General features: G+C 48.5%; 2 protein-coding genes across 4 annotated transcripts; both read right to left on the bottom strand.

Annotated features, from left to right (window-relative positions):
* Window positions 1-32,430: 32,430 nt before the first annotated feature.
* On the bottom strand, window positions 32,431-33,778 carry LOC103636634 (dof zinc finger protein 5). The gene has a single exon (XM_008658992.3). It carries the CDS (start codon window positions 33,634-33,636, stop codon window positions 32,785-32,787), a length of 852 nt encoding a protein of 283 aa, XP_008657214.1. The 5' UTR covers window positions 33,637-33,778; the 3' UTR covers window positions 32,431-32,784.
* A 3,944-nt stretch (window positions 33,779-37,722) lies between these two features.
* LOC100384708 (Phosphoenolpyruvate carboxylase 3) lies at window positions 37,723-50,653 on the bottom strand. Of its 3 annotated transcripts, none has more exons than XM_008657118.4 (11): window positions 50,496-50,653; window positions 50,001-50,209; window positions 48,612-49,003; window positions 48,193-48,277; window positions 47,523-47,745; window positions 47,305-47,408; window positions 47,141-47,231; window positions 40,209-40,363; window positions 38,990-39,988; window positions 38,273-38,659; window positions 37,723-38,167 (listed from the first exon to the last, which is right to left on the bottom strand). In XM_008657118.4, exons 2-11 carry the CDS (start codon window positions 50,166-50,168, stop codon window positions 37,871-37,873), a joined length of 2,901 nt encoding a protein of 966 aa, XP_008655340.1. In that variant the 5' UTR covers window positions 50,169-50,209; window positions 50,496-50,653; the 3' UTR covers window positions 37,723-37,870. The 3 variants fall into 3 exon arrangements, with proteins under 3 accessions (XP_008655340.1, XP_035817444.1, NP_001349349.1); XM_035961551.1 differs by having other exon boundaries at window positions 50,409-50,509; NM_001362420.1 differs by having other exon boundaries at window positions 37,726-38,167; window positions 50,525-50,621.
* Window positions 50,654-71,579: the final 20,926 nt, after the last annotated feature.

The following is a 71,579-nucleotide window of genomic DNA, read 5'->3' as shown; positions in this document are numbered from 1 at the left end:
CGGCTGACCGGTGGGGCCGGTCTGCCAGTGGAAGCGAGCGCGTGAGAGAGGGCGGCTGGCAGGTGGGGCTGGCTTGTCAGTGAGAGGGCGGCGGAGTGCAGAGCGGGCTGGCGCGCGCGCGGAGGCAGGCCGGGAGTGGGCCGAGAGAGGAGGAGCGCGGGCGCGGGAGGGGGGAAAGTCGCGGGTTTGGGCCGAGAGTCGGCCCAGCAGGGGGAGGAGGAGGCTTTTCTCTTTTTCTTTTTACTTTCTAATTCCTATTTCCCATTTTGTATCTTTTTCTTTGGAACAAATTATTTTGTAGATACTCTAAGTGTTTAGAAAATAGAATCTAAGTGAGGTGCTTTTGTGATCAAACAAAATGTATGCATATGATGAAGGAAAATTTAGGGGAGGATTTTAGAATTAGAGGATGAAGGGAGTGGTAAAAGGTGGATTAGGGTTTCAAACCTAGATTAGGATTTTTGGGATGCTACAAACCTACCCCACTTAAAGGAATCTCGCCCTCGAGATTCAGACGGGGCTCGAGAAAAGGTAAGGGTATTCCTTCCTCAGAGAGTCCTCACTTTCCCAGGTGGCTTCCTCTTCCCCATCTCTGCTCCACTGAACCTTACAGAGCTTCACTTCTGAATTGCGGGTTCTTCTGACTGCTGAGTCGAGAATCTTCACTGGCTTTTCCCGGTACTGGAGATCTTTTTGAATCTGAATTGTTTCTGCCTCGATACGGGTTTCTGGTACTTTTAGACATTTGCGGAGTTGAGACACATGGAACACACTGTGAATATCTGACATGGATCCTGGTAGCTCAAGACGGTATGCCACAGGTCCTATTCGGGAAATGACAGGGTAAGGACCGACGAAACGGGGTGCTAGCTTTCCTTTCATCTGGAACCTTTTGACACCACGCATCGGGGAAACCTTGAGATAAACAAAATCTCCTTCCTCAAATCTGAGCTCCCTTCGCCTATTGTCTGCGTAACTCTTCTATCGGCTCTGAGCTTCAAGTAACCTTCTGCGGATCAAAGCAACTTTTTCTTCGGCTTCTTTAACAAAGTCGGGTCCTTCTAGTGTTCTTTCCCCTACATTGGACCACATTAGGGGAGTCTGGCATTTTATTCCATATAGTGCTTCGAATGGTGACATTTTGATGCTGGCCTGATGGCTGTTGTTGTATGAGAATTCGGCGTACGGTAAACTAGACTCCCAATCTCTGTCGAAAGCCAATACGCAGGCTCTGAGTAAATCTTCAAGGACCTTGTTGACTCTTTCTGTTTGACCATCTAACTGGGGGTGATAAGCAGTGCTGAAATCTAGCTTGGTGCCCATTGCTTGCTGAAGGCCCTTCCAAAATTTTGAAGTGAACTGCGTTCCTCTATCTGATACTATCTTTCGTGGGATGCCATGTAGCCTGACTATCTCTTTAAGGTATAATCGGGCAAGGGCTGCTCCTCCAAAAGTGGTCTTTACTGGAATGAAATGGGCCACCTTGGTGAGACGATCGATGATTACCCATATGGAGTCATTTCCTCTTTGTGATCTGGGCAGTCCGGTGACGAAATCCATGCCTATTTCTTCCCACTTCCATTCGGGTATTGGGAGGGGTTGAAGCAGGCCTGCAGGCTTCTGATGTTCGGCCTTTGTTCGCTGGCAGGTGTCACATCGGGCCACATACTGTGCTATTTCCCTCTTCATCCCTTTCCACCAATATCTGGTCTTAAGGTCTAAGTACATCTTGGTGGTCCCTGGGTGGATAGAGTAAGCTGAGTTGTGGGCTTCATCGAGCAGGGTTTCTCGTGTTTCTCCCATTGGCACGCACAGGCGATCCTTGAACCAGAGGGCTCCTTGATTATCTGTCCTGAGGTCCGGAAGTTGCTCCTTTCGTGCTCTTTCTATCAGCTTGGTTGTTTCTGCGTCCAGGCGTTGGGCCTTGCATATGAGATCTTCTAGATTTGGCTTGACTTCCAGGCTACCGTTGTCTCCCAGACATGCATTTAGCTGAGCTGATTCTTTCTTCCAATCTTCCAAAAAGTTTGCTCCTTTAACCCCGAAGGGTTTTCTGCTGAGGGCGTCTGCTACCACGTTGGCCTTTCCGGGGTGGTAGTGGATTTCGAGGTCATAATCTTTGATCAATTCGAGCCACCTTCTTTGACGGAGGTTGAGGTCCGGTTGCGTGAAGATGTACTTTAGACTCTTGTGATCAGTGAAGATGTGGCATTTGTTTCCAATCAGATAATGCCTCCAAATTTTTAGGGCGTGCACTATGGCTGCCAATTCCAGATCGTGGGTGGGATAGTTCTGCTCGTGCGGCTTGAGCAAACGGGATGCATAAGCAATGACTTTCTCATTTTGCATTAAGACACACCCTAAGCCTTGCTTGGAAGCATCACAAAAGATGACGAAATCCTGGTGTATGTCTGGTAGGGTCAGGACTGGTGCAGTTGTAAGTTTCTCCTTGATGATTTGGAAACTTTCTTCACATTTGGGAGTCCATACAAACTTATTGTCCTTTTTGAGAAGTTCCGTCATGGGCTTTGCTATGCTGGAGAATCCCTTGATAAAGCGGCGATAATACTCTGCCATTCCCAGAAAGCTTCGAACTTCACTGACGTTGGATGGTTGCTTCCAATTTGAAACAGCTTCTACCTTAGATGGGTCCACTTCTATCCCTTCAGCAGTCAAGATATGCCCTAGGAAGGCTATCTTCTCTAACCAGAACTCACACTTGCTGATCTTAGCATAAAGTTGATGTGCCCTGAGTCTTCCGAGGACGGTTCGAAGGTGCTGCTCATGGTCCTTGCGACTCTTGGAATAGATGAGGATGTCGTCGATAAAAACTACGACAAACTTATCCAATTCTTCCATAAATACCTTATTCATGAGGTTCATGAAAAAGGCGGGTGCGTTGGTTAGTCCAAATGGCATCACTGTGAATTCATATTGCCCGTATCTGGTGACGAATGCAGTTTTCTGAATGTCTGCTTCCTTAATCCTGAGTTGGTGATACCCTGACCGGAGGTCTATCTTGGAGAAGTACTTGGCTCCTTGCAGTTGGTCGAATAGGTCATCGATCCGGGGAAGAGGGTACTTATTCTTGATTGTAACCTCGTTCAAGGATCGATAATCAATACACATCCTCATACTCCCATCCTTTTTGGTAACGAAAAGAACGGGTGCTCCCCAGGGAGACGAACTGGGACGGATGTACCCTTTTTGTTGTAGTTCCGAAATCTGAAGCTTCAATTCTGCCAACTCAGTGGGGGCCATGCGGTATGGTCTCTTTGCGATGGGTGCGGTGCCGGGAATGAGATCTATATAGAACTCTACTTCTCTTTCCGGTGGCATCCCGGGCAACTCTTCTGGGAATACATCTTCAAACTCCTTGATTACAGACATGCTTTCTACTGCCAGATTAAATATCATTGGATCATTTGCGGGCGGTTGGGCTTGACAGGAAACTGCCTTTCCTTGGTGATCTATGAGAAGAACAGTCTTGCTTGCGCAGCTGATAACACCCTTGTGCCTAGCTAGCCAATCCATTCCTAGAATTACATCAATTCCTTGGGATGGCAAGATGGTTAAGTCTGCCAGGAACACTACCCCACTTAAAAGAATTCTGACTTGGGAACACCTGAGTTTGCACAGGAGGTCTGATCCCGGGGTTCGGGTGACCAAGGGGATAGCTAGAGGTGTAGAGGGTATGCCATGCTTTTCCACAAACTTAGCGGCTATAAATGAATGGGATGCTCCTGAATCAAAAAGCACAGAAGCGGGAGTAAATTCAACTAGGAACTCACCGAGCACTACTCCCGGGGCTTGCTGGGCTTCCTGAGCGTCGACGTGGTTGACCCGGGCCCTGCCCTGGTACTGAGCCCTGCTCTGCTGGCTGCTGGAAGGAAACGCCTTGGGGGTGGGTGCTGATGGAACCTTGGGGACATTCACCGAGTTGGAGTAGGTTGGTCCTGGTGCCTTCAACTGGGGGCAGTTGTTCTTGAAGTGATTGGGGTCCCCGCAGTGCCAACAGGCGTTTGCTAGCGGCTGGTTGCTTGCAACGGAGGGTGCCTGATGGGAGCTCTGACTCTGTTGACTGTAGCGCGATGGAGAGGGTCTAGATTGTTTATGGAAGCTTGGACCCCTGGGTGGGAGCCCAAAGGGTCGAGCTCTCTGGTGACGTTCTTGCTGTTGTGCTCGGAGGACCTGGAACTTTCTCTTGATGTGCCCCTTTTCTTCCTCTTTTGCTCTTTCCACTTGAATAGCTTTGTTGGAAAGGTGAGAGAAGCTGTGAAAGTCCTGGCTGGCGAGGATGGTCTTAAGCTCGGGTCTTAACCCTCTCAGAAAACGAGCCATCTTTCTGGCCTCGGTGCTGACATCCTCGGGCGCGTAGCGGGCCAACTCTGTGAACTTGTGCACATATTCACTGACTGTTCTTCCGCCTTGGGTTAGCTCCCGGAACTCATCCTCCTTGAGTTGAACTATCCCCTGGGGTACGTGGTGCTCACGGAAGGCTGCTTCAAATTCTGCCCATGTAGCGTCTCTGATGGCTTCACTGAAAGTGTCCCACCATGCTAAAGCCATTCCTGAAAGCTGATGAGCTGCCAGCTGAATACGTTGATTCTCAGGACAAGCGATGGCGTCCAACTTCCTCTTGATTGTGCGAAGCCAGTCATCTGCATCGAGGGGATTACTGGATCCCGCGAACGTGGGTGGCTTCAGTCTCAGGAATTCTCCCATCCTGTCCTGGGCCCTTCCACCGCCTGGGCGCTGGTTCTCCAGACTTCGAGTGAGGACTTCAATGAGTCTGGTTTGATTGGCCAGAATTTGGGCTAGGTCTAGTGGTAGTTCTGGAGGTGCGGGGAGGTGGGTCTCACCCCCTTCTCCGCCAGCCTCTCCCTCAGCTCCTAGAGGAAGTCTTGCTCCAATCCCGGAGGCGGTAGGCGTGGTTCTATCCGAAGCCATCTGCCATGGGAAGAGAGTCGCTATTATGCACATGCCATTTTTTTAACTAGTTATTTTATTCATTACATCAAGCCATTACATTACATAGCATACCACTACCACAAGCTTTATCACACACGAGTGCTACCTAAGGTACCCCCGAACTCTTTCTCTAAAGTGTCCCCAAATTCCTTAAGAAGGTCATCAAGGCTGGCCAGGGACATGTCCTCGGTGTCGGACTGGTTCCTGGGAGGGTTTTCTTCCTGCCGCTCAGTCTGACATCCTTGGCTCTTGGTCTTCTTACGGATTTTCCTTGCGGGGGCGAGCTTCTTCAGTACCTTGTCGTAGTCCGTTTTGAGGGTGCGGTAGGCTTCACGGGTGTTGGCCTCTTCGCCTTCAGCTAACGAGAGGCTCTCTTGGAGGGACGCCTTTTCTTCTGAAAGTTCCCTGACTTTCTGCTCCAGGCTTTCCACCTGGGAGGTTAGGGAGGTGCAGTGGAGGGCGAGGTCATCATATTGGTTATCAAGGGTATGAAGGTATCCAGCCATGTAGACAATGGTGGGATCATTCTCAATAGGATCTCCTCCTGATAGGGCCTGAAGTCTTTTCCTCCAGGTGGGGGTATTCTTGTTGCTGGGTGGAAAGTAGCGAAGGGGGGTTTCGATGATTACTTTGTTGTAGTTCTGGCATAGCTGTCGGAGGGCTTTTCGGGCGACATTTTGGCAAGCATCTAGGAAATGGACTCCGGTAAAAGTGACTTGGAAGGAACGTTGGTTGGGATAGCTTTGGCTTTCCCCCAGGTAGACTGCCATAGAGCATCTTATCATTCCACCCTCGAAATGTTCCGTCCAGACGTATTCCGGCTTCTTGCGGATTCCCATGCGGAGCGCACAGCTTCGCAAGAGGCGGGGGAACCCTTCCACTTCTGAGCAGTAGGATGACTTAATGGCCAGAGAGTCTTCCATCTGGAATAGGAAAAGAAGGGTCTTGTTAAAACCGGGGAAGGGAAGAGAAAACTTTTCTTGAGGTAAGGGGTATTTTCTTTCTAAGGTAAGTTTTAGGGTCAGGGCTGCGACCTACGGCCAGTCCTATGGGCTCTGATACCACCTGAAGCGTCCCGATCCTTTGGGACTCAAATGTGAAACAATTACTAGTCCCAGGAGGCTAGTAAACACATTCCTTACTTCAAATAGTACAGAGTTTAGATAAATTTGTTACAATACCGGGGTACAAGCTCGAGAGAGCCAAATAGAGAAGCGCAGAAGGAAAAATACACTAGCCCAAGCCACAGGCAGAACTGGGTGCAGACACAACCCTCTTAATCGAGCATAGCAGAAAAGAAGTCCTCGGCTGCTGAAAAACATAATAAATCTGGGTGAATACACTAGGTATTCCGCAAGCCCACCCCGCTCCCATAGAGAGAAAGAGACCTATGATGTACATGCTCAATTTGGTGGAGTTGTAGTCACTCATCATTTTCTTAGAGAGAGGCAGTTACTTGAAGGTTTTCCCATGGTATTATAAGTAACCAAAAACTCAACCACCACTGAGCTTCCCGCTCTAGTGGCTTTATTTCTTTTTTCAAAACCCATTTAAACACACCTTTCCCTTGATAAGAAACTTAGAGAAAAAGTTCTAATTGCCATACCATACCAGACTCATCCATACCAGTGGACACGGACTATTCGAATAGGTTTCAACTCTGCGCAGAGGGGTACACTTTACCCACTAGCCCGGTTTCTGCGATCTCACCGTCGCGAGACCCGAATGCCGGATCTCTTTCCTTACTCGTGCATCCTAACCTTAACGGTTATCCGGAAGGAGTCAGGCCACCACCATGCCCAAACCGGACAAAACTTTCCCCCTCCTTATCCTCCCGGTGCTCCCCAGCCTTCTTAACCCTGGGGTCGGACCACACGAGTTCGGATTGAGTGACTGCCCACACAGTCTCGAGTGGTTGTACGACAAAGGAGTACAGGTAGTGAAAAATGACAAACCGGTCCTTATATGAGGGGACAATCCTTCTGCTCACGCCTAAACCAGTTGAGCCAACACCTTAGGCCCTCCCCTAAACCAGGGAGTCCCTGATCATCCCACTCCCAGGGTGATGAGGGTGAGCACCCTTCATCGCAAAACTTTTCAAGAAGAGACTTTATTAGGGGAAACACTTTGCCCTTCTTTCCAAACCACGTTACGTATCCAGAAAGTATATGCTAATGCGGGCCATCTCTCACTCACAATGCAATATTCCCCCGTGATTCCCGGCCTAGGCAGTAGTAGAGAGAATAGGTAATTTATGCATCAAGGGAAGGATGGACTTGCCTTCGTCGAAGCTTTCCTGGCACAGAAGACCTACTTCCGGAAGTTCGGGCTCTGGTCCCTCTTCCGGGGCTACGGGTTCCGGATCAACGATCCCCGCTTCTTCTAGGAAAACAGGCAATAAAACAATACATCAACAGGGATTTACAAATTATAGTGTGTCATTTTCTAACATTATTGTTGTATGAGATCTTTAGAAATTATTTGGATAATTTTTGGTGCATAAAATATTGAAGAATACTAATTAAATGGGAAAAGGGGGTGGAAAAGAAAAAGAGAAGGGAATCCCTCTTATCTGGGCCGGGGGCATGAATTTTGGCCCATCCCGGGCGCGAGCGCGCGCTGAGGCGCTTTCGGCCCAGCGGCGGCCCACGAGCGGGGAGAACGGCGCGGCCGTGGGGGGTGATGGCGTCGCATAGGGCCCACTTGCCAGCGAGAGGGGGGGGGGAGAAGGAACGGCGTTACGGTTGACGGGGGGTGAACCGGCCGTCCGCGGGGAGGACTCGGTCGCCGGTGGGCTCGGCGACGGTTCGCCGCCGGTGGCCTGGTTCTTGGGCAATGTATAGGCGCCTTAGCATGGGGAGGGGATGTCGGACCCAGAGGTGGGCTCAATTTGGTCAGAGGAGGTCGGGAGGGGGCTGCCCGCGGGGAGGTGGCGGAGCTTCGCGGCGGGGTTGCCGTTGGTGAGCTCTGAGCGAGCAATCGAGGTGGGGGAGTGGTGTATTGTGTTTGCGGCAAGGTGAGGAAGCTGCTAGGCTAACTCAATCGCTTGCTGGGCTAACAGAGAGGGAGAGAGAAGAGGGGGAGGGACTCACCGGAGAGGGGGAAGACGGCGGCGCTTCACGAATTGGGCTCGGGCGAGGGGAGGAGGGTAGTGGTCGAGGCTGGTGCGAGGAAGAAGGGGCTCGGGGCGAGCTTTTTATAGGCGCGCGGGGGCGAGGGGAGCGGTGGAGCTCCCTGACTCCGGCGAGCTTCCCGGTGCCGCCATTAATGGCGCACAGCGCCGCCGAGGGGACGCTACGGCGGGGCGGTACTTGCGAGGACGCTGGTCAAGGGGAGGAGGACGGAGCGGTGCCAAACCTTCCTGTGCAGCGAGGAGACGGCGGTGAAGAGACGGCGGTGAAGGACGGCGGTGAAGGAACGGCGGGGCGTCGTATGCGGGGAGGACGACGAAGCGGCTGACCGGTGGGGTCGGTCTGCCAGTGGAAGCGAGCGTGTGAGAGAGGGCGGCTGGCAGGTGGGGCTGGCTTGTCAGTGAGAGGGCGGCGGAGTGCAGAGCGGGCTGGCGCGCGCGCGGAGGCAGGCCAGGAGTGGGCCGAGAGAGGAGGAGCGCGGGCGCGGGAGGGGGGAAAGTCGCGGGTTTGGGCCGAGAGTCGGCCCAGCAGGGGGAGGAGGAGGCTTTTCTCTTTTTCTTTTTACTTTCTAATTCCTATTTCCCATTTTGTATCTTTTTCTTTGGAACAAATTATTTTGTAGATACTCTAAGTGTTTAGAAAATAGAATCTAAGTGAGGTGCTTTTGTGATCAAACAAAATGTATGCATATGATGAAGGAAAATTTAGGGGAGGATTTTAGAATTAGAGGATGAAGGGAGTGGTAAAAGGTGGATTAGGGTTTCAAACCTAGATTAGGATTTTTGGGATGCTACATCGGCTTAGGGACCCCCCGGTCTCGAAACGCCGACAGTTGGCGCGCCAGGTAGGGGCCTGCTGCGTGTTGACGAACAGCTTCCCGTCAAGCTCCAGATGGGCAGTCTCCAGCAACCTCTCCGGCCCAGGACGGTGCTCCGTTTCGGGAGTCTTGAGTTCATGTCCTTCGACGGCAGCTACGACATGATACCCCTTCCACCGCCGCGCGACAACGACAATGGCGGCCGACAGCCCGCCCGCCGACGGCGGAATCGACGACGTCTTCCCCGCGTGGTGGAAGAACAACGTTCGAGCTCGCCCCGTCCTCTCCCCCGCCAATGGAGGAGGAGGCGGGGCAACCAAGGCCAAGCGGGAGGCTGTGCCTCGTCGGCTGTCGAGCGAGTCGACGTCCCCAGCGCCCCAACGGGGGGCGCGTCGGGCGTCGACCTCGCGTTTGAGACGAAGGCGAGCGCCATCTCCCCGCGACACGCCAATCCCGAGCAAGTGGACGACGCCAGTGCGCTCGCGGAGAGCTTGCAGGACGTCGCCCTCGTACCTGAGACGACGGTGCAATCAGTCCCCGACGTGACTATGTCGCTGCTCGTCGACCGAAAGGTACCGACCGATTCCCATCCTACGCCATTTGGACTCAACCTCAACCCGCCTAGCGACCTTGCTTTGGCGGGCGCTCTCGTAGAGGCGAGTTCAAACCCTCTGGGGTTTCGCATGCGGTCGCCTTGGGACCGGCTGACGGACGTCTCGACCTACGGGCCCTCTAGGTCCGAGGAAGATGACGACCCCAACATCTGTTGGGATTTCTCTGGATTTGGCAACCCCAGTGCCATGCGAGACTTCATGACCGCATGTGACTACTGCCTCTACGACTGTTCCAACGGTAGCCGCAGCCTCGACGACGAGGACTGCGGTCCAAGCCGCGAATGTTTCCACGTCGATCTAGGGGATCCCTCCGAAGGCAATCATCTCGGCATGCCAGAGGACGGTGATCTCCCTAGGCCGGTGCCTCGCGCTGACATCCCACGGGAGCTAGCTGTGGTCCCCGTTCCGGCGGGGGGTCACGACCCACAGCTCGAGCAAGTCCGCGGGGCGCAGGCCAGGCTCGACGAGGGAGCAGGAGCGCTTGAGCCGATCCGCCGGGATGTCGGGCAGGCATGGGCGGGCCAATTCTCGGCCGGAGAAATACGTCACCTGCCCCAGGGTCTCCAGCACCGCGTCGCCAACGACGTCAGGGTCAGGCCGCCACCCGCATCCAGTGGGGTCGGTCAGAACCTGGCTGCAGCAGCGATGCTTCTCCGCGCGATGCCGGAGCCATCAACCACTGAGGGTCGGCGAATCCAGGGAGAGCTCAAGAATCTCCTGGAAGGCGCTGCGGTCCGACGGGCCGAGAGCTCTGCCTCCCGAAGGCAGGGATACCCCTCGGAACCTCATGCCGCGACTTCCCGATTCATGCGGGAAGCCTCGGTCTACATCGGGCGCACGCGCAACACCGCGCCTGTGGCCCCAGGCCACCTCGGCAACGAGCACCATCATCGCGACCGTCGGGCCCACCTCGACGAGAGGGTGCGCCGAGGTTACCACCCCAGGCGTGGGGGACGCTACGACAGCGGGGAGGATCGGAGTCCCTCGCCCGAACCACCCGGTCCGCAGGCCTTCAGCCGGGCCATCCGACGGGCGCCGTTCCCGACCCGGTTCCGACCCCCGACTACTATCACAAAGTACTCGGGGGAAACGAGACCGGAACTGTGGCTCGCGGATTACCGCCTGGCCTGCCAACTGGGTGGAACGGACGACGACAACCTCATCATCCGCAACCTCCCCCTGTTCCTCTCTGACACCGCTCGCGCCTGGTTGGAGCACCTGCCTCCGGGGCAGATCTCCAACTGGGATGACCTGGTCCAAGCCTTCGCCGACAATTTCCAGGGCACGTACGTGCGCCCCGGGAATTCCTGGGACCTCCGAAGCTACCGGCAGCAGCCGGGAGAGTCTCTCCAGGACTACATCCGGCGATTCTCGAAGCAGCGCACCGAGCTGCCAACATCACCGACTCGGATGTCATCGGCGCGTTCCTTGCCGGCACCACCTGCCGCGACCTGGTGAGTAAGTTGGGTCGCAAGACCCCCACCAGGGCGAGCGAGCTGATGGACATCGCCACCAAGTTCGCCTCTGGCCAGGAGGCGGTCGAAGCTATCTTCCAAAAGGACAAGCAGCCCCAGGGCCGCCCATCGGAAGATGCTCCCGAGGCGTCTACTCCGCGCGGCGCCAAGAAGAAAGGCAAGAAGAAGTCGCAAGCGAAACGCGCCGCCGCCGACGCGGACCTTGTCGCCGCCGCCGAGTACAAGAACCCTCGGAAGCCCCCCGGAGGTGCCAACCTCTTCGACAAGATGCTCAAGGAGCCGTGCCCCTATCATCAGGGGCCCGTCAAGCACACCCTTGAGGAGTGCGTCATGCTTCGGCGCCACTTCCACAGGGCCAGGCCACCCACGGAGGGTGGCAGGGCCCGCGACGACGACAAGAAGGAAGATCACCAAGCAGGAGAGTTCCCCGAGGTCCGCGACTGCTTCATGATCTACGGTGGGCCTGCGGCGAATGCCTCGGCTCGACATCGCAAGCAAGAGCGTCGGGAGGTCTGCTCGGTGAAGGTGGCGGCGCCAGTCTACCTAGACTGGTCCGACAAGCCCATCACCTTCGACCAAGCTGACCACCCCGACCACGTGCCGAGCCCGGGGAAATACCCGCTCGTCGTCGACCCCATCGTCGGCGACGTCAGGCTCACCAAGGTCCTTATGGACGGGGGCAGCAGCCTCAACATCATCTACACCGAGACCCTCAGGCTCCTGCGCGTCGATTTGTCCTCCGTCCGAGCAGGCGCTGCGCCCTTCCACGGGATCATTCCCGGGAAGCGCGTCCAGCCCCTCGGACGACTCGACCTTCCCGTCTGCTTCGGAACGCCCTCCAACTTCCGAAGGGAGACTCTGACGTTCGAGGTGGTCGGGTTCCGAGGAACCTACCACGCGGTACTGGGGAGGCCATGCTACGCGAAGTTTATGGCCGTCCCCAACTACACCTACCTAAAGCTCAAGATGCCGGGCCCCAATGGGGTCATCACCGTCGGCCCCACGTACAAACACACGTTCGAATGCGACGTGGAGTGCGTGGAGTACGCCGAGGCCCTCGCCGAGTCCGAGGCCCTCATCGCCGACCTGGAAAGCCTCTCCAAAGAGGTGCCAGACGTGAAGCGCCATGCCGGCAACTTCGAGCCAGTGGAGACGGTCAAGGCCGTCCCCCTCGACCCCAGTGGCGACGCCTCCAAGCAGATCCAGATCGGTTCCGGGCTCGACCCCAAATAGGAAGCAGTGCTCGTCGACTTTCTCCGCGCGAACGCCGACGTCTTCGCGTGGAGTCCCTCGGACATGCCCGACATACCAAGGGATGTCGCCGAGCACTCGCTGGATATCTGGGCCGGAGCCCGACCCGTCAAGCAGCCTCTGCGCCGATTCGACGAGGAGAAGCACAGAGTGATAGGCGAGGAGATCCACAAGCTAATGGCAGCCGAGTTCATCAAAGAGGTATCCCATCCCGAATGGCTTGCCAACCCTGTGCTTGTGAGAAAGAAAGGGGGGAAATGGCGGATGTGTGTAGACTACACTGGTCTCAACAAAGCATGTCCGAAGGTTCCCTACCCTCTGCCTCGCATCGATCAAATCGTGGATTCCACTGCTGGGTGCGAAACCCTGTCTTTCCTCGACGCCTACTTAGGGTATCACCAAATCAGGATGAAAGAGTCCGACCAGCTCGCGACTTCTTTCATCACGCCCTTCGGCATGTACTGCTATGTCACCATGCCGTTCGGTTTGAGGAATGCGGGCGCGACGTATCAGCGGTGCATGAACCATGTGTTCGGCGAACACATCGGTCGCACGGTCGAGGCCTACGTCGATGACATCGTAGTCAAGACAAGGAAAGCTTCTGACCTCCTCTCCAACCTTGAAGTGACATTCCGATGTCTCAAAGCGAAAGGCGTCAAGCTCAATCCCGAGAAGTGTGTCTTCGGGGTGCCCCGGGGCATGCTCTTGGGGTTCATCGTCTCCGAGCGAGGCATCGAAGCCAACCCGGAGAAGATCGCAGCCATCACCAGCATGGGGCCCATCAAGGACTTAAAAGGCGTACAAAGGGTCATGGGATGTCTCGCGGTCCTGAGCCGCTTCATCTCACGCCTCGGCGAAAGAGGCCTGCCTCTGTACCGCCTCTTAAGGAAGGCCGAGTGCTTCGCTTGGACCCCTGAGGCCGAGGAAGCTCTCGGGAACCTGAAGGCGCTCCTCACAAAGGCGCCTATCTTGGTGCCTCCAGCCGACGGAGAAGCCCTCTTGGTCTACGTCGCCGCGACCACTCAGGTGGTTAGCGCCACGATTGTGGTCGAGAGGCAAGAAGAGGGGCATGCATTGCCCGTTCAGAGGCCAGTTTACTTCGTCAGCGAGGTACTGTCCGAGACCAAGATCCGCTACCCACAAGTTCAGAAGCTGCTGTATGCAGTGATCCTGACGCGGCGGAAGTTGCGACACTACTTCGAGTCTCATCCAGTAACTGTGGTGTCATCCTTCCCCCTGGGGGAGATCATCCAGTGCCGAGAGGCCTCGGGCAGGATTGCAAAGTGGGCGGTGGAAATCATGGGCGAGACAATCTTGTTCGCCCCTCGGAAGGCCATCAAGTCCCAGGTTTTGGCGAACTTCGTAGCCGAATGGGTCGACACCCAGCTACCGACGGCTCCGATCCAACCGGAGCTCTGGACCATGTTTTTCGACGGGTCGCTGATGAAGACGGGAGGCGGCGCGGGCCTACTCTTCATCTCGCCCCTCGGGAAACACCTACGCTATGTGCTACGCCTCCATTTCCCGGCGTCCAACAATGTGGCTGAGTACGAGGCTCTGGTCAACGGGTTGCGGATCGCCATCGAGCTAGGGGTCAGGCACCTCGACGCCCACGGCGACTCGCAGCTCGTCATCGACCAAGTCATGAAGAACTCCCACTGCCGCGACCCGAAGATGGAGGCCTATTGCGATGAGGTTCGGCGCCTGGAAGACAAGTTCTACGGGCTCGAGCTTAACCACATTGCTCGGCGCTACAACGAGACTGCGGACGAGCTGGCAAAAATAGCCTCGGGGCGAACAACGGTTCCCCCGGACGTCTTCTCCCGGGATCTGCATCAACCCTCCGTCAAGATCGACGACACGCCCAAGCCTGAGGCGCCCTCGGCACAGCCCGAGGCACCCTCAGCCCGGCCCGAGGCGACCTCGGTTTAGCCCGAGGTACCCTCGGCCTCCGAGGGCGAGGCACTGCACGTCGAGGAGGAGCGGAGCGGGGCCACGCTTGATCGAAATTGGCAGACCCCGTACCTGCAATATCTCCGCCAAGGAGAGCTACCCCTCGACCGAGCCGAGGCTCGGCGGGTAGCGCGACGCGCCAAGTCGTTCGTCTTGCTGGGCGATGAGAAGGAGCTCTACCACCGCAGCCCCTCAGGCATCCTCCAGCGATGCATCTCCGTCGCCGAAGGTCAGGAACTCCTGCAGGAGATACACTCGTGGGCTTGCGGCCATCACGCAGCGCCTCGAGCCCTTGTCGGGAATGCTTTCCGGCAAGGCTTCTACTGGCCAACAGCGATGGCTGACGCCACTAGAATTGTCCTTACCTGCGAAGGGTGTCAATTCTATGCGAAGCAGACCCACCTGCCCGCTCAGGCTCTGCAGACGATACCCATCACCTGGCCCTTTGCTGTGTGGGGTCTGGACCTCGTCGGCCCCTTGCAGAAGGCGCCCGGGGGCTACACGCACCTGCTGGCCGCCATCGACAAATTCTCCAAGTGGGTCGAGGTCCGACCTCTGAACAGCATCAGGTCCGAGCAGGCGGTGACGTTCTTCACCAACATCATCCATCGCTTCGGGGTCCCGAACTCCATCATCACCGACAACGGTCCCCAGTTCACCGGCAGAAAATTCTTGGACTTCTGCGAGGATCACCACATCTGGGTGGACTGGGCCGCTGTGGCTCATCCCATGTCGAATGGGCAAGTAGAGCGTGCCAACGACATGATTCTACAAGGGCTCAAGCCTCGGATTTACAACGACCTCAACAAGTTCGGCAAGCGATGGATGAAGGAACTCCCCTCGGTGGTCTGGAGCCTGAGGACAACGCCGAGCCGAGCCACGGGTTTCACGCCGTTCTTCCTGGTCTACGGGGCCGAGGCCGTCTTGCCCACTGACCTGGAATACGGCTCCCCGAGGATGAGGGCCTACAGCGATCAAAGCAACCAAGCTAGCCGAGAAGACTCGCTGGACCAGCTGGAAGAGGCTCGGGACAAGGCCTTACTACACTCGGCGCGGTACCAGCAGTCCTGTAAGTGCAATCAACCCTAATTGAGGGTTTTGGTGATTAATGACAAAACAAACCAAGATTCTAACAAGTTTGCTCCTAGTATGTACACAGTATTTCTACAGACAGGAGAAGCACAGATCTTACGAGCATAAAAGTATAAAGCACAGCGGATTTAAAATTCCACATCAAATGGCGTGCTCCAAGTGCTAAGAAACAACGGCGGTGCTAAATTTATAATTCTTGAGTCATAGGAATCGCCGTACAATTAAGAGGGATCCGCGACGGTTAAGTAAGTTGTGAAACGAGCCAAGTTCAAAATCTTTTGAAAACTCCTTGGAGATCATTTTCCCAGATCATGAATGTCCTTGAGAAAAACAAATTTTACTTCCCACAAAGTCTCCCCTTTTGTTCTCTTCAAAATTCTCAAAGTTTGATTTCAGCCCCCAAAACCGGTTCAACCGGTCCTGAAACCGGTTCAACCGGTTTCGGTACTGTTCACCTGCCTCCTCTGCTCTGACCTGTCTGACAGTCAGAGCTGTCAGAAAAAGTCGCAGCAGATATTTTTAAGAAACCGGTTGAGCCGAATTTTGCCCCTACTCAACCGGTTTTGAAACCGGTCGAGTGTCCGGCTGAGTAGCCCAGTGGACCGGGATCCCCCTGGTAGAAACCAGTTCAACCGGTTTGAAAACCGGTTCAACTGGTTTTTGCCCATTTTCTCCCAACGGCTGCCAGCTTTTGGGGGATCCTTTATATACCCCCTCACACTCTCTCTCTTTTTTTACTCCTGCCTCTCCCACGAATCTTTGGCTGACCAACCTTCAAACAAGAGCATTCACTTCACCTTTCACACCCGCAATCGCATCTCCTTCAATCATTTGAAGGACCCTTGGTGTGAGGTGAACTCGATCGAACTCGCTGTCAATTTCATCTCGATTCTTCCATTCTCTTGTTCTTGAGCTCGTTGCAAACTTAATCGTGTGCGGATTTGTTACTCTTGGAACCTCGTGTTCCTTGACGGTTAGAGGTTGCTTGGGAGTCTCCAAATTTGTGGACGACCCCAAGAAGTTTGTATCACCCGCTCCTTGAGCAGATTTGAGAAGAGATTGCCTTGACCTTTGTGGTCGGCTTGTGGAGGATTAGGGTTGGAAAATACCCGGCCCTTTGTGGGTTCCTCAACGAGGAGTAGGACACCTTTGTGGTGGTTGCCGAACCTCGGGTTATATCGCGTGTTCTTGTGTGTTCTTGTCAAGCGCTTTATATTCGATGGTTGGTTCATATTATTCATTTAAGTAGTTTTTGTGTAGGGCAAATCTTTAGCTATATTCTTTACTACTTCGCATTTGTTCAATAGATTATCAAATTTAAGTTGAGCGGGTTCAAACTTGTTCAGTTGTGATTAAAATCGACTGAACCGGTTTGCACCTGTGCAACTTTAATTTAACCTATTTCGAAGTTTTTAGTGAAAATTTTCAGGTGTAGCCTATTCACCCCCCTCTAGGCTACTTTCAATTGGTATCAGAGCTACGTGCCTCGTTTTACGCTTAACCGCGTGAGGAAACGATCATGTCTACACAACGGGACCATGTGGATCCTCTCCTCGAGGAAATCCCCGTCACATCTTCCGGAGAGGAAGTGGACCCCAAGGTCCTCGACCGACGACCTCGCCATGAAGATTGCCGAGAGAATGTTCCTCAAAATGAAAGAGGAAGATGCTAAGAAAAAGGCCGAAGAAGAAGAATCAAGAAGAAAGGCCGAAGAAGATAAAGGTAAGGGAACATTTGATTATAATGACGATCTAGTGGATCTTTTGGTGTCTAAGGTATTGAGCAAGGTAAGTCTCAACACCAAAGGATCATCTACCAAAAGCAAAGGTAATGACTTTAGCAAAGTTCAATTCGATTACTCTAGAAATTATATTCCCAACTTCTCTTCCGCCCCACTTGGAAAGTTACCAACTCTTAGTGAGTTGAACTATGATGAGTGGGTCGACAAGATGAAGTCGCATTTAATCGGTGTGCATCCTAGTCTTTGGGAGATTGTTAATGTAGGTATGTATAAGCCCGCCCAAGGAGAAGAGATGACTCCGGAAATGATGCAAGAGGTTCATCGAAATGCTCAAGCAGTGAGCATAATTAAAGGAAGTCTTTGTCCAGAAGAATACCGGAAAGTTCAAGGAAGAGAAGATGCCTGTGACATTTGGAATATTCTTAAAATGTCACATGAAGGAGATCCCAAAGCTAAAAGACATAGAGTTGAAGCTTTGGAAAGTGAGCTTGCAAGATATGATTGGACAAAGGGTGAGTCGCTCCAATCACTCTTTGATCGGTTGATGGTATTGGTCAACAAAATAAGAGTTCTTGGGAGTGAAGATTGGAGTGACTCCAAGGTCACAAGATTGTTCATGAGAGCTTATAAAGAGAAGGATAAAAGTCTTGCAAGGATGATAAGGGATCGTGATGACTATGAGGATATGACGCCTCATCAATTATTTGCAAAAATTCAACAACACGAGTCCGAAGAAGCCCCCATCAAGACAAGAGACTCTCATGCCTTGATCACAAATGAACAAGATAATCTCAAGAAAAGCAAAGACCACAAAGCAAAGAAAGTGGTCGAGACCTCAAGTGATGAAGATAGCTCAAGTGATGAAGACACAGCTATGTTCATCAAAACTTTCAAGAAATTTGTAAGGAAGAATGACAAGTTCCAAAGGAAAGGAAAGAAGAGGGCATGCTATGAATGTGGCCAAACCGGTCATTTCATAGCGGATTGTCCTAACAAGAAGGAACAAGAAGCCAAGAAGGAATACAAGAATGACAAGTTTAAAAAGGGAGGCAAGACCAAGGGATACTTCAAGAAGAAGAAGTATGGTCAAGCTCATATTGGTGAAGAATGAAACTCTGATGAAGAGAGTTCTAGCTCCGAGGAAGAGGAAGTGGTGGCAAATGTGGCCATCCAATCTACATCAAGCGCGCAACTCTTCACCAACCTTCAAGACGACTCCTACACTCCAACTTGCCTCATGGCAAAGGGAGATAAGGTAACCTTATTTAGTAATGATTTTTCAAAGGAACAATTGGATCTATACCATTAAAAGATCCAAACTTTAGATATATACCATGGACCCCACATGTCATTGACTCATGTGGACCCACATGTAAGTGAGATAGTAATGGTATGGATCCAAAGTGGTGATCTTTTAATGGTATGGATCCAAATTTCCCTTTTTCAAATGATGATGATGATGATCAAATTGCCATGAAAAATAAAATGATTAAAGAATTTGGCTTAAATGGATACAATGTTATCACAAAATTAATGGAAAAGCTAGATAAAAGAAAAGCAACTCTTGATGCTCAAGAAGACTTGCTTATCCTTGAAAAGGAAAGAAACCTAGAGCTTCAAGAGTTGATTCACAATAAAGATAAAGAAGTAATTAACATGAAAACCTCTATTGATAATTTTGCAAATGAAAAGAATGCACTTGAATCAAGCATGTTAAGCTTGAATGTTCAAAATCAAGAACTTCAAGTGCAACTTGAAAAATGCAAGAACATCAATGCCCCCTCTTTAGTATTTGAATCTAAGTCTAGCTCTAATGATGATTCTTGCAAGCATTGTGCCAAATATCATGCTTCTTGTTGTCTAACTAACCATGCAAGGAAGCATAGCCCACAGGTGAAGGTCAAAGAATTTTTGAAAAGATGCTCTAGCAATGATGGGTTAAAGAAAGTTGAACCCAAGTACAAGTCCCTTAAGCCCAACAATGGAAGAAGGGGGCTTGGGTTCAACTCATCCAAGGAAAACCCTAGCACAGTGCATAAGGGGTGGAGATCCCCCAAGTTCATAGAGGGAACCACTCTATATGATGCCTTGGGGAGGATCCACTCCTCAAATGACAAGTCATCTCAGGTAAAGGTTAACTTGAGTTCCACAAAGAGTAAGATGAAGGAAGTGGGATCCTCAAGTGGACAAAAATCTAATGCTCCCATTTCCCACTCATATCATTGTGATTATATGTTGACTTGGGATTCAGGGAAATTGGTTGTGAAATATGTGGGTGCCTACACTAAACGAAAAGTCATGAAAAGAAGTGTGTGGGTACCCAAGGCTATAACTAACACTGTAGGACCCAATTCAATTTGGGTACCTAAAAGCATAGCCTAAACTTGTTTTGCAGGTCTACTCCTCTGGTGGGTCAAGTTGGGTGCTTGACAGTGGATGTACAAATCACATGGCCGGGGAGAAAGACATGTTTCATACATTGCAACTAACTCAAGAAGCACAAGAAATTGTGTTTGGAGATAGTGGCAAGAGTAAGGTGATTGGTATTGGTAAAATTCCTATCTCTGACCAACAATCACTTTCAAATGTTTTATTAGTAGATTCCTTAAGCTATAATTTATTGTCCGTTTCACAACTTTGTGGAATGGGTTATAATTGCTTATTTTCGGATGTGGATGTGAAGATCCTTAGAAGGGAGGACTCCTCAGTTGCCTTTACCGGTCGCTTGAAGGGCAAGCTTTATCTTGTTGATTTCACAACAAGTAAAGTGACGCCTGAGACTTGTTTAGTGGCAAAATCCGACAAGGGTTGGCTATGGCATCGCCGGCTAGCCCATGTCGGTATGAGGAATTTGGCCAAACTTCAAAAGGATAATCACATCATTGGACTAACAAATGTTGTATTTGAGAAAGATAGGGTTTGTGGCGCATGCCAAGCAGGAAAGCAACATGGAGTCCCACATCAATCAAAGAATGTGGTCACAACAAAGAGGCCATTGGAGCTTCTTCACATGGACCTCTTCGGACTTGTGGCCTACATTAGCATTGGTGGTAGTAAGTATGGTTTAGTTATTGTTGATGATTTTTCTCGATTCACCTGGGTTTTCTTTTTGAGTGACAAAGGTGAAACTCAAGAAATTTTAAAGAAATTCATGAGGAGAGCTCAAAATGAATTTGAGCTCAAAATCAAGAAAGTGAGAAGCGATAATGGGACGGAATTCAAGAACACAGGTGTCGAAGAATTCTTAGGAGAAGAGGGAATCAAACATGAGTTCTCGGTGCCTTACACTCCACAACAAAATGGTGTTGTGGAAAGAAAGAACCGAACTCTAATTGAAGCTGCAAGAACCATGTTGGATGAATACAAGACACCTGACAACTTCTGGGCAGAGGCGGTCAACACCGCCTGTCATGCAATCAACCGTCTCTATCTTCATAAGATCTACAAAAAGACTGCTTATGAGCTTCTCACTGGTAACAAACCTAAAGTTGATTATTTTAGAGTATTTGGTTGTAAATGTTTTATTCTTAACAAGAAAGTCAAGAGCTCAAAGTTTGCTCCTAGAGTGGACGAGGGCTTCTTGCTTGGTTATGCATCAAATGCGCATGGATATCGTGTTTTCAACAATTCCACCGGTCTTGTTGAAATAGCAATAGACGTGACATTTGATGAGTCTAATGGCTCGCAAGGGCATGTTTCTAATGACACTGCAGGAAATGAAGAACTACCTTGTGAGGCCATAAAGAAACTTGCCATAGGTGAGGTGAGACCTCAAGAAAGGGATGATGAAGAAGGAACCTTGTGGATGACCAATGAGGTAGTTGATGTGGGTGCAAGGGTGGTGAGTGACAAAGTCTCCACCCAAGCAAACCCATCAACCTCAAGTCATCCAAGCCACGAAGAAAATCATCAAAGGATGCCAACAGTGGTAGAAGATGAACAAGAAAATATTGATGGTGAAGTGCCTCTTGATCAAGTAACTGATGAGGAAGAGCAAATACAAAGACATCCATCAGTGCCTCATCCTAGAGTCCATCAAACAATTCAAAGGGATCATCCAGTGGACAACATCCTGGGTAGCATCAGGAGAGGGGTAACAACTCGATCTCATTTAGCTAATTTTTGTGAATTTTACTCGTTTGTTTCCTCTCTTGAGCCACTTAAGGTTGAAGAAGCATTGGGTGATCCGGATTGGATAATTGCCATGCAAGAGGAGTTGAACAACTTCGCTAGGAATGAAGTCTGGTCCTTAGTCCAAAGACCCAAACAAAATGTGATTGGGACTAAATGGGTCTTTAGGAACAAGCAAGATGAACATGGCGTGGTTACAAGAAACAAGGCACAGTTGGTTGCCCAAGGCTATACTCAAGTGGAAGGACTTGATTTTGGTGAAACATATGCGCTGGTAGCAAGGTTAGAATCAATTAGAATATTAATTGCCTATGCTACTAATCATGATTTCAAGCTATATCAAATGGATGTCAAGAGCGCTTTTTTTAAATGGACCACTACAAGAGAGAGTATATGTGGAGCAACCACCGGGTTTTGAAGACCCAAAGAAGCCAAATCATGTTTATCTTCTTCACAAGGCACTCTACGGGCTTAAACAAGCCCCTAGAGCTTGGTATGACTGTCTTAAAGATTTTTTTAATTAAAAATGGGTTTACAATAGGAAAAGCTGACTCTACTTTATTTACTCGAAAAGTTGATGATGAATTATTTGTGTGCCAAATATATGTTGATGACATTATATTTGGTAGTACTAATGAAAAATTTTGTGAAGAGTTTAGCAAAGTAATGACGAACAGGTTTGAGATGTCTATGATGGGCGAGCTTAAATACTTCCTGGGATTTCAAGTCAAACAACTCAAGGAAGGTACCTTTCTATGCCAAACTAAATATACTCAAGATATGCTCAAGAAGTTTGGCATGGAAAACGCAAAGCACGCCAAGACTCCAATGTCATCAAATGGACATCTCGACCTAAGTGAGGAAGGTAAACTTGTAGATCAAAAATTATATAGATCAATGATAGGATCACTGCTTTACTTATGTGCATCTAGGCCTGATATAATGTTGAGTGTTTGCATGTGTGCACGTTTTCAAGCAAATCCTAAAGACTGCCATCTTGTAGCCGTTAAGAGAATTCTAAGATACTTAGTCCACACCCAAAACCTAGGATTATGGTATCCTAAAGGCTCCCTTTTCGATTTGCTTGGCTACTCTGACTCAGATTATGCCGGTTGCAAAGTAAATCGAAAAAGCACTACTGGGACTTGCCAATTCCTTGGGCGGTCCTTAGTGTCATGGAGTTCCAAGAAACAAAATTGTGTTGCATTTTCCACTGCAGAAGCTGAATACATAGCAGCTGGGGCATGTTGTGCACAGTTGTTATGGATGAAGCAAACCCTTAGAGATTTTGGTTGTGAGTTTAACAAAATTCCACTTTTGTGTGACAATGAGAGTGCCATAAAACTTGCAAACAATCCGGTGCAACACTCTAGAACTAAACATATTGGCATCAGACACCATTTCTTGAGAGACCATGAAGCCAAAGGAGATATCGAACTATTTCATGTGAGCACCGAAAATCAACTAGCCGATATCTTCACAAAACCCCTTGATGAGACTAGGTTTTGTTTTCTTAGGATTGAGCTAAATATCTTGGATTCTCGAAACGTGGCTTAATAACTAAAATTTTGATCAAACTTGACGGTTGAAAATTGATTGTTTGAGCTATATGAAATGAGAAATATCATTTTTATCTTTAAAATATTTCATGTCATATTTGCTAAGTGGTATTACAGCCCTTCCGGGCAATATTTGAAATCTGGTTGAGTAAACCAGCTGAGTAGACCACTCAACCGGTTTCTCCCTGGTGGAAACCGGTTGAACCGGTATAAAAACCGGCTGAACCGGTTTTGGCCGTCGCGCCGTCAGTCAGCGCGCAGTCTGCGCTGACAGCTGCGCAGTCTGCGCTGTCAGTTTTGCAGTCTGTGCTGTCAGACTGCCAGGATTTTCGCGCAGTCAACACCGTTTTCTGCGCGCTTTTACTGCGCCGTTTGACCCGAAACCGGTTGAACCGGTTTTGGAACCGGTTGAACCGGTTTTCGGTTTTCTGGCGGCCGACTCCTCCCCTTTTTATGTCTCTCCCTCTCTCCTCTTCCCTTCTCAGACTCATTTTCTAGTCGCCGCCGCCCTCTCGTTCTCCTCTCTCTCACCTTCACACTCCACTTCAAAAACTCTCTCGTGCCCTCACACTTTTGGAAGAGTGGTTGGAGATCCGTTCTTCCCGGCGTGTTTCCACCATCTTCCTCCATCTTGTTGGGAGTTCTTGACCCAATCTTCGGATCGAGGTATTGCCCTATGTTATTTTCTTGTACTCGATCCTATGCGTTCTTGATTATCTAATGTATCATTCGTTGGGTACATTTTAGTTTAAGTGATTGCAACACTTAGATTATCTTCATTTTGTCACAAACATTGTTAGAGATTAACGATTTGATATTGTTCGTTGTAGTTAAACCGCTCATATGAACGATTGAAGTGCATGCTCAATATCTTATGCGTTTCTACTCAAACGTGTTTGATCCTTGCTCATCATAGGTTCTATTTCTTATTTCTTAGAATGGTGCGTCGAAGGAACCCGTCGGTGGTCGAATCCGACTCCTCGGATGACCAGGAAATCCACGGAGATACTCCACCTCGCTCTCAATCCAAGCGAGGGCGCGGAAGCGGCAATGTCATGCCGGGTGCTGAGGCCTCCGGGTCTCAAAGTGCTCGCGGTCGGACTTCCCGGAATCCTTCCGGTCGGTCTCGACCTGCGACGAATCCGCAGGCGTGGGAGCCTGCAAGTGATGATGATGGCGGGAAGGACGATGAAGTTGATCTTCCCCCGGCCCACGCTCCTGTGATTCGCGGCTTGGTCCTCCACCGGGCAGAGGCTCGGCGTGCTGGCAATGAGCCAGTCACTAACTTCACTGCTAGTGGAGGCTCTGCTCTTCTCCAGGATCTTCGTTTCCAAAATCCTGTATTGCGTATTCGCGATGCCAGGATCGATGGAAATCGCTTTTGGACTCTTCACCACGTGGATTTCTATAATTCCGTCATTCTCCCCAAGAAGCATCAACCCATCCTGCATCAACGATATATTAACTGGGAAGGTTGTAAAGCCATTGGGGACCCAGAAATGTCACAGGCACTGAGGGCCTGTGAAAGGAAACAAATGAAGAATATCATGACATTCCAATATGATTGGAATGATGAAGTGATTGCTCAATTCTACTCCACTCTCTGGATAAAGCTTGCTGACGAGGAGAGTCATTACAACTACCCCTATCTGAACTTCTTCATTGAAGGTAGTTGGTACAAGGTGAGCTATCGTCGATTTGCTCACATTCTTGGCTTTTCTGACGATGATATATCTGGAGACAAGATCAAGATTCATGATTTCCGGCAGCCCACAAGAGATGAAGCCAAGGATCTTCATCTGTCTGAGTCTGGAAAGTATTGGGAGTCGACCAACATTCATAAGTATTATCGTTATATCAACTCCCTCTGCAGGATGACCCTCATTCCAAAAGGGGGAAATCAGATGAACATCCTTGGGGAGAGCAAGGTCTTGCTCTCTTTTATGAAACCCAACAGCTCAGAAAGGATTAATGTCTTTGACATGATATGGCAGGAAATTATTCATGCAGCCTGCTTTCCTTTGAAGGGGTGTCTTCATGCTCCATTCATTATGAAGATGATTGAGGTCGTGACCCAGTTCAGATTTGACAAAGGTACCCGACATCAGTCATACACCCCTTTCTGGATTGATCCCAACAATCCAGCTGCGCGCCTCAGGAAAGCCCCCTCCAGTTCTCGTGGTCATACATCTGCGGGTCCGTCTGCTGATGCTGGTGCTGCTGCTGCTGGTGCCTCGCGCCCTTCCCCTGGCCGCGGATCTCACACACCACGTGGTCGTGGTCGTGGTCGAGGTCGTGGCCGTGGGATGGGTGCCCGCCTGGCCCACGGGTTTGCGGCTTTCTTCTCCATGTGCCGAAATATTGCTGCAGATGTCCATGAGGTGGCTCGACGTCAGCGGGAGACCGACGACAACCTACGTCGTCAAGCTTCCGCTTTGGGTACTCCCTTCGCCCCTCGCTCTCCTGATGTACCTCTCCACCCTCCTCCTCCAGATGTCAACGAGTGGTACCAGCAGGCATATGGGGTACCTTTTTCAACAGCTGATGACGTCGAAGAAGAAGAAACTTATTTTGATGATCCGGAGCAGTTTGTCCCGCCCCCATATCACGGGGATCCGGGCCAATCGTCCTCTTATCCTCCGCCCCAGGACCCGTCTGGCAGTGCACCTCCTCCGGCCCGGTCTGGAGAGGAACACTTTGCCTCCGACCTGGCGCAACACCTCTTCGCTCCTCATCATCCTCCTCCTCACTGGTGATCATTGGATTGGCGCTTCTCTCTCTCTCTCTCTCTTTGGTTCTTGTTGCCAAAAAGGGGGAGAAAGTTCATTATTCAGTACCCCTTTATTTTTGTAATGAACACTTGGTCTGTAATAACTATTTGATGCATGCATGGCTTGAATGCCATAAACACTTTTATGATGTGATGAGACGAGCTCTCATTATTGTAATAGCTGTAGAACTTTTTTTTATATCATATGCTATGCAATAATGAGCTTGAATGTGCTTTTACTCTTTATATTCAATTATGTTTCATACCTCATCATTTTTGTGTATGGTGTTGATTGTTCTCTCTCTCTCTAAATATGTTGCAAATTGACATATCAAGTCAATGTTAATATCGCAAAACTCATGCACATATTTAGGGGGAGCTACACATACACAAAAGATTTTATATCGCAAGTACTTGTAACTTTTAATTCTTATTTCCATTCTAGTTTGTTTTGGCATCAATCACCAAAAAGGGGGAGATTGTAAGTGCAATCAACCCTAATTGAGGGTTTTGGTGATTAATGACAAAACAAACTAAGATTCTAACAAGTTTGCTCCTAGTATGTACACAGTATTTCTACAGACAGGAGAAGCACAGATCTTACGAGCATAAAAGTATAAAGCACAGCGGATTTAAAATTCCACATCAAATGGCGTGCTCCAAGTGCTAAGAAACAACAGCGGTGCTAAATTTATAATTCTTGAGTCATAGGAATCGCCGTACAATTAAGAGGGATCCGCGACGGTTAAGTAAGTTGTGAAACGAGCCAAGTTCAAAATCTTTTGAAAACTCCTTGGAGATCATTTTCCCAGATCATGAATGTCCTTGAGAAAAACAAATTTTACTTCCCACAAAGTCTCCCCTTTTGTTCTCTTCAAAATTCTCAAAGTTTGATTTCAGCCCCCAAAACCGGTTCAACCGGTCCTGAAACCGGTTCAACCGGTTTCGGTACTGTTCACCTGCCTCCTCTGCTCTGACCTGTCTGACAGTCAGAGCTGTCAGAAAAAGTCGCAGCAGATATTTTTAAGAAACCGGTTGAGCCGAATTTTGCCCCTACTCAGCCGGTTTTGAAACCGGTCGAGTGTCCGGCTGAGTAGCCCAGTGGACCGGGATCCCCTGGTAGAAACCGGTTCAACCGGTTTGAAAACCGGTTCAACCGGTTTTTGCCCATTTTCTCCCAACGGCTGCCAGCTTTTGGGGGATCCTTTATATACCCCCCTCACACTCTCTCTCTTTTTTTACTCCTGCCTCTCCCACGAATCTTTGGCTGACCAACCTTCAAACAAGAGCATTCACTTCACCTTTCACACCCGCAATCGCATCTCCTTCAATCATTTGAAGGACCCTTGGTGTGAGGTGAACTCGATCGAACTCGCTGTCAATTTCATCTCGATTCTTCCATTCTCTTGTTCTTGAGCTCGTTGCAAACTTAACCGTGTGCGGATTTGTTACTCTTGGAACCTCGTGTTCCTTGACAGTTAGAGGTTGCTTGGGAGTCTCCAAATTTGTGGACGACCCCAAGAAGTTTGTATCACCCGCTCCTTGAGCAGATTTGAGAAGAGATTGCCTTGACCTTTGTGGTCGGCTTGTGGAGGATTAGGGTTGGAAAAGACCCGGCCCTTTGTGGGTTCCTCAACGAGGAGTAGGACACCTTTGTGGTGGTTGCCGAACCTCGGGTTATATCGCGTGTTCTTGTGTGTTCTTGTCAAGCGCTTTATATTCGGTGGTTGGTTCATATTATTCATTTAAGTAGTTTTTGTGTAGGGCAAATCTTTAGCTATATTCTTTACTACTTCGCATTTGTTCAATAGATTATCAAATTTAAGTTGAGCGGGTTCAAACTTGTTCAGTTGTGATTACAATCGACTGAACCGGTTTGCACATGTGCAACTTTAATTTAACCTATTTCGAAGTTTTTAGTGAAAATTTTCAGGTGTAGCCTATTCACCCCCCTCTAGGCTACTTTCAAGTCCCTGCGACGCTACCACGCCCGAGGTGTCCGGCCCCGAGACCTCCAGGTGGGCGACCTGGTGCTTCGGCTGCGGCAAGACGCCCGAGGGAGGCACAAGCTCACGCCCCCCTAGGAGGGGCCATTCGTCATCGCCAAAGTTCTGAAGCCCGGAACGTACAAGCTGGCCAACAGTCAAGGCGAGGTCTACAGCAACGCTTGGAACATCCAACAGCTACGTTGCTTCTACCCTTAAGATGTTTTCAAGTTGTTCATATACCTCGCACCCACGCAAAGTTTAGTCATCAAGGAAGGGTCGGCCTCGCCTCGGCAAAGCCCGACCCTCCCTCGGGGGCTAAAAGGGGGGAACCCCCTCTGTGTTGAAATTTTCCTCGAAAAAAGATCTCTTCTGCCAGAATATCTTTCGTGCTTTCTGACTACTTCGAAAAGTGGATCCTGAAAACGACGGAGTACACGTAAGCAGCCAAGGCTGACCGAGCCGAGGGACTCCTACGCCTCCGGGATACGGATACCTCACTCATCACCTTCTGCGATAAGTAACTCGCGTTCGGATAAAGTGATTCCGCGGACCGAACAAGTCTTCACGTTCGGAAGCTCTTCTGCCGAAGCGATCCTTCGAGCCTTCTCGACTGAGTCGGTGACAAGGCCTCATGGACGGGTAAAAGTGCGCGTAAGCGGCAAGGCCGACCGAGCCGAGGGACTCCCATGCCTCCGGGATACAGATACCTCACTCATCACCTTCCGCGAGAAGCAACTCTCGCTCGCACAAACAACCCTGTTACCGACAAAAAAGTCCAGATACTCGAAACAAAAGGAAAGGAGACGCAACTTTACTACACAGCGAGGGTGTGTATTCTGGCCTCGGTGGCCGCAGAAGGCACACGCTACAAGACACTCTGATCCTACAGGCTCGGGTCTTGACACTGGAAGGGGGCAGTAGCACCCTCGGCATCGACGACGCCTTCAGCGAGGTCCGACCTAGCCTCGGACGGCGACGCGGTCCAGGGATCCCCACTCTGGAGGACGACGTCATCGCCACGCCCGGACAATCGCTGCCAGGGACTTCTTCGGGAATCCGGCCCGAGCAGGCGGCTCGGCCGGTCACCTCTGGGGCCTCGGCCAGCCATCTTCCAAGGGCGCCAGCCCGACCCGAGACCTCGGCTGGTCAACTCCGGCGTCGGTCCCGCTAACGGACAACCCGACTAGGCTTCGGCCAACCAGGTTTCATTTTCGAGCCAACTCCGCCTCTGTTCATGCTGATATATCGCTACCCCTGGCCTCGGCTCGTCGAAGAGCGGCCAAGGGGTCCCTTTAACTAAGCTAGAGGAGCCTCAGACAACAAGGCCGACCGAGCCGAGGGACTCCTACTCCTCCGGGATACAGATACCTCACTCGTCACCTTTACACGGGGCGACTCATGCTTGGTGAAGCGGTTCAGATAATCAACAGGCGAGTCTTAGTGCTCGAAAATGAGGAAAAAACACGGCTCCGTGCCAAAATTACATACATGTTCAGGCCTCGACAGCCATAATGAACGAAAACACTGGCATTCAAAATGCCATTACAAACGGAACTCTGGTTCCGTCCCCCGCGGGTATGAGCAACCTCGAGCCTGCGGGACGACGAACGTCGGGGGACCTGCCAGCGACCTCTGCAGCAGCAGCCATGGTCCCGGGTGGACGCGGCCACCGTAGGGCTCTCGTTCGCGGTCCCGCTCAAGGGACGCGAACCAGCTATTAAAGCCAAAGAGCGGGCCGCTCCCAAGCGCACCGGTAGGTCCTCGCTGCCGTCCTCGCCGCGAATGCGAGGGAGAGGGCGGAATGTTGCATCCTAGCTGGGCAGCAACAGTTCGCCTTCCCCGGCATGGCTGGAGGACGTCTCCGCCGCAGGGCTGGAGGGCGATTGCCACCACCAGAAGCTGGAAGAAGAGGTGGCCCGCCGACCCGCGCAGGAGGTAGAGCCCCGGCTCGCCTCGCTCCCCCCCCAGCGAGGATGACGAACACCCTCGATGCTGAGGGCGGGATCGGGATCACAGCCCGGCTTGCCTTTCCTCATCCAGGAGCTGGAGGTCACCGTCTTGGGTGACCACCAGCGGAGGGGAGCAACCGGGCTGTGTGATGAAAATCCTTGAAGCCGAACAATGGCTAAAAGGTACCAACTCCCACGGAGTTGCGTTCCTCCAACGATGAGGCGAAAAGACGGCGGGTATCCCCCATCCGGGGGCTTGGAAGGTGGAAAGACGCGATGCATAAGGGAGCGAGAAGACATGGTCGCCTTCCGAAAGGGGTCGCCCTCCTTTTAAAGGCAACTCTCCCTACTTGCGCCCCCAACCGTCACGGGCTGAGTCTTCTCCAACACGCTCCAAGGCCCTCCCCTGCGGCGCGGGGGCTGGGTCCCGCATGTCATGCAAACCGGCTCGGAGCAGAAGAAGCCAAACTGCCGCGCGTGGTGCACACAACCGCCCAGCGGTTACAAGTGACCCTCCACTTTTGCCCAGACCAACGGGCGAAAGAGGCGGGCAGCCATGCAGGCGGCATGCAACCACGCCAAGTGGACGCGCTTCTCCGACTCCCGACACGCCAGCATGGAGGCCCAGGCCCAAGCGTCACGCAGCCGGCGCGCCGGATGCTGCATGCAAGCGACTGCACCGCCACTTGCGCCACCACCGCGCCTCTTCGGTTGCGGAACCAATACTGCGACTCGAGGCGACCCAGCACATGACCCAGCAACGCCAGCCTGGCGCGGCGGTCAATGCGGCCGAAAGTGGGCCGGCAGTAATGACGGTGGCAGGCGGGCGGGAGCAGCGGTCACGTCGTCAGCCAAGCTCACGTCCCATCCGGGGGCAGCAAGAGAACCCCCTCTCACGGCGTGAAGACAACACGCCCGTGATCCGTTCCTCGAACGGCTCGCGCACGCGCGACGACCGCCCCGCCAACCACTCGCCCCGTCGCATTAACTCCGCGGCGGGACAGGCGGCGCTTCTGGCAGGAGAAGCGGGCGACGCTTCGCTTTCGCCGTAAAAACCGCGCCAAAAAAGGTATGCCGCGTCGTTCGATTTCGTATCCTTTTCCGTTTTTCCTCTTTCTCTATCTCTTGCGACAGGGACCGGGAAAGGGGGATACCCCGAAAAGGATCCTTCCCCGTGAAGGAACCGGGCTCCGAGCCTCCCTACTGATCAGAGGTTCGAAGGCTGGCCCCCCGAGGGGTTCAACAGCTGCCTCAGATCGCGTGGGCCCTACACCCACTACTGGTCAGAGGTTCGAAGGCCGCCCCCCCGAAGGGTTCCATGGCCGCCTCAGGCTACTCGGGCTCCGCGCCCATTACTGATCAGGGGTTCGAAGGCTGGCCCCCGAAGGGTTCACAGCCACCTCAGACGCCGAGCGAGGGATGACCAGGGGTACGTTCGATACATAACCAAGGCTCGGGCTGCGCTCCCGAGGTACCCTAGGACATTTCCGAGACCAGCGGGAGCGATCTTGTAACGGAATCCCATCGGAGGGAGGCATCGAGCCCTCGGACCCCATCGCCAGGGGACCGGGTCCGGCAGATCACCCGCAGGTACTTTTGGGCGTGCCTCTGGGCCCCTAGCCGACCCCTAACGAACGGGGCACGGACGTTTACTCGGATTACCCGCTTGCAGCTCACCGGAGACACCATGTTCGGCGCCCATCGAGGGCAACATGGCGCTTTCCCCCCTCCTCCTTGCGGAAAGGCGACGCAGGGGCGTATGTAAAAAAGCCGAGTCTGTCCCTGATCGCCCTCTCTCCCTGTGCAGAGGCTCGGGGGCTGCTCTCGCAAACCCGGCTCCGGCCGAACCGTTGACAGCGTCAACATACCAGCCCGAGAACTTGGGCCCCGACCGTGCACCCGGGCTACGGCCAGTTCGCATGAGGGAACAACCAGACCGGCCGAAGCGTTACGCAAGGCATTAAGACCTCGGAGGAGTGAAACCACTCCTCCGAGGCCTCGGGGGCTACACCCGGCGGGTGCGCTCGCGCGCACCCACCGGAACAAAATGCAACCGAGAAAGGCTGGTCCCCTTGCAAAAAAGTGCGACGAAAGCCTCTAATCGAGTGCTAACACTCCCTTCGAGGCTCGGGGGCTACTGTCGGGGACCATAATTAGGGGTACCCTCAAGACTCCTAATTCTCAGCTGGTAACCCCCATCAGCATAAAGCTGCAAAGGCCTGATGGGTGCGATTAAGTCAGGGATCAGTCCATTCGAGCGACTCGATCATGCCTCGCCCGAGCCTAGCCTCGGACAAGGGCAGCCGACCCCGGAGGATTTCCGTCTCGCCCGAGGCCCCTCTCCAACGGCGGACACATCTCCGGCTCGCCCGAGGCCCTGCCTTCGCTAAGAAGCAACCCTGACTAAATCGCCGCACCGACCGACCGAATCGCAGGAGCATTTAACGCAAAGGTGGCCTGACACCTTTATCCTGACGCACGCCCCCCGGCAGAGCCGAAGTGACCGCCGTCACTTCGCCGCTCCACTGACCAGCCTGACAAAAGGACAGCGCCGCCTGCGCCACTCCGACTGCAGTGCCACTTGACAGAGTGAGACTGACAGGCAGTCAGGCCCTGCCAACCTTTCAGTTGTCTACCTTGACCCATTGTCTTCTGTGCGCGCGGTCAACAGCAACGGTATGCATGGTATGGGTCTTCTTCGCTCACTCTCTCTCTCTCATACTCATACGTGCTGGGGCAGGCTGCTATGCTATGCTAGCGCTGCGACGAGAACGCCGTGAGCTCCATGTGCAGAGAGAGAGCATCAGCACTCCGTCCGTCGTCAGGTCACCTTTTTCCCACGCGGGTTTGGTCGTGCGAGCTGAGCAGTGAGCACTGACCGACTCCCTCCTTGGACAGGACAGGACAGGGGTGCATGTGCATGGGGTCGCTGATCGCATCAGATTCACCGTCACTGCTAGTTGATTGATCCCAGCAGTACGCTTGGAGTTCGCAACTTGCCACTTCTGTTACATTATTAGTAGTACCACACTTTTTACACACATCTGGTAGCTTATAACTAGTACTAGTAGTGCAGGGTTAGGGAACAACAAAAGAAGGAAACAGACGAGCTACTAGTACACGCTAGACAGAGAAGAAAACATAAGACATTTCCATGTCGTCCTCCATCAATAATCCATACCCCCTTTTGGGCCTCAAGCACGTACAGTACAAACAAGGCAGCCTTCCGTTCCGTCCCCCACCCCGCCCGCTAATTACGCAGGTCAAAACCAACCTGGCGCTACATCCGACTCCCGAGAGGTCTGCGATCGATCGATCCATCGATCGGATCGTCACGTCAGCTCAGAACCGGCGGTCCGGGCAGACCGGCCACCGCCCGGCGTAGGCCGGGGACGGCGACGTCGGGCAGGAAGGGTGCTGGCCGGGGAGGCCGAGGCCGTGGCCCGCCGCCGCAGCGGGGTGCTGCGGGTGCTGCAGGTGCTGGGCCGGCACGGACACGGCCAAGGGGATGGGTGCGGCGCCGAGGGGCCGGTTCTTGCGGCGGCCGGCGCCGACGGGGACGTTGCGGAGCGCGCCGCCCGCGGTCCAGTAGCGGTGGCAGTCCTTGCAGAAGTGGCGCGGCTGGTTGACGTTGTAGTTGTTGAAGTAGCAGAACTTGGTGTTGCGGCTCCGGCACCGCGGGCACGGCAGCGGCGGCGCCGACGCCGCGGCGCGGGCCTCCGCGGTGTCCTGCTGCTGCGGCTGCCGCGGGCGCGGGTGATGCTGCCCCTTGCTGTCCTCGCTCTCGGCCGGCCCGCCGGAGCGCCGCTGCTTGTCTACGAGTACGACGGCCGAGTCGCTGTCCGACGCCGCCGCTGCCTCCCGCTTCACCACCGGCTGGTCGCGCTCGTCCGGATCGTCCCTCTCCCGCGCGACCAAGGAGGCCGGCGGAGCGCTCTCGGCGCACTGCGTGATGACCTTGCCGAAGAGCTTGAACCCGCCGGCAGCGAGGCCCATCTCGACGTGGGACACCATTTGGAGACTGGAACCAACCAACTCCGTCAAAGCGAGGAAACACCAGTAGTAGAAAGGAAGTACTGCTAAGCAAGAGGCTCCGGCGGTGACAGGGAGGGAGCTAGAGGGGGCGGGGACGAATGGATCGTTGCTACTTAAATGCCCTCGGCTAGCCGCAGATGCATCGACGGATACACACATAACTGTACTATGCACTGATCCGCCGGGTTGGGTTCGACTCAAGTCAGTTCGCGTGTGGTGCGTGCATGTGTTGTGATTCCAGGGGAATCTCTATAAAAAAAAGCACTGTTGCGCGCGTGTGCGGTGTGGACGGCAAGTGAGTGGACCGGGAGTAATCTGTTGCGGAAATGCGAAGGCCCCCCCCCCCCCCCCCCCCCCCCCCCTGATCGTGGGCGGCGTGCCCTGATTCTTCTCTACGCGCTCGGCCTCGGCGCTTCACTGCGGACCGCCTGGTAAGCTGCGTTTTGGGAGTTCAAATTCCCTTTAGCATTGCAGGACATTGTGAGAAAAAAAAACAATAGCGCAGGGAGGGAAAACTATTGTATTATCAACAGGCATCGTCACGCTGTGAGAAAAGTTTTCAAAAGGAAAACAGAGAAAAATGCTCTCAAAACTCAGAAATTAAAAGACTTCAAATAGCTGGCCTATGCGAACAACTGTTGGTAAAAATTGATATAGGCACGCGTCTTATAAAAGAGAGTTGAGGTAATAATACGGTATGTTAATAAAAACACAGATAGAGTATATATACACGTACGTTAGTTGCTCGTTTGCCTCTTCCTTTTATCAATAAATAAATAGGAGACCTGCCTTTGTACCCTACCTGACCTGCAAGCTTAATTTCCTAGAAATTGCAAGTGAGATAACGTGTCTTATCCGCTGCACGTACTTAGACTTTTGATCGGATGCACCGCTTAAACTTTAGCCGTAAGAAGGAACCCGTGTAAACCAACCCAAAAAGGGCGAATGGTGGGTGGGCACTGTTGTGCTTGCTTTTAACTTTTAACAGACTCCTCTCACTCATTGGGTCATGCAAAAATGCTGCCAGACTTGGGCTGGGTTAAATCTGCGGGGACAGACATTGCAGGAAAAGCAAATCCGAAAAGTACTTTAGAGAAAGCCTTGTTCTGAAAACGAAAACTTCAGCTGAGGTTGTCGGTGATCATCTTTTCTACTGTCTCTTTCTATAATACTAACAAACTATTTTGTACTACTATATACCGGTGAGCTCAGTTCACTAGTTCAGTGTCAGTGGCAACTTCAAAAGGCTGTGCCATATTTACCTTTTCGCTCGGAAAGTGAGTTGAAGCACATATTATTCTCTACAGCAGCGTCCTGTGAGGCTATCTGCAGCGCTCGACGCTACCGCGCCCCTCCCCTTGCATGTCGGCTGTAGGGGCACCCTACAGCCGCAGCGGTGCCCCTTACAGCGTCCCCTACGCGTCGGTCCCCTTCTCTCTCCCGCCAGATCTAGCGTGTCACTGTTCATCACCCTAAACACTGTGCTGTGGGTCCACGAGTAATTGTTAGTAGATAAAAAATTGATAGTTGGTATAGAAAATGATATTTTATAGTGGTAGTGGGGTATAGGTGGAGTATTTAGGGGGAACCGCTGCAGGAGATGAAAAAATAGGGGGGAAAAGTGATATAGAGGGAAAAAATTAGGGGTAACGGTTGCGGATAGCCTGAGTCCTCTCGCGGGTCTGGTGAAACGCAGCTACGCCTGCAGCTTTTGATAACTGAAGCCTCAAGGAGCTTTTTCATGACAGCATTCATTTCTCAATCATTCATCTGGGTATAGCGTCGCATCATAATCCATTAAACTCTTTGACACTATCCTCTCCTCCTACCTCTCTTTCAAAAACAAAGTATAATTACCTGGCTGGCTGGCTTGTGCACTTTAGAGAAACATAAATTAAACTTATTCTACATTACAAATATTAGTACTTCTTTTATAATTTTGCCAAAGTCTAAATCATGTGAGTGTTCATGTATTGGTTACTGGCAGAAATAACGGTGCTGTGTTCTCCAAGATGGCGTAATGTTTTTTTTTCTTTCCAAACCCAGTGGTTCACTCTATCCAGCAGTTCACAGCACCCATGAGGACATGACTGATGAGCAGAGCAGTGGTTGGTTCAAACATTTCCCTTTCCCTGAACAGCTGACTTGGTCCATCCTCCTGCGGCTTTGTTTGGTTATAATGGGATTGAAGTGGATTAAGGTGTATTGAAGGGGATTGAAAAAAAATTAGTTCATATTACACTTTAATACACCACATACCACCTCAATCCATTTCAATATCAGATTATCCAAACAAGCCCTGCAGGGTGGTGCATCCCTCCCATCGGATCCATTGATGCGGCAAGGGCAAGAGCACGTGGGCGCGTCACCGCCAATAAATAGAGATCTCCGCCGGAGCGGAGGCAGAGAGCCTGGCCCGGCCCCCCTGCCGCTGCCACGCTCTGGCCGTCTGGCTGCCTCTTTCTGCCGTGCGCGTCAGTGGCAGCCGCCCGTCAGGCTCGTGGCAGTTAGGGCTGCAAATGGGGTGGGTGTAAATGGGTATTTTAGGTGGGTTTAAGAAATAGTTTTGTTTTGGTGGGTTGTAATGGGTTTTAATTATTAACGGGTTGGGTTGGGTGGGTTTATTTTATATTGCGGGTCAAAATGGTGGATACCCATGGGTATAAATGGATTTGTATAGGTATGGGTTTCCATGGGTATTCACCAATCAGACTACCACCTTAATCAGTACCATTTTATTTTAGGTTTAGAGAAGTCTTTGATTTCTTTAGTCACACACAACACACTATACTATACCATTTTATCAGTACCATTTTATTTAAAAATGTGACCAATTATAAAGTTGTATAACTTTTTAATATCTACAAATTCTATTTTAATAGTTTCTACATCCGAGACCGTTTACAAAATTTGAATTTTAAATTTGAAAACTTCACACGAATTTTTCAATGATAAGATGATTTCAAATAAAAAGTTGACAATTACAAAGTTTCATAACATTTCAAGACCTACAACTTTTATTTTGGTGGTTTTTCATCCGAGGTAGTTTGAAAAATTTAAAATTCAAAATTCAAACATAGTTTTGCATGGCAAGATGATTTCAAACCAAAACATTGTCAACTATAAAGTTTCATAACCCTTCAATACCTACAACTTTCATGTTGGTGGTTTTTTCTTTCGAGGTTGTTTTCAAAATTCAAATTTTAAATTTTTTAAATTCAGGCATAGTTTTCGTTGACAATATGACTTCAAATGAAAAAGTTGTCAACTACAAACTTCTATAACTTTTCAAGATCTACAAAGTTTATTTTGGTTGTTTGATCATTTGTTCATCTCACATGATAGTTCTAACAATATGCATAAATTCTATACATATCTCTCGTAGTTCCATAAACTATGAGAGAGATATAAGTTTTATGAACAAATTTATTTTTAGTTTATCATATGAAGAAATGTTCAAAATATAAAATGTACATCATGATGAGTTATACAAATTTGTAGTTGAAAACTTTTTCATTTGAATTAATTTACTGCTTTAAAATGTGATTTTTAAAATGTGTATGCAGTTGGCTTGATGTGAGACAATAAGCTAAACCCACGGGTTTTCCATGGGTTTCCACCCAATTACGGGTTGGTTTGGGATTAATAATGTTATTGGATGGGTTGGGTTTAACTTCCCTATAGTATTTTTGGTTGGGTGTGGGATGAATATCAAAGTAATTAGATTTGGGTATGGGTGGGAGTGGATTGGATTTTTTGCCATTAGCAGGCCTAGTGGCAGTGGTAGCGGCGGGATGAGTGAACGCAGAAAAGGAGGGCCCGGGGGGACACGCAGTCACCATCTTAGGCTGCTGCGGAAACGGTACAGTGCGGTGCTCCGGAATCCGGTCGCGGCCTGTCGTCGATGTCTCAGACTCTCACGCTGACACGCTACGGTCCATTCCGCTCGCCGGGCGGCCTGGTCCCTGCCGTGCCGGCTGCCGATGTGCCGCCAGACCAAAGGTGTGAGAGAACTGAGAACGGTCGCCAGATCTCCTCTTCGCGTGCTGCTGTGGATGGCATGAATGGACTTGACCTGTGCGCATGTTCGCTCGACCTCCACCCGACCGAACGGGACGTCCACAGCTCGCCTCGGCACACCTACCTCGCCAATGATTGGTCCGCCGCTCCGGTACTGTACAAGTGCGACCGAACATGAGCCTGTTTGTGGCAAGTACTGGCGGTAGAGCAGGGGACCCCGAGAGATATGGAAACCATGCGACAAGGGCGCGGCCAAGCGGGGCATAAATTCGAGTGCAACAGGGTGTAACTAATCCCCACATATCCAGGTGTTCACTGGTTCATCACGCCATATGATATGATCCCCTACAGAAAGAAGACAGGCACACTGGCTTCAGCCGGTGTTCTGCATCCCGGCAGCGATGCCCTTCATGGTCAGGATGAGGGTGTCCTCCAGCCCCGGGGCGTACTCGCTGGTGGTGTTCAGCTTCACGAGCTCCGACGCCGGCTTGCCCATGTCCATGATGTCCTTCGACAGGTGGGGCCGCGGCTTCACCTGGAAGCCAGGGTCCCTGATGCGCTTCAGCGTGTAGGCCTGGCAAACGTTCAGCGCCGTGGTGTACGAGTCACGGATGCGCAGCCTCTGCTTCAGGTACGGGTCGCCCTCCAGAAGGTCCTTGTGCCCAGCGACCTGAAAACTTTCGCCAGGTCAGTCTCAGTGTCTCACACACAATAATAGTCTCTACACACACGCAGTCCAAACGGACGCAGCAAGATCTTTGACAAATCACATCACCTGCAGGAGAAGCTGCTTTGTTTCTTCGTAGTTGGCTCTGAGACGCGCCCCTAATGCCCACAGATCCTCTGAGACCAGAAGCTTGTCGTACAGCGCCGCGATGCCAGGATCACCCTTGGCGAACACCATCTCGACCAGGTCTATCGTCACCCTGAAAAAGGGCCACTGGTTGTACATCTCCTGAAGGGTCTGGAGATTCCGTATGTCCTTGTCCAAGACATGCTTGAACGCCGCGCCGAAACCCAGCCACACCGGCAGGTGGAACCGAGTCTGCGTCCAAGCGAAGATCCAAGGGATTGCGCGCAGCGACTCGATGCCCGCACTCGGCTTTCTTTTCGATGGCCTGCTTCCGATGTTCATCCTGCCATACTCCATCTCTGGCGTTGCCTGTTTCAAATAAAGACACGAATGCCAGGATTAGTTACGCAGAAAATTTGACCCACTACCAAAACAAGATGAAAATTTTACAGGGTACTACAAAGGAGTAATGCCATGGCATAAGAGAGAGAGAGAAAAAAAAAACAATAACCAAACAGTATATTGACCTTCAGGCCTAGCTACATAAATTCCCAACCTGACAAAAACAGGAGTGAAATGCCAAAGGACTAGATAAAAGCTACAACCAAGCTCTCATAGTGGTAATTGCACAAACAATATAAAGACAAGTGAAGGTGTCTAGAAAAGAGAAAACACGAGCAAAGAAAAGTGAACACTTACAAGGCGGAAGTATTCAACAAAGCGCGGTTCCTCAAATACGATTGACCGGTATTCCTTTGTGGCGACGATAGCCATCTCATCCATCAAAGCACGCCATTCTGGTTTCGGCGAAATTGGAGGGTGCATACCATGTTCAAGGGTCGCAGCCGTGAAACGTTGCAGTGTCCTAAAGCACAAATGCTCCTCTCCGAAAGACTGCTCAATGACTTCGCCTTGAACGGTTACCCTAAGTGATCCATGGATGGTTTCTGGAGGTTGTGACAGTATAGCAAGATGGGTAGGGCCCCCACCTCTTCCCACAGTTCCGCCTCGTCCGTGGAACATGGTTAGCTTAACCCCATACAGCTTAGCGACATTAATGAGCTCCTCTTGAGCCTTGTACAGTTGCCAAGCAGCAGAGAAACGACCGGCATCCTTGCCAGAATCTGAATACCCGATCATCACTTCCTGCTTGCCGCTGATCCTGTTTCTGTACCATTCAACGGAGAACAGCCGAGCTAACGCTGCTGGTGCTGACTCAAGATCTGCCAGTTTTTCGAACAAAGGAACGACTCTCAGTGGTTTTTTCACATGGCATTCACGCTGCAAGAGCTCCACAGCAAGGACATCTGAGGGAGCAGTCGCCATAGATATTACATATGCACCAAAGCTGTCTGATGGAAGTTCAGCTAATACGTGGAAAGTATCTAGTACATCAGCAATCTCATCTGACTTGGGAAGGTCCGGACCAAATAACGGCCTCTTTCCATTAAGTTCCGATAGTAGCCATTCTTGGCGTTTCTCCTCTGGCCATTTACGGTATGATCCAATACCGAGGTATTCAGTTATAGCATCCATAACATCAGTATGCCGGTCAGATTCTTGCCTGATATCAAGTCTAACAAGGGATAGTCCAAATGTTGACACTTGCCTTAAGAAGTCAAGAAGGCTTCCATCCGCAACAGAGCGATCACCACAGGCACACAGAGATCTGTAACAGAGCTCAAGAGGCTCCAAGAACTGCAAGAGAAAAAAGACTCACTCGAGACGAGAATCCATAAAACATAATATATCCCAAAACGGTTAGAAAGATCCTTTATCTTGGTTATGTTTCAACCTGTTGGACACCATAGAATGATAGGATCCAATCTTAAATAGCACTAAAAGTGTATGGTACGGATTAATTTTTTTATCCTAGCCAGGAACATCAAATGAACACCATTGTTTTCACTTTACATACCTGTTCAACATCGGTGAAGGTTGCTTCCTCTGGAATTTCAGAAAACCCACTAGCTAATAAGTGACGTGCTCGTTCACGTGTGTTATAGAGTTTATCTCTGACATCACTCAGAATCACACGGTAAGGTTCACTGGGAGGGACTTGCTTCCAGAACTCTGCATCCAGGAATAGCATGTATTAACTTCACCTAGTTTTGTCTAAATGGCTGCATTAATATAAAGGAGTATACAAAAATAACATGCATCAATATTATCAGTTGCTGCCAAAAATGTCACCAGTCTGCATGAAAATGGCAAGAATTTGTCTTTAAAAAAATCCATAGTGATATGGTTCTTTCCAATATTATTAAGGGGCTATTGTGTTTCTATCCCTGGATGAAAGTGCAATTGTGATTTTACTCCCTAGAATTCAACTTTGTGATTTTGGGTCTTCTTTTTTAAAACGAAGAACAAGTTTGGGCCTATTCTGTTAGATACATTTGACGGTGTGAAATAAAGGGGCAAAATCACAATTGTTCTTCGTTTACAATTGTGATTTTGCCCCTGCTTTTGAATTTAGTTGTTCTGTAATTGTGATTTTGTCTCAGTATTTTGCACCGTCAAGTGCCTCTATCAGAACAGTCACAAACTTGTTCCTCGTTTTCAAAAAGGAGGCCCAAAATCACAAAGTTGAATTAGGGAGGGTAAAATCACCATCTAGGGATAGAAACACAATAGCCCCTTATATTAAACATAGTAGAAAGACAGAAATAGGCATCCATGTGCCTCAAACAAATCTAGAGAACGAAACATCAAATGCAGCCTATGTTGGCAAGAAAGCACATATATCCTTGCAAATCCTAATGAGATAGCTGTTTCTTAATATTATATTGCTTCATGATCATATTTATTAAGCTAACTATATTAGTTTTATTGCATGTTTCAGATCCTTAATGTTTCTGATTCTTTTTGTTGTTGTTGTTGTGAAGTAACCGTTTCTGATTCTTTTCAGCCCAATCCCTTTAGAATATGGATTTGCCTGCCTATTCCCCCCACCCCACTCTGCCCCAAATTGCTGACTTAGGTTAGAACCTGGTAGGTTCCTCGACCCTGTCATGGTTGCGAAGTGCATAGGAATGTAAGATTGGAGGTTGGGGTCGGAACCTCTGATTTTGAGAAGAGGTCATGATGGCTAGGGTGTAGATCTGCGGCATAATAACGAGAGGACAGAACACATGGAGCAGCCTGTGGGGGACGGATATCCCCCGGGTCCACTAGAAGGCAAGAAGGCCTCGCGAAAGGCTTTGGGCCTATTGGCTCGCAAGGCCGTTCCTTCGTGGGCCAGGGGAGAACTGCTGGCAGAATGGGCCGGCGCAGGGAATGAGGAGACTCGGGCCCAGGCGGCTCGGCGGATTTAAGCGTTATCCACAGCTCTGATCCGGTTCTCCCACGCGACATTCTTGGACATCAGAACCAAATGAGAATAAGTCGGCAAGATTGTAGGAAGATAAGTTCAGTCGGTTCACTATTACTTAGGTATACATCGTTATCATATACGCATGTAGTGCCCCACGGTCGGATATATAAGGCCTAGGGGTACCCCATCATTTCCAAGTCATTCATCAACCATCTACTTAGCTCACTAGCTTTCTCCATACTGGAGATCTCCCTTGTAACCCACCACATAAAGATCCACACCAGGAAGTAGGGCATTACGCATCTCAAAGCGGTCCGAACCTGTAGAAAATCGTCTACCGTCTCTCGTGCGTCTTGCACGAACCATTGAGTTACAGTCAACAACACCGTCCTACCCAAAAGCACCTCGAGGGGTAACCCCGGGTGCGCGGTCGGGCTCCAAACACCAACAGCTGGTGCGCCAGGTAGGGACGTTGGAGACCTTGAAGTTTGGGGGCCACTGGATGGCCCTGAGACGCGGAGTAAGCGCAGATACTCCACATGTGTCCTCCTGTCGACGGTTGTGGTGCCGGTCCTGGGGAGGGGAGTTGCTGACGTTCCGTCTCGACCGTCCCCGGGTCGTGCCACCAGTTGAAGCCGTCGCCGACTCAACTCCGGTGGCGCGACTTCGCGCCGAAACACCATGGTCCCGATCGTACTCCCCTCGGCGTCGTATCTCATTTTCATGTCGTCGTTCGCGCGAAGCGTTGATGGAGCTCTGTGCATCTCGCCGACTGTTTATGGCGTGCTGCAGATCGCTCGGAGGATGAGCGGGGGGTAGAAGATGATTAGCTGCCCGAGTGAGCAGCCGCAGATAGCCTTCAGCATCGGGAGTCCGGGGGAGGCCATCAGCTATCCGAGCCAACACTCCTCCGACTTCACTCGGTGTGTTCATTGCACGAGCGAAGTCATAGTTCAGGTTTCGCGCGAAGAGAGGGTTCTCTCGGCGTAACCTCGCATCCTGCTCAGCTTGCTCTCGATCTCGATCTTGAGCTTGCCGGCGATAACATCGGCGAGAGTTCCTCCTTTCTCTAAAGACTCGCTCGTCAGAAGTTTCTCCTACTTCTGAGACTTCATCCCGGGATACGGGCTGCGCTGGGTCCTGCTCCCAAGCTTCGTGATGTCGTCGAATATTCCAGCGTCGGTTCCTCCGTCGCCGAGCGTCTCGCTGGGGAGGTTCTTCCCCTGGCATGGTTGGCTCGTCGTCGGAGATGGGAGATGACTCTACTCTCCCCCCGATGCAGAGCGTTTTAGCACACTGTCCTGGAGTAGTGACTTGATGTGACCGCGGGGCGTAATCCTATCGCCTGAGCAGTTGACCTTAGTCCAAATGGTGTCGTGTTACGCGAAGCGGCGTCTGCTGCCTGACTTGCTTTCAGGCGGTTTGAATTGCTTATTGAATACTTGCGACTGTTCGGTGAGCGTGGTAGGAGATGAACTTCAGTGAGCGTGGTAGCAGATGAACAGTTGCCTCCGGCCCCTATAAATAGCCTGCTTGCACCGTTGTTCTCTTCACACATCCTCCGATCATCTGTTGCTTCTTTTCCAACTCCCTCTTCTCTTCCATCTGACCATGGGCAAGGACAAGAAAGGTCGAGGTTCGCCGTGTCGCTCCGGCGACAAGCGGAAGCGTGAGCCATGGTGACTCCGAGTACTTGGAGGAGTTTTCCTCCGAGTCCAAGGGATCGCCGGTCTATGCTTCCCCCCGGCGTCGTCCGACGACTCGGACGATTCCTAGGGGATAGCCGCCGAGTGTGGATGTACATCCGGTCCGTCGAGCGCGCGCGGGCTCGAGGGCTCGGATGAGTCGGAGGTCTCCTCGGACGAGGAGAACTCTTCCGGCTCGTCCGAGGAAGGGAGCGGCGGCGACAGCGACGACGAAGGCAACAACAGCGGTGGAGTTGGCGGCGACGACGACGGCGGCAATGGCGGCGGTGGAGGCAGTGGCGGCGGCAGGAGCGACGACGACGGTAAGGGCAGCAGCAAGGCCAGTGGCAAAGCGCCACTGGCTTAAATATTAGTATAGATAATTAGTAGTAGCAGCAGTAGTAGTGGAATAATTTAGTAGTAGTTAGTAGTATAGTGTAGTGTGAGTAATGTAGTAATGTAATGTAGTAAAAAGGAAAAAAAGGCTGACACATAATGGGTCAGTCTTTGAGTTTGTGAAAACCCCTTCCACTATTTAATGAAGAAACTTCAGTTGCTCCGAGCGAACTGTTGCTTTTTTGCCGCTCTTTCTTTATAATTGCTTGATAGTTCATCTTTGCGCCTAACGCTGCCGGCGTTTTTAGAGATAACCGCCGAGCGATAGCTGATGACACCGGCGTTTTAGAGGTAACCGGCGAGCGATAGCTGATGACACCGACGTTTTAGAGGTAACCGCCGAATCGTGTTCAATTCTGCCAGCGTTTTAGAGGTAACCGCCGAGCGACAGATGATGACACCGACGTTTTTAGAGGTAAACATCGAGTCGTGCCTGACTCTATCGGCGTTTTAGAGGTAACCACCGAGTGGTGCTTGACACTGTCGGCGTTTTAGAGGTAACCGCCGAGCTATGTCTGAAGTTTCTCTTTCCCGAGTGATGACTTGGCATTTTTTAGAAATAGCGCCCGACCCGTGAAAACCCCATTTATACTCGTGTCGACGTGCGCTTTTGATTTCTAAGCCCTAACTTCACATTTCCGCTTCGAACCGCTCCTCTGTTTCCCTGAGATTCCGCTCCTGTTCGTTCCACCGACGAGATTGCGATGGCGCCGAAACGGAAGAGGCAAAGCTCCACCGTGGCAATCATCCCGCCCATCGACCCCAACAGCCAGTTGCCATTCGCGGGTAACCATATGTCTGTTATTTCAGAATCTGGTCTTTTTCACCTTGTCGATGTTGGGGTTTTACCTCCAAAAGAACTCTTCTCTTGGCGGATTTGCCGCGGGGTCACTGTTCCGACGGAGGACACCCATGAGTCCGTCGTCTATGTTCCTTTTCTTATCCGCGGCCTTGCTCTTCCCGTTTCTCCCTTCTTCCGCGGCCTCCTTGATTTCTACGATCTGAACTTGACCCACTTGAACCCTAATTCTATCTTGCAAGTTTCCATTTTTATTCATCTGTGTGAGGCCTATCTCGGGATTCTCCCCCATTTCGGCCTCTGGAAGTATCTGTATCATTGTCGGCCCGGGATGGCTGGGGGGCAGCACCAGCTCGTTGGCGGCGCAAGTCTAGAGCTACGTCGCGGGAGGAAAACAGAGTACCTCGACATCCCCCTCAAGGATAGCATCAAGGGGTGGCGCCTCGAGTGGTTCATTGTGGAGAACCACTGCAAGTCCCTACCCCCTCGATCGGGGAGGCAGCCAGATGTCCATACTCCAAGCTGGGTAGAATCTCCGACCCCTTCGGAGATAACGGCGGCAAAGTACTGCTTGCCGAGGTCTGCTTGTTGAAATACAGAGGTTTGACTGCTGAAGTTGTGGTCGCTGATTTCGTTTTCAAGAATATCCAGCCTTTGAAGGACAGGGCGTACCCGGCTTATCTCTAAAGCATAAGATGAGATGAAGATAAAGCGTTGATCTCTAAAGCATAAGATGAAGATCTTTGAGTGGATTATTTTCAACAATCCACTCAAAGCTTGGGGGCTACACCCATTGGGTGCACCTCCGGTGCGCCCAATAAATCCTTAACTCCAAAAGACAGAATGCTGATCTCTAAAGCATAGGCTGATGACAGAGCGCCGATCACTGAGGCATGAGATGAAGATCCTTGAATGTACCAAAGGAGGACAACATAAGATTGTTTTGTACTGAGTCACTCAGAGTTCAGAAGCAACGTTCAACAGGTGCACCTTCGGAGCGCCCATCACCAAAGTGAAAATCAAAATCGCAAGCTGGACCTATAATCTTTGGTCTGATTATTTCAAAATCAACTCAAAGATTGGGGGCTTGTGGGGGACGGATATCCCCCGGGTCCACTAGAAGGCAAGAAGGCATCGCGAAAGGCTTTGGGCCTATTGGCTCGCAAGGCCGTTTCTTCGTGGGCCAGGGGAGAACTGCTGGCAGAATGGGCCGGCGCGGGGATGAACAGACTCGGGCCCAGGCGGCTCACCGGATTTAAGCGTTATCCACAGCTCTGATCCGGTTCTCCCGCGCGACACCCTTGGACATCGGAACCAAATGAGAATAAGTCGGCAAGATTGTAGGAAGATAAGTTCAGTCGGTTCACTATTACTTAGATATCATCGTTATCATACACGCATGTAGTGCCCCACGGTCGGATATATAAGGCCTAGGGGGTACCCCATCATTTCCAAGTCATTCATCGACCATCTACTTAGCTCACTAGCTTTCTCCATACTGGAGATCTCCCTTGTAACCCACCACATAAAGATCCACACCAGGAAGTAGGGCATTACACATCTCAAAGCGGCCCGAACCTGTAGAAAATTGTCTACCATCTCTCGTGCGTCTCGCACGAACCATTGAGTTACAGTCAACAACACCGTCCTACCCAAAAACACCTTGAGGGGTAACCCCGAATGCGTGGTCGGGCTCCAAACACCGACACAGCCCTTGAAGCCTCGCAAAGATAATTGCCTTGCTTGCCTTTGTCTGGTTACATTGTGTTTATATATTTAGTCCCTAGAGGACTTGTTTCCCAAGCGACCAAAGGAGTTCTTATTGATTTGGATTCTCCTTTCCTAACAAATAATTCTATTTCATAAACGGATACTGTTCACGCCTATTGTAACTTGAGACCAATACCGGTGTGACCCGTTTTCTGGCGCGTATAAGATATACTAGTCATAACATAACCGCTTAGACTAGAATCCTGATCTGCATGTCTCAGATTAGTCTTCAGCATCATAGATTCATGCAGTTTCTTGTAACTAGAGGTGACATTGGACTCTAAATTTTACAATATAAATTGTAAGGATCGGATCGGGTTAGGAACGGACCATATTTCTATTCATTTTTGAACTAAAAATAATTTAGGGCCCTACCAATTTGTGAAGAAACATTTGGATCATGATCCACTACCACCCCTAATTGTAACCCGAGAATGAACTAACAAACTGGAACCACACTTTTATGGTTATGATGAGGACTCATATTAATCATAAGCAATATGGCTCTCCCTCTTTCCAGAGAAGAATGCAATTCTAGCATTGTACCAAGTCAAACCATCTCAAGTGACTAACTTGTGCCAAAAAGAATATTAGTATTTATGATATCAAATAAGTATCATTAGATTTGTCATGAAATAGATTTTCATAGTATACTATTTGGTGTCATAATATTGATGCTCTTTTCTATAAACTTTGTCAAACTTAGATTTGTTTGACTAAAAATAGAACTAGAATTGCATTCTTTTCTGTTTGAGGTAGTATATAAAACGTATAGCTGTAAAGAAAAGTTGGCGACTACTTTGGCCAAATATTTTACAGAAAATGATAGGCAAGGATGTTTAAGATATAATAATATGTTTAACAAAAAATCATTATATAATCTGCACCTATATAGTGTTTTGTCGTATCTTTCTTGGAGGAATGGTATAACTGATCGACCTTTACACGTAACTCGTCACTGCATCGCCACATAGATAACTGCATGCGATAAAAAGAATTCTTGTGAGACTAATATCACTACAATATTAAAAAAATGTGTCCTTACTTTTACCTCAAACATCAGGTCTTCTATCTGGGCATTATACAAATTAGCAGCCATCATTCTAGCCAACAAGCATACATCCCTTGTAACCTCTGGCGTGACTCTTGGATTCCCTGTCATGGACATCAGTTCAGAGTTATATTTGCACTTCTTTCTTGTGAACTACAGTTGCATGATTCAGCACATCAAATATACTATCCAAATAAGGGAGAGAGAATGCTATGTACCATCACGGTCACCACCCATCCAAGAAGAAAACTGAATGATAGGGGCATTATATGGCAACCGCTCATTTATGCCAATGTTCTTAAGAGCAGTGTCAACCCTACGTAAGAACTTGGGTACACCCTTCCATATAGTCTCATGAAAATAACTCATTCCAGCACGCATTTCATCCTGCGGAGTAGGAGGCGCCCGCCTGATTTCATCAGTTCTAAAGGCAGCTTGAATCTGTAGATAAGAAATGAAACAGGCTATTAGAATCATATAAATATATATTTAGTGAAGGTGACAAAGATTTCCTGATTAAGTACTATATAGATAGTATTATATAACACTAATATACGAAAGGGTCTCTAGCTGAGTTGATTAGGTGGTCTGAGTAGCACTCCTCAGGTCCTGGGCTCGATTCCCCATGGGAGCGAATTTTTAGGATGTGTTTAAAAAAAATCACCTCATTTGTCCCCCGCCAAATCATAGGTCTAAGGCCTGGCTCCGGTCGCGGTCATTCTCACATGGGCTACGGTGCCGATGTGTATGGGTGTGGCAGAGGTTTGGGGGTTTTTCTCGACCTGCGTGAGAAGGTCTTTTTCTTAATATAATGCCGTGGGGGCGGTCGTACCCCCGTAGGTCGAGTTTTATATAACACTAATATGCCGAAATATCGAAGCAAATTACCTCTCTTTGAAGTGCTTCATCAAGTTCCTGTTTCTCATCTGGAGTGATGTCCTTTGCATAAAGTTGAGTTAAACAGTTTCTTATCCTGCACATTCAAATGCAAATGTGAAGAATCTAAGGCAACAAATGGCACATATAACATATGGTTCAACATGACTCGAGAAATATATTACTTTTCTTTTCATTTGATATTGTTTCTTAAAAGGCGGACTACCGCAAAACCATGCAAGGAAGACTTAAGTGGACAAATAAACATCAGGTTCTCTTTGAAAGTGGTATGCGGAATTCAGTGTGAACAAACTGCATTGCTCTGGTGCATAAAGAACAAATAGAACCAAGATTTCTGCATAGCAAATATTCAATGTCATCAAGTAAATCTCATCCTGGGATCTAACAATTCAGAAAGCTTCGAGACTAACCTGCCATGCTTTTGAAGCAATGATCTCCGGACTGACTGAGTTGGATGTGCAGTCAGGACGAGGTCAACAGTTTGATTCTTGAGAGCATCAAATACCTCCAGAGGGGATTTCTTAAGCTGATGCATAAGCCTCTTTAGTGTCTCCTCAATGTCTGATTCAGTTGTTGCTGAGTTCTCATCAACAAAGTCACCCTTCTTCAGTTTTATTCTCCTGCGGTATGCAATTTGTACCTCCTCAGCCAAGTTTGCCAGGATCAGCATGTGTGAGAATGACTTGGTTATGACAATGGAGTCTCCAGGATCCAAGCTGGTCAGCACATTCCCAATCTCATCCAGCATTTTGGGGTCAAGCTTATTTTCATACTCAGCAGCTAACTCGTAACATTCTTGCACCTATTCACAAAAAAGGGAAACTTTACAGAATTTGCAAAAATATAAATGTCCAACAAATGTAGAGTGAGTTGGTGAACAAACTGGAATTGCTGTGTAACAAACGAGCACAGAAATCAAGCTGCATATCAGAATGTTACTCAAAGATTGACTAACAGATATCCAAAAATGGCCAAGAAGGAACTTACTTGAGTGAAAATGGATAATGTAAAATAGCATGTGATAGGCCGATGGCTCGATGCTTTGAAAAGGTGGTAGCATTTTATCATTTTACCATACTAATTATGAATAGAAACGGCAATAACTCTAATATGCAAACTAGCTCGCGTCATCAACAACAATAGTTCAAAGAGCATGATAACCCAAGAGCATCAAAAGGCCATAATTATGGTGCAAGTGGTTCACACATCATGATAACCCCACCAGTTTTGAGCATCATGGTGATGTACAGTGGTGGACCTAAGTGGGAGCAAGCCCGGGCTCTCGCCCAGGCTCCTCTATTAGTGTTAATGAATCTATACAATGCAGCAAGCAGTAAAATATAGTTAAATATAGGAAAAAATTAAGGAAAGCTATATATTTACAGTATGAGTATTATTTTTGTCCAGGCTCTCGAAGATTTCTGGGTCCGTCACTGGTAATGTACCAATTTCAAAGGCTAGAAAACACAAAGTATGAACTAGTACAGTATAGATCAGCAACTGTAGACCAAATGGATGGAGCCCCAGTGCTACTACGATTTGTTAAATGCAGCACTAGTTTCCAACACCAGGGTGCAATACCAAAACAGAAGGGAAGAATATCACCATAGGAACACACAAAGGACAAGGCCCAGATCGCTGTCGTCTGATTCTCCTGCTATCGCGAGCCATGCATGCATGACAGTATAAACATGTTTTCGAGCATGACCGAGCTATCTACCACCTAAACCAATTGCCAGTACCGAAAAGAAAGGAACAAATAGCACCACGGGCAGGAATCAACTGGAGCATTTATATACCGTCTCCCTGATGTCCTCGCCGTGCAGGTCCTGTAGGATGTCGAGGAACCGGTCGAGGAGCAGGGCGTCGTACTCGACAAGCTTGTCGTCGTCAGAGAGCTTCTGCGGGGCCAGCAGCCGCAGCTGCGCATCGATAGACGTCGCCTTGTCCACCGCATTGCGCGCCATCTTCTTCCCTCTCCCCCCAAGAACCCTTCCCTTCTCGTCCCCTGCAACAGAATCCGCACAGATAAAAACCCAGAATTCCCACAAAAGAGAAGAGAAAACCCCCCACAAATCCCTCCAATCCCACGGATTTCGATATGTTCCTGCAGCGAGAAGACGATCTACCCAGCCCTAAACACGCGGATTCCAATAAAGCACGGGGTTTTCTCGAATGCAAAAAAAAAAAAAAAGATCAAAACCCACAGCAATCAGCCGTTGTGGGGGCTAGGGACTTTGCCAGTCCAAGTGGACAAATGCCTACAAGATCTAGGAAATAGACTGCAAACCTACTGGATCGAAGGGAGTGGAGAGGAAAGCACCTCGCCTGGAACAGGCTTTACTCCTGCAGGACGGGGGAGGACTGGAGGAGGAGAGAGATCAACACGCCAAAAAAACGTTCCTTCATGCTATACCGGGTTTTCTGGGACGGAGCGGAGAGGGACACCCCCTCTCTCTCAGTGCTGTGGTTTGCTATTTATAGGACGGGACGGGACTTTGTTTGTCCTGGATTGATTCGTCGTATATCCCTTCCAAATCGGACGGTGGTGGTGACAGACCATCCATCCAATTGGAGCGTTACTCAGTTACTCCTCTCGGCTCTCGCCCACAGGTTTCATAGTGGAGGCAAGAGCTTTGATTCCCGGAATTTTGGTCCAGCAGAGCCCGTATATGTTTGTGAAAAAAAACTGTTTTAGCTAGGTTTAAAATAGATGATGGGATAGAAGGGAGATAGGGAGGTTGGTGGAGCCTTAACAAGTGTGCCTATGTTATATTAAGGTGTTGTTTGGTTGAATTGGAGGGGCGGTAACCGTGATGGGATTGAATGCAGATGATATCTGTTACAGTGGAATGAATAATACCATTTGTTTGGCTACAATGCTATTTGACATCCTCACGAACAGGAGCGACTGCGGATCGAATAACACGCGTTGAACAGTGATAACCAGATTCCTTAGCTCCGGATCCAATCACGTTGTGATTTGTTATGGGTTGGCCCAATCAAACAGCATGCAACGGGACCCGATGACGATGTAAACCGATCACGGAACAAATATGACGAACCAAACAACTCCTAAATTCAACTAGTATAGTGTTTATAACTTGCAACAACATACAAATTATTCGATAAAATATTAATGTGCAACGATTACATGAAAACGAACAACACATGTATTATTTTTGACCTAAATATCTCACAATTTTTTTGCCAACAACCAATACATTGTTGAGATGCCACTTGAAGGCGGGCGTCCCGGCCTAGGCCATCCTAGCGTCGCGCATCTCCTCCGCATCACCGAGCTGGCCCATGCTACTCACTAGGTTCTCCAGGCAGTCGCACATGGGGCCCACAGTCATCGACCCTAACCCCTTCTTCATGTCGACACCGCTGCAGGGGGCAATGCCACCGGACCCAGGCCAGGAGCCACATAGGCATCCCACATACACAGACGTGATGCATGCGATCCGCGCTCACCACCGGTGTGGCATGCACCGGCTCTTGCAGGTTCTGTGACGTCGGGGAGCCCTATATGAAGCCAGGCTCTGCTCGCACACGAATGAAGTGGCAATGGAAACGCTACCAAAATTGGAATTTAGAAACACCGAGCTCAAATCAAAAGGAGCAACCTTAATCTTTGTCACAGTTGCGGCATGCTCCTTGGCAGCAGCCTGGAAGCTTTGGTGTGCCTCAATGATCTACTAGTGTGCGATGGCCTATGCATGCAGCTCCATCTTGACTTGTTGCAGCTGCTCCCATTGTCGCACGATGCTCTGCAGGTGTTGTTGTTGGATGTCCTTACCGAGCCCTCCACTCCCATAAATGGTGATGGCACATAACTCCTCCAATCCACCTGCCCCTTCCTACACCCACAGCACCCAAAGCAGTCATCCCCTAACGTGCCCACAGGCGTAAAAAAACTTGCAACGAGAGGGTTGAAGAGAGAGGCTACATTTTGGGCGTCCTGTGAGCAAGCAAGCAAGGAACCGCACACACCTCGTAGATAGCTCGATCCTCCAGTTGCCCCGGCTTCTCATGCTCCACGGCATCTTGAACACGCAACAACAGGGAGTGAGTTGGGTAGTGAGTACCGACGGTTGGTGGGAGGAGCGAGGGTTTTGTGCTGTGGGGGAGCGATGATGTGGGCCTACCTCAACAAAATTGGAGTAGAGCGAGAAGCTAGGGACAATGTGCCACTCCTTGTGCCCCCTCGTGGGCTCCATCTACAACGAGTCGACCCTTATCTCTCCTACCACCCTTTGGAATCGAGAGCTACAAGCAGCGACTAGGGTTTTGGCTCGCGATGCTATAAACTGCCGATGGCGGCATCACAGTCACAATAGTGCACGAGTGACTCCAGGGGTAGGGCTGGGGTAGGGTTTAGGGGCAACGAGAAGGGCATTGATTGGGAGACGACAATTTGGGTAGGTATTCCTGTGGGGAGTGGCATGTGATTGGGGGAACAGTAGGTAGAAAGGAGGCGAGGTTGACTGGGCATAGTCGATGTGTGGGTGTGTTGTTAGGCTAGACGTGAGATGCGAGGGAGAGAAACAGACCTAAGCGCTTCGCACGTGACACATGACGATGGTGGAAACAATAGAAACTTGTGCTCTATAGTAGTAGACATATACATACTTCGAATTCTGCTAGAAACCAAAATTGGTTAACACATATAGTAGACTTTGCCATCATGTTTCCATCGTCAAGACATACATAAAATATATTTATGTTATGTTATTTGAGGTCCAAACAAAGAAAACAACTTTTAGAGAGCTAACCAGTGAAATCGACCGGTTTCCGAAACTAGATAGACCGAATTTTTTTAACTTGCTCAAATAAAATAATAGATTGAATCATTGTGCTCCTCTCGTCGAGTTGGCAAAGAAACATATATGAATTCTCTTGTTGGAGTCTAGATAAGTTTTAAAATATTTTCAGCTGTGGACCCACTACAAAATCGACTAAGATGACAGTGATATACATGTTATGTGGCTATTTGGCTCGGTGAAAATTGTTCAAGTCGACTTTTTATATTATAGTCTAAACTAATTAATTTCTAAACTTTTGTCATGTGAAACTTGAAGATTTGGATCTAGATTTCTTTCATATGGAGATAAGATCACCCCCTCAATATAAATAAGAGAATTGCAAATGATTGAGGCATCCAACAACTAATCAAATAAAAAAAATATAATACCTCTCTTTTGTCCATTGAAACCTCATGTAGATGTTCACTCCTTGATCTGATGACCAAAGATGGCACTTAGGTTTGTTGGCCGACCAAGGGCAACATGGCAATGCCATTACCCTAATGGGGTCCCTCACAGACAAGAGCTTCGACGTTTTCTTTACTAGTTTGCCCCAAAACTAGCCATTCTTCTTCATAGAGCAATATGTACTTTATAATACTTTCTAGTACATTATCATGCCCACACATGGCTATAGGGTCAATGCACATATTGAATAGTTATCTTGAGCACGTCTGTAGCCTAAGTCTTGACAATAGTGCATCTATCTTTCCATAACGTCTCACATCATATTTAATATGATATACAAAATACTTATTTGTATCGACATGAGACCATCATGGGTAGATCTCAAATGTGGTATCGTACCTTTTAGGGTTATCATGCCTCTAGTGGAGGCTAGATGTGTTTTGTTGACTTGTGGGTACCTTCATACTTAGTCATTGTATGAGTCATTTTGTCTCTTTAGGAAACCTAGGGCCTAACGATTTGAATTATTGAACGCCAAGGACCTTTGAGATCTAGGGGGTAGGGGGCCTTAAACGACAAAGGAAATGTCTAAGAGTCATATTGTTAGGAGCATCCCAGAGTTGAGGAGAGAAAGTACGAACATAACAAATGGAGAGAATGAATTGTATTGAATAAAAATTTGTACATATTGGGCGATATTTATAGGGGGGCATCTTTATAATTCATGTGTAAATACTTTTCTACCCATAAATATTATATTAGAGTAGTTTGTTACATGAGGGTAATATGGTCATTGTTCATCTCCTTTTACCAGTCCTTGTGAATGGTTAATCTTCGCAAGTATGTCTATGTGTCTAGCAAATATTTTCTGACTTCATGTCCTAAGGACTTAGAGTAGTTATTTGCATAGAGGCTCCATAAGATGTTTGACTTTGTATATCGTCTTTGTTGGTGAAGCTTCATGCGTATAACCTTCATGGGTGAAGCTTTGCACATCCTTTATTTGCTACAAGAGATTTAGAGCGAAGGTCGAAGTCTTTGCATTTTATAATTAGTATATCTTTCTCTTTTTTGATTGCTTTAACTAACACAAAGTCAACTGTGCGAGCCCATGTTGACAACAATTGTACATTAGTTAACTCTAAATTGTCAAGGGACATGTTTACCTATGGTGAAATTTCAAACATAGCCCCTCGTGAGCAAAGGCCTACTCAGGTCTGAATCTTATGAAGTCATGATTTCCTGCAAAGATTATAATGTTGTCTTTGAACTTCAGAGTTGACTATATCATTGAAGTTTGACCATTATGGTTGAACATTTGTTTTGACCAAAGTTGCCTGTAAATATTGTGCTTAAGGACTGTGTATTCCTCTATATTCCTTGCGTTCATGTGATCTTATTGTTGATCTAGGCATTATGAAGCTTTTGGGGGGAAATTTTCTTGCTTGACAGACTTGTTGGTTATATTCATAGTGTCTACAGAAGAACATGCCTTCATTGCTTCTATGGGTTCTAATTAAGATCTAGTGATGTTGAGGTTTCATAATCTGAGTTTGTTGATAATAAGGCAAAGTCTCTGAAATTTGGTGTATCCCTTATGAATGAATCCACCTTGCTCCATTTGTTCAAAGGAGTTCATTGGTTTGTGAACATGTTTTGTTTCTAGGGACAAAATGGTTCCAAAGCTGGAAGCAAATGAGTGTGTTGTGTTTAAGTATTTTTAGCATCGGGGTTTGGTTCCCTATTCATGACATAATGGAATAAAGTTTTGATGCATATAACATAGAGATGCATCATTTAACCCCCAATGACATATCAAAGACAACACTTTTCATTTGGGTTGTAAAGTCATAAGAAGTTACCCCAATGTTGTTGCTTTTTGTGCTTTGCATGAGATGCATTACCAGTTCAAGAATCAAATTGTTGATGGAGTAAAAGCTATTAATTATTTTGGTTGTTGAAAAAACCATGTTGTAATATCAAATAAATTATTCCTCCTATAAAAAACCAAATGGCATGACAATTAGCTAAAGTATTGGTTTTACCATAAAGTTCCAATGCTTGAGGAAAAAGAACAAGGTGGTAGGATGTTGAAGAGGTATCCCTTGGCTACAAGGATGGGAAAACACTTTTGATGCACACCTTCTTTCGAAGACGCTCTCATCTTAAAGAATGTGGAGAGAGTGTATGGACTTGTCGCTTTGCTTCAAGCAGATAAGATCTTATTTAGGAGTATGTGGCTGCTTCGCAGAAGTTGAGCTCAAGTTCGGTTCCATCAGAAGAAGGTTATATCAAAACAATACAAGTTTCATGATTTTGAAATTGCTTGGACCCAACGTTTCAAAATGGATGTCGAGTTTTTTTGAAGTCATGGAGCTAAGGGCTTGTGAGATGATTGATAAGTTTATAAACAAGGAGAAAAATTTACTACTCGAGATTGTTGGTCTTGATTATAAACACTTCAATTAGATATTCAAAATTGGAAATATCTCATATGTTGCAGCTATGGAAGTTATCTGATCTCTAGAAGATCGATAAGCGGGAGACATGCATTCACAAGATACGTGTGACCTACCATAATGTAAAGGTTTGGCTTTGCAGGAGGGTGCTAAGATTGTTGAGGGTCAAGCAAAAGTTATGTGTGCTAATAGTCCGGCTACCAAGGTCACATCGTTGTGTATGAAGCCCCTTTAGTGAAAGTTGGAGCACATAAGAGTACTAATTTTGCGTGTGTCAATTTTGACGATGATGACGATGTATTTGATGAGGAAGCCGAAGAGACAAGAGTTTCTCATTTGAATGAAAGCACTATCGATGTGAGTGTCAATTTTGGCGATGATGATGTATTTGATAAGGAAGTCAAAGAGCAGGAGTTGCTCATTTGAATGAAAGCACTATCGATGCCAGTACTAGTGGTCAGGTATCTAGACACCTTGAAGAGTGTGTTCCATTGGTAAGTTATTTTCGTCATGAATTATTATTATTAATGGGTGTCAACTATAACCTAGAGAAAGGAACGCCAAAAATGTGCAAAGGCCCCTACCTGGTGCGCCAACTGGTGGTGTTTCAAACTAGCACAAACAAGCAAATTTGTGTAGGCGCGTTTTTGATTTAGATGTTGTGCTAAGTGGGCGCAAGATTTATACTGGTTTAGGTGGAACATCACTACTTCCAATCTTCGGTGGCTCGCACTATGGGCACCTTGTTGCTCATAGTAGGGGTTACAAGTGGGCGAGAGAGGAAATGATCCCAAGTCTCTGTGTGTGCACAATAAAGTGTCTACGTATCGGGTGCCTCTCTCTTCTCATCAAGCCAACCCTCCTCGTTTTATAGATCAAGGAGGGGCGGTTACTGATATCTTCACTTGGAAGGGACCGTCGTGCTGGGTAAAATGAAACGATCCAACTTCGGCAAAAACCTTGTTGATATTTGTCCTCGTATGACTCCTTGTCATGTTCCTCTAAGTCCACCGGGTAAGTGTGCTGGCGATGGGAGTCTGAACGTCATCATTACTCCCTCTATCCTCCTTTTCCCACGCTGACCCTCAGTCTTTGTAGCCTGATGAAAGGGAATTAGGCTTACACATATTTTCCTAATTAATTTTGGTGGTTAAATTGCCCAACACAAATAATTGGACTAACTAGTTTGCTCTAGTGTACAAGTTATACAGGTGTCAAAGGTTCACACTTAGCCAATAAAAATACCAAGTATGGGGTTCAACAAAGAGAGCAAGGGATAACCGAAGGCACCTCTGGTCTGGCGCACCGGACTGTCCGGTATGCCACCGGACAGTGTCCGGTGCACCAGGGGACTTCACGCTGAACTCTTCACCTTCGGGAAAATCCAGAGGCGCTCCTGAAAGGGAATTAGGCTTACACCTAGTTCCTAAATAATTTTGGTGGTTGAATTGCCCAACACAAATAATTGGACTAACTAGTTTGCTCTAGTGTATAAGTTATACAAGCGCCAAAGGTTCACAACAAGCCAATTAAAAAGACCAATGTTGGGTTCCAAGTAAAGAGCTAAAAGCATACCGAAGTGTGCCCTGGTCTGGCGCACCGGACATGTCCGGTGCACCACCGGACATTCTACAGTACCTGTCCGGTGCACCAGGGGACACCGCACTGAACTCCTCAGCTTCGGGAATTCTCAGAGCCGGCGCGCTATAATTCACCGGACTGTCCGGTGCTCCAAGAGGACGCGACTCTGGAACTTGGCAGCCTCGGGAAATCAGAACGGCCGCTCCGCTATAATTCACCGGACATGTCCGGTGTACACCGGACTGTCCGGTGTAACTCCGGAGCAACGGCTATTTCGGCGCCAACGGCTACCTGCAGCGCATTTAATGCGCGCCAGAAGCGCGCAGAAGTCAGGCACGCGCGTACTGGCATACCGGACATTGAACAGTACATGTCCGGTGTGCACCGAACATCGAGGCGGGCCCAGAAGACAGAACTCCAACGGTCAAATTCCAACGGCTTTGGTGACGTGGCTGGCGCACCGGACATGTCCGGTGTACACCGGACTATCCAGTGCACCATACGACAGACAGCCTCCACCAACGGTCATGTTTGGTGGTTGGGGCTATAAATACCCCAACCACCCCACCATTCATTGCATCCAAGTTTTCCACTTCTCAACCACTTACAAGAGCTAGGCATTCAATTCTAGACACACCAAAGAGATCAAATCCTCTCCAATTCCACACAAGGCTTTAGTGATTAGCGAGAGAGATTTGTCGTGTTCTTTTGAGCTCTTGCGCTTGGATTGCTTCTTTTCTTTCTCACTTGTTCTTGTGATCAAAACTCCATTGTAATCAAGGCAAGAGGCACCAATTGTGTGGTGGCCCTTGCGGGGAAGTTTTGTTCCCGGTTTTGATTTGAGAAGAGAAGCTCACTCGGTCGGAAGGACCGTTTGAGAGAGGGAAAGGGTTGAAAGAGACCCGGTCTTTGTGACCACCTCAACGGGGAGTAGGTTTGCAAGAACCGAACCTCGGTAAAACAAATCCGCGTGTCACAGCTCTTATTTGCTTGCGATTTGTTTTGCACCCTCTCTCCCGGACTCGATTATATTACTAACGCTAACCCGACTTGTAGTTGTGTTTATATTTGTAAATTTCAGTTTCGCCCTATTCACCCCCCTCTAGGCGACTATCAATTGGTATCGGAGCCCGGTGCTTCATTAGAGACTAACCGCTCGAAGTGATGTCGGGAGATCACACCAAGAAGGAGATGGAGACCGGCGAAAAGCCCACTACAAGCCACGGGAGCACTTCATCGGAAGAGTCCCGCATCAAGAGGAAGGAGAAGAAAAAGGACTCCTCCAAAGGGAAGGAGAAGAAATCTTCTTCACACCACAAAGAGAAGAAGGAGAAATCCTCTTCCCACAAGCCGCATCGGAGTGGGGACAAGAAAAAGAGGATGAGGAAGGTGGTCTACTACGAGACCGACTCTTCATCGACATCCACCTCCGGCTCCGACGCGGCATCCGTCACTTCAAAACGCCAAGAGCGTAAGAAGTATAGTAAGATCCCCCTACGCTACCCTCGCATTCCTAAACATACACCTTTACTTTCCGTCCCATTAGGCAAACCACCAACATTTGATGGTGAAGATTATGCTAGGTGGAGTGATTTAATGCGATTTCATCTAACCTCACTCCACAAAAGTATATGGGATGTTGTTGAGTTTGGTGCACAGGTACCATCCGTAGGGGATGAGAACTATGATGAAGATGAAGTAGCCCAAATCGAGCACTTCAACTCCCAAGCCACAACCATACTCCTCGCCTCTCTAAGTAGAGAGGAATATAACAAGGTGCAAGGGTTGAATACTGCGAAGGAGATTTGGGATCTACTCAAGACCGTGCACGAGGGTGATGAACTCACCAAGATCACCAAACGGGAAACGATCGAGGGGGAGCTCGGTCGCTTCCGTCTTCGCCAAGGGGAGGAGCCACAAGATATGTACAACCGGCTCAAAACCTTGGTGAACCAAGTGCGTAACCTCGGGAGCAAGAAATGGGATGACCACGAGGTGGTTAAGGTTATTCTTAGATCACTCATCTTCCTTAACCCCACTCAAGTTCAATTAATTCGTGGTAATCCTAGATACACACTAATGACTCCCGAGGAAGTTATCGGGAATTTTGTGAGCTTTGAATGTATGATCAAGGGCTCAAAGAAGATCAACGAGCTTGATGATCCCTCCACATCCGAAGCACAACCGGTGGCATTCAAGGCGACGGAGGAGAAGAAGGAGGAGTCTACACCAAGTAGACAACCAATCGACGCTTCAAAGCTCGACAACGAGGAGATGGCTTTAATCATCAAAAGCTTTCACCAAATCCTCAAGCAACGGAAGGGGAAGGATTACAAATCCCGTTCCAAGAAGGTTTGCTACAAGTGTGGTAAGCCCGGTCACTTTATTGCTAAATGTCCATTATCAAGTGATAGTGACAGGGATAACGACAAGAAGGGCAAGAGGAGAGAAAAAAAGAGGTACCACAAGAAGAGGGGCGGCGATGCCCACGTGTGCCGCGAGTGGAACTCCGACGAGAGCTCCACCGACTCCTCCGACGACGAGGACGCCGCCAACATCGCCGTCACCAAGGGACTCCTCTTCCCCAACGTCAGCCACAAGTGCCTCATGGCAAAGGACGGCAAGAGGAAGAAGGTTAAATCAAAATCCTCCACTAAATATGAATCTTCTAGTGATGATAATGCTAGTGATGAGGAAGATAATTTGCGTACCCTTTTTGCCAACCTTAACATGGAACAAAAAGAAAAACTAAATGAGCTAATTAGTGCCATCCATGAAAAGGATGATCTCTTGGATTCCCAAGAGGACTTCCTAATCAAGGAAAATAAAAAGCATGTTAAAGTTAAAAATGCTTATGTTCTAGAGGTAGAAAAATGTGAGAAATTAACTAGTGAGCTAAGCACATGCCATAACACTATTGCCAACCTTAGAAATGAAAATGCTAATTTGTTAGCTAAGGTTGATTCTCATGTTTGTAATGTTTCAACTTCCAATTCTAGAGATGATAATGATGATTTACTTGCTAGGATTGAAGAATTGAACATTTCACTTGCTAGCCTTAGAAATGAAAATGAAAAATTGCTTGCTAAGGCTAATGATTTTGATGTTTGCAATGCTACTATTTCCGACCTTAGAACTAAGAATGGTATGTTACATGCTAAGGTTGTAGAATTAAAATCTTGCAAGCCCTCTACATCTATCGTTGAGCATGTATCTATTTGTACTAGGTGTAGAGATGTTGATATTAATGCTATTCATGATCACATGTCTTTAATTAAACAGCAAAATGATCATATAGCAAAATTAGATGCAAAAATTGCTGAGCATAACTTAGAAAATGAAAAATTTAAATTTGCTCGTAGTATGCTTTTATAATGGGAGACGCCCTGGCATCAAGGATGGCATTGGCTTCCAAAGGGGAGACAATGTCAAACTTAATGCCCCTCCTAAAAGATTGTCTAATTTTGTCAAGGGCAAGGCTCCCATGCCTCAGGATAACGAGGGTTACATTTTGTACCCTGCCGGTTATCCCGAGAGCAAAATTAGGAGGATTCACTCTAGGAAGTCTCACTCTGGTCCTAACCATGCTTTTATGTATAAGGGTGAGACATCTAGCTCTAGGCAACCAACCCGTGCTAAGTTGCCTAAGAATAAAACTCCTAGTGCATCAAATGAACATAGTCTTTCTTTTAAAACGTTTGATGCATCTTATGTTTTGACTAACAAATCCGGCAAAGTAGTTGCCAAATTTGTTGGGGGCAAACACAAGGGATCAAAGACTTGTGTTTGGGTACCCAAAGTTCTTGTTTCTAATGCCAAAGGACCCAAAACCGTTTGGGTACCTAAAGTCAAGAACTAAAATTGTTTTGTAGGTTTATGCATCCGGGGGCTCAAGTTGGATACTCGACAGCGGGTGCACAAACCATATGACAGGGGAGAAAAAGATGTTCTCCTCCTACGAGAAAAACCAGGATCCCCAACGAGCTATCACATTCGGGGATGGAAATCAAGGTTTGGTCAAAGGTTTGGGTAAAATAGCTATATCCCCTGACCATTCCATTTCCAATGTTTTTCTTGTTGATTCATTAGATTACAATTTGCTTTCTGTATCTCAATTATGCAAAATGGGCTACAACTGTCTCTTTACTGATATAGGCGTCACTGTCTTTAGAAGAAGTGATGGTTCAATAGCATTTAAGGGTGTGTTAGAGGGTCAACTATACTTAGTAGATTTTGATAGAGCTGAACTCGACACATGCTTAATTGCTAAGACTAACATGGGTTGGCTCTGGCACCGCCGACTAGCCCATGTTGGGATGAAGAATCTTCATAAGCTTTTAAAGGGAGAACACATTTTAGGACTAACAAATGTTCATTTTGAGAAAGACAGGGTTTGTAGCGCATGCCAAGCAGGAAAGCAAGTTGGTGCCCATCATCCACACAAGAACATCATGACGACCGACAGGCCGCTTGAGCTACTTCACATGGATCTATTCGGCCCGATTGCTTACATAAGCATCGGCGGGAGTAAGTATTGTCTTGTAATAGTGGATGATTATTCTCGCTTCACTTGGTTGTTCTTTTTGCAGGAAAAATCTCAAACCCAAGAAACCTTAAAGGGATTCTTGAGACGAGCTCAAAACGAGTTCGGCTTAAGGATCAAGAAAATTAGAAGCGACAACGGGACGGAGTTCAAGAACTCTCAAAACAAAGGCTTCCTTGAGGAGGAGGGCATCAAGCATGAGTTCTCTTCTCCCTACACGCCACAACAAAATGGTGTAGTGGAGAGGAAGAATCGAACTCTATTAGACATGGCAAGGACCATGCTTGATGAGTACAAGACTTCGGATCGGTTTTGGGCCGAGGCGGTCAACACCGCCTGCTACGCCATCAACCGGTTATATCTACACCGAATCCTCAAGAAGACATCCTATGAACTCCTAACCGGTAAAAAGCCCAACATTTCATATTTTAGAGTCTTTGGTAGCAAATGCTTTATTCTTGTTAAAAGAGGTAGAAAATCTAAATTTGCTCCTAAGACTGTAGAAGGCTTTTTACTAGGATATGATTCAAACACAAGGGCATATAGAGTCTTTAACAAGTCCTCTGGACAAGTTGAAGTTTCTTGTGACGTTGTGTTTGATGAAACTAACGGCTCTCAAGTAGAGCAAGTTGATCTTGATGAGATAGGTGATGAAGAGGCTCCGTGCATCGCGCTAAGGAACATGTCCATTGGGGATGTGCGTCCTAAGGAATCCGAAGAGCCTCCAAATGCACAAGATCAACCATCCTCCTCCACGCAAGCATCTCCACCAACTCAAAATGAGGATGAGGCACAAAATAATGAAGGAGAAGATCAAGCAAATGAGCCACCTCAAGATGACGACAATGATCAAGGGGGAGATGCAAATGAGGAAGACAAGGAGGATGAGGAACAAAGGCCGCCACACCCAAGAGTCCACCAAGCAATCCAACGAGATCACCCCGTCGACACCATCCTCGGCGACATTCATAAGGGGGTAACTACTAGATCTCGTGTTGCACATTTTTGTGAGCATTACTCTTTTGTTTCCTCTATTGAGCCACACAGGGTAGAGGAAGCACTCCAAGATTCGGATTGGGTGGTAGCGATGCAAGAGGAGCTCAACAACTTCACTAGGAATGAGGTATGACATTTAGTTCCACGTCCTAACCAAAATGTTGTAGGAACCAAATGGGTCTTCCACAACAAGCAAGATGAGCATGGTGTGGTGACAAGGAACAAAGCTCGACTTGTGGCCAAGGGATACTCCCAAGTCGAAGGTTTGGATTTTGGTGAAACCTATGCACCCGTAGCTAGGCTTGAGTCAATTCGCATATTATTGGCCTATGCTACTTACCATGGCTTTAAGCTTTATCAAATGGACGTGAAAAGTGCCTTCCTCAATGGACCAATCAAGGAAGAGGTCTATGTTGAGCAACCTCCCGGCTTTGAAGACAGTGAGTACACTAACCATGTCTATAAGCTCTCTAAGGCGCTTTATGGGCTCAAGCAAGCCCCAAGAGCATGGTATGAATGCCTTAGAGATTTCCTTATTGCTAATGGCTTCAAAGTCGGAAAGGTCGATCCTACGCTCTTTACCAAAACACTTGAGAATGATTTGTTTGTATGCCAAATTTATGTTGATGATATTATATTTGGGTCTACTAACGAATCTACATGTGAAGAGTTTAGTAGGATCATGACACAAAAGTTCGAGATGTCGATGATGAGGGAGTTGAAGTACTTCTTGGGATTTCAAGTGAAGCAACTCCAAGAGGGCACCTTCATTAGCCAAACAAAGTACACTCAAGACATTCTCAACAAGTTTGGGATGAAGGATGCCAAGCCCATCAAGGCACCCATGGGAACTAATGGGCATCTCGACCTCGACACGGGAGGTAAGTCTGTGGATCAAAAGGTATACCGGTCAATGATAGGTTCTTTGCTATACTTATGTGCATCTCGACCGGACATTATGCTTTCCGTATGCATGTGTGCAAGATTCCAAGCCGACCCTAAGGAAGCTCACCTTACGGCCGTAAAACGAATCTTGAGATATTTGGCTTATACACCTAAGTTTGGGCTTTGGTATCCTAGGGGATCCACATTTGATTTGATTGGTTATTCGGATGCCGATTGGGCGGGGTGCAAAATCAATAGGAAGAGCACATCGGGGACTTGCCAGTTCTTGGGAAGATCCTTGGTGTCTTGGGCTTCAAAGAAGCAAAATTCGGTCGCTCTTTCCACCGCCGAAGCCGAGTACATTGCCGCAGGCCATTGTTGCGCGCAATTGCTTTGGATGAGGCAAACCCTGCGGGACTACGGTTACAAATTAACCAAAGTCCCTTTGCTATGTGATAATGAGAGTGCAATCAAGATGGCGGATAATCCCGTCGAGCATAGCCGCACTAAACACATAGTCATTCGGTATCATTTTCTTAGGGATCACCAACAAAAGGGAGATATCGAGATTTCATATATTAACACTAAAGATCAATTAGCCGATATCTTTACCAAGCCTCTTGATGAACAAACTTTTAACAAACTTAGGCATGAGCTAAATATTCTTGATTCTAGGAACTTCTTTTGTTAAATTGCACACATAGCTCATTTATATACCTTTGATCATGTCTCTTTCATATGCTATGACTAATGTGTTTTCAAGTTCATTTCAAACCAAGTCATAGGTGTATTGAAAGGGAATTGGAGTCTTCGGCAAAGACAAAAGGCTTCCACTCCGTAACTCATTCTTCGCCGTCACTCCAAGCTGAAAGGGAATTAGGCTTACACCTAGTTCCTATATAATTTTGGTGGTTGAATTGCCCAACACAAATCTTTGGACTAACTAGTTTGTCCTAGTGTATAAGTTATACAGGTGCTAAAGGTTCACACTTAGCCAATAAAAAGACCAAGAGTTGGGTTCAACAAAAGAGCAAAGGGCCAACCGAAGGCACCTCTGGTCTGGCGCACCGGACTGTCCGGTGTGCCACAGGACAGTGTCCGGTGCAGCACCGGACATGTCCGGTGCACCAAAGGACTCCAACGCAAACTCGCCACCTTCGGGAATTTCCAGAGGCGACTCCGCTATAATTCACCGGACTGTCCGGTGTACACCGGACAGTGTCCGGTGCTCCAAGGAAGAGAGGCCTCAGGAACTCGCCAGCTTCGGGAATCTCCAACGGCTAGTCCGCTATATTTCACCGGACATGTCCGGTGTGCACCGGACTGTCCGGTGCAACTCCGGAGCAACGGCTACTCGGCGCCAACGGCTACCTGCGGCGCAATAAATGCGCGTGCAGCGCGCGCAGAAGTCAGGCGCGCCCATACTGGCGCACCGGACAAGGAACAGTGCATGTCCGGTGTGCACCGGACACCCAGGCGGGCCCACAAGTCAGAAGCTCCAACGGTCAGAATCCAACGGCAGTGATGACGTGGCGGGGGCACCGGACATGTCCGGTGTGCACCGGACTGTCCGGTGCGCCATCGAACAGACAGCCTCCCAACGGCCACTTTTGGTGGTTGGGGCTATAAATACCCCCAACCACCCCACCATTCATTGCATCCAAGTTTTCCACTTCCCAACTACTACAAGAGCTCTAGCATTCAACTCTAGACACACCAAAGAGATCAAATCCTCTCCAAATTCCACACAACGCCATAGTGACTAGAGAGAGTGATTTGTTTGTGTTCTTTCGAGCTCTTGCGCTTGGATTGCTTCTTTTCTTTCTCACTTGTTCTTGTGATCAAAACTCCATTGTAATCAAGGCAAGAGGCACCAATTGTGTGGTGGCCCTTGCGGGGAAGTTTTGTTCCCGGCTTTGATTTGAGAAGAGAAGCTCACTCGGTCCGAGGGACCGTTTGAGAGAGGGAAGGGTTGAAAGAGACCCGGCCTTTGTGGCCTCCTCAACGGGGAGTAGGTTTGCGAGAACCGAACCTCGGTAAAACAAATCCGCGTGTCACACTCTTCATTTGCTTGCGATTTGTTTTGCGCCCTCTCTCGCGGACTCGTTTATATTTCTAACGCTAACCCGGCTTGTAGTTGTGTTTATATTTGTAAATTTCAGTTTCGCCCTATTCACCCCCCTCTAGGCGACTATCAATTGGTATCAGAGCCCGGTGCTTTATTAGAGCCTAACCGCTCGAAGTAATGTCGGGAGATCACGCCAAGAAGGAGATGGAGACCGGCGAAAAGCCCACTACAAGCCATGGGAGCACTTCATCGGAAGAGTCCCGCACCAAGAGAAAGGAGAAGAAGAAGAGCTCCTCCAACAAAGGGAAGGAGAAGAAATCTTCTTCTCACCACAAAGAGAAGAAGGAGAAATCTTCTTCTCACAAGCCGCATCGGAGTGGGGACAAGCACAAGAGGATGAGGAAAGTGGTCTATTACGAGACCGACACTTCATCAACATCTACCTCCGGGTCCGACGCGGCATCCGTCACTTCTAAGCGCCAAGAGCGCAAGAAGTATAGTAAGATCCCTCTACGATACCCTCGCATTTCTAAGCATACACCTTTACTTTCCGTCCCATTAGGCAAACCACCAACTTTTGATGGTGAAGATTACGCTAGGTGGAGTGATTTAATGCGATTTCATCTAACCTCGCTCCACAAAAGTATATGGGATGTTGTTGAGTTTGGTGCACAGGTACCATCCGTAGGGGATGAAGACTATGATGAGGATGAGGTGGCCCAAATCGAGCACTTCAACTCTCAAGCAACAACAATACTCCTCGCCTCTTTAAGTAGAGAGGAGTATAACAAAGTTCAAGGGTTGAAGAGCGCCAAGGAGGTTTGGGATGTGCTCAAAACCGCGCACGAGGGAGATGAGCTCACAAAGATCACCAAGCGGGAAACGATTGAGGGGGAGCTCGGTCGGTTCCGGCTTCGCAAAGGGGAAGAGCCACAACACATGTACAACCGGCTCAAGACCTTGGTGAACCAAGTGCGCAACCTCGGGAGCAAGAAGTGGGACGACCACGAAATGGTTAAGGTTATTCTAAGATCTCTCATTTTCCTTAACCCCACTCAAGTTCAATTAATTCGTGGTAATCCTAGATATACTAAAATGACCCCCGAGGAAGTTATCGGGAATTTTGTAAGTTTTGAGTGCATGATCGAAGGCTCGAGGAAGATCAACGAGCTTGATGATCCCACCACATCCGAAGCTCAACTCGTCGCATTCAAAGCGACGGAGGAAAGAAAGGAGGAGTCTACACCAAGTAGACAACCAATCGACGCCTCCAAGCTTGACAATGAGGAGATGGCACTCGTCATCAAGAGCTTCCGCCAAATCCTCAAACAACGGAAGGGGAAGGATTACAAGTCCCGTTCCAAGAAGGTTTGCTACAAGTGTGGTAAGCCCGGTCACTTCATTGCTAAATGTCCATTATCAAGTGACAGTGACAGGGATAACGACAAGAAGGGCAAGAGGAGAGAAAAGAAGAGGTACTACAAGAAGAGGGGCGGCGATGCCCATGTTTGTCGGGAGTGGGACTCCGACGAAAGCTCAAGCGACTCCTCCGACGACGAGGACGCCGCCAACATCGCCGTCACCAAAGGACTTCTCTTCCCAAACGTCGGCCACAAATGCCTTATGGCAAAGGACGGCAAAAAGAAGGTAAAATCAAGATCCTCCACTAAATATGAAACCTCTAGTGATGAGGATAATGCTAGTGATGAGGAAGATAATTTGCGTACCCTTTTTGCCAACCTCAACATGCAACAAAAAGAAAAACTTAATGAATTGATTAGTGCCATCCATGAAAAGGATGATCTCTTGGACACCCAAGAGGACTTCCTTATTAAAGAAAATAAGAAGCATGTTAAGGTTAAAAACGCTTATGCTCTAGAAATTGAGAAATGTCAAAAACTATCTAGTGAGCTAAGCACTTGCCATGAAACAATAGACAACCTTAGAAATGAAAATGCTAATTTGTTAGCTAAGGTTGATTCTCATGTTTGCAATATTTCAATTCCCAACCCTAGAGATAATAATGATGATTTGCTTACTAGGATTGAAGAATTGAACATTTCTCTTGCTAGTCTTAGATTAGAAAATGAAAATTTGATTGCTAAGGCTAAAGATTTTGATGTTTGCAAAGATACAATTTCCGATCTTAGAGATAAAAATGATATTCTACATGCTAAGATTGTTGAACTTAATTCTTGCAAACCATCTACATCTACCATTGAGCATGTCACTATTTGTACTAGATGTAGAGATATTGATGTTGATGCTATTCATGATCACATGACTTTAATTAAACAACAAAATGATCATATAGCAAAATTAGATGCTAAAATTGCCGAGCATAACTTAGAAAATGAAAAATTTAAATTTGCTAGAAGTATGCTCTATAATGGGAGACGCCCCGACATCAAGGATGGCATTGGATTCCAAAGGGGAGACAATGACAAACTTACTACCCCTCCTAAAAGATTATCTAATTTTGTTAAGGGCAAGGCTCCCATGCCTCAGGATAACGAGGGTTACATTTTGTACCCTGCCGGTTATCCTGAGAGCAAAATTAGGAGAATTCATTCTAGGAAGTCTCACTCTGGCCCTAATCATGCATTTTTGTATAAGGGTGAGACATCTAGCTCTAGGCAACCAACCCGTGCTAAGTTGCCTAAAAGGAAAACTCCTAGTGCATCAAATGAGCATGACATTTCATTTAAAACTTTTGATGCATCTTATGTTTTAACTAACAAATCAGGCAAAGTAGTTGCCAAGTATGTTGGGGGCAAGCACAAGGGATCAAAGACTTGTGTTTGGGTACCCAAAGTTCTTGTGTCTAATGCCAAAGGACCCAAAACCATTTGGGTACCTAAAATCAAGAACTAAACTTGTTTTGTAGGTTTATGCATCCGGGGGCTCAAGTTGGATACTCGACAGCGGGTGCACAAACCACATGACAGGGGAGAAAAGGAAGTTCTCCTCCTACGAGAAAAACTAGGATCCCCAACGAGCTATCACATTCGGGGATGGAAATCAAGGTTTGGTCAAAGGTCTTGGTAAAATTGCTATATCACCTGACCATTCCATTTCTAATGTTTTTCTTGTAGATTCTTTAGATTACAATTTGCTTTCCGTATCTCAATTATGCAAAATGGGCTACAACTGTCTCTTTACTGATGTAGGTGTCACTGTCTTTAGAAGAAGTGATGATTCAATAGCATTTAAGGGTGTGTTAGAGGGTCAGCTATACTTAGTGGATTTTGATAGAGCTGAACTCGACACATGCTTGATTGCTAAGACTAACATGGGCTGGCTCTGGAATCGCCGACTAGCACATGTTGGGATGAAGAATCTTCACAAGCTTCTAAAGGGAGAACACATTTTAGGACTAACAAATGTTCATTTATAGAAAGACAGGGTTTGTAGCGCATGCCAAGCAGGGAAGCAAGTTGGCACTCATCATCCGCATAAGAACATAATGATGACAGGCCACTGGAGCTCCTACACATGGATCTATTCGGCCCGATCGCTTACATAAGCATCGGCGGGAGTAAGTACTGTCTAGTTATTGTGGATGATTATTCTCGCTTCACTTGGGTATTCTTTCTGCAGGAAAAATCTCAAACCCAAGAGACCTTAAAGGGATTCTTGAGACGGGCTCAAAATGAGTTCGGCTTAAGGATCAAGAAAATTAGAAGCGACAACGGGACGGAGTTCAAGAACTCTCAAATTGAAGGCTTTCTTGAGGAGGAGGGCATCAAGCATGAGTTCTCTTCTCCCTACACTCCACAACAAAATGGTGTAGTGGAGAGGAAGAATCGAACTCTATTGGACATGGCAAGAACCATGCTTGATGAGTACAAGACTTCGGATCGGTTTTGGGCCGAGGCGGTCAACACCGCTTGCTACGCCATCAACCGGTTGTATCTACACCGAATCCTCAAGAAGACATCATACGAACTCCTAACCGGTAAAAAGCCCAATATTTCATACTTTAGAGTCTTTGGTAGCAAATGTTTTATTCTTGTTAAAAGAGGTAGAAAATCTAAATTCGCTTCTAAGACTGTAGAAGGCTTTTTACTTGGTTATGACTCAAACACAAGGGCATATAGGGTCTTTAACAAGTCCACTGGACTAGTTGAAGTCTCATGTGACGTTGTGTTTGATGAAACTAACGGCTCTCAAGTAGAGCAAGTTGATCTTGATGAGATAGGTATTGAAGAGGCTCCGTGCATCGCGCTAAGGAACATGTCCATTGGGGATGTGTGTCCTAAGGAATCCGAAGAGCCTCCAAATGCACAAGATCAACCATCCTCCTCCATGCAAGCATCTCCACCAACTCAAAATGAGGAAGAGGCTCAAGTTGATGAAGAAGAAGATCAATCAAATGAGCCACCTCAAGATGACGGTAATGATCAAGGGGGAGATACAAATGATCAAGACAAGGAGGATGAAGGGCAAAGGCCGCCACACCCAAGAGTCCACCAAGCAATCCAATGAGATCACCCCGTCGACACCATCCTCGGCGACATTCATAAGGGGGTAACTACTAGATCTCGTGTTGCACATTTTTGTGAGCATTACTCGTTTGTTTCCTCTATTGAGCCACACAAGGTAGAGGAAGCACTTCAAGATTCGGATTGGGTGGTGGCGATGCAAGAGGAGCTCAACAACTTCACTAGGAATGAGGTATGGCATTTAGTTCCACGTCCTAATCAAAATGTTGTAGGAACCAAATGGGTCTTCCGCAACAAGCAAGATGAGCATGGTGTGGTGACAAGGAACAAAGCTCGACTTGTGGCCAAGGGATACTCCCAAGTCGAAGGTTTGGATTTCGGTGAAACCTATGCACCCGTAGCTAGGCTTGAGTCAATTCGTATATTATTAGCCTATGCTACTTACCATGGCTTTAAGATTTATCAAATGGACGTGAAAAGTGCCTTCCTCAATGGACCAATCAAGGAAGAGGTCTATGTTGAGCAACCTCCCAGCTTTGAAGACAGTAAGTACCCTAACCATGTCTATAAGTTCTCTAAGGCGCTTTATGGGCTCAAGCAAGCCCCAAGAGCATGGTATGAATGCCTTAGAGATTTCCTTATTACTAATGGCTTCAAAGTCGGAAGGGCCGATCCTACCTTATTCACTAAAACTCTTGCAAATGACTTGTTCGTATGCCAAATTTATGTTGATGATATTATATTTGGGTCTACTAACGAGTCTACATGTGAAGAATTTAGTAGGATCATGACACAGAAATTCGAGATGTCTATGATGGGGGAGTTGAAGTACTTCTTAGGATTTCAAGTGAAGCAACTCCAAGAGGGCACCTTCATTAGCCAAACAAAGTATACACAAGACATTCTCAACAAGTTTGGAATGAAGGATGCTAAGCCCATCAAGACACCCATGGGAACTAATGGGCATCTCGACCTCGACACGGGAGGTAAGTCCGTGGATCAAAAGGTATACCGGTCGATGATAGGTTCATTACTCTATTTATGTGCATCTCGACCGGACATTATGCTTTCCGTTTGCATGTGTGCAAGATTCCAAGCCGACCCTAAGGAAGCTCACCTTACGGCCGTAAAACGAATCTTGAGATATTTGGCTTATACTCCTAAGTTTGGGCTTTGGTACCCTCG

This window comes from Zea mays, chromosome 8 (genome assembly GCF_902167145.1).
Source record: "Zea mays cultivar B73 chromosome 8, Zm-B73-REFERENCE-NAM-5.0, whole genome shotgun sequence".
NCBI lineage: Eukaryota > Viridiplantae > Streptophyta > Magnoliopsida > Poales > Poaceae > Zea > Zea mays.
This window is presented reverse-complemented; position numbering and strand designations above follow the sequence as displayed.

Excerpts from the sequence above, each read along its gene's own strand:
- LOC100384708 (XM_008657118.4), bottom strand. The coding sequence starts at position 50,168 with ATGGCGCGCAATGCGGTGGACAAGGCGACGTCTATCGATGCGCAGCTG. Across the intron at positions 48,278-48,611 it reads TTGCTTCAAAAGCATGGCAG|GATAAGAAACTGTTTAACTC; the intron begins GTTAGTCTCGAA and ends TTGAATGTGCAG. Across the intron at positions 47,409-47,522 it reads GATGGGTGGTGACCGTGATG|GGAATCCAAGAGTCACGCCA; the intron begins GTACATAGCATT and ends TGTCCATGACAG.
- LOC103636634 (XM_008658992.3), bottom strand. The coding sequence starts at position 33,636 with ATGTGTGTATCCGTCGATGCATCTGCGGCTAGCCGAGGGCATTTAAGT.